Source organism: Rosa rugosa, chromosome 4 (genome assembly GCF_958449725.1).
Source record: "Rosa rugosa chromosome 4, drRosRugo1.1, whole genome shotgun sequence".
Classification (NCBI taxonomy): domain Eukaryota; kingdom Viridiplantae; phylum Streptophyta; class Magnoliopsida; order Rosales; family Rosaceae; genus Rosa; species Rosa rugosa.
In genome coordinates this window covers 46606793-46678655 of record NC_084823.1, presented here as the reverse complement: position 1 = coordinate 46678655, position 71863 = coordinate 46606793, and the positions used below count along the sequence as shown (strand labels likewise).

The following is a 71863-nucleotide window of genomic DNA, read 5'->3' as shown; positions in this document are numbered from 1 at the left end:
TGAGATTTTAAGAAACTTTACGTAAGGATCATTATTATTGTAAAATAGTATGTGGACTAATAGAAAGATAAACATACAATTATACACGATTAGTGGTAAACAAGAAACTTCAACGTAATTTGCAAGACGTATTCTATATACTTTGCATTATTTGAGTTGAACCATCACTTTTTCTGCATTAAACATGGGCCATTGAAGAGAGGAAAATTAATGATGAATAAATAATTAAAGCAACCTTTTTCTTAGCCGTTGCATGCATGATGAATATGAATCATTATCCTTGGGGATTATTGTGCCTCATCTTGCCAAGCCAATAGTTTATTGTTGTAATACACGGGGAAAAGATTCACAACCTAAGAGCACATTTTGATCATTTGATGTCCTAGCTAGACAATGACAGAAAATGAGAAAAATGGTCTAAAGGACCAGGATTCCATAATAGAGAAGAAAGCCTGAACACTACTAGAAAAAGAGCATATAATAGGGACAGATGAAGGATGTGTGCCTCTAAGTGATCAATAGGCACATAAGAAGAAATGTGTGCCTTTAGTTAGAAAAGGGACAGATGAAGTGTCCCCATTTGATAAAAATACCACATACACATTGCAAATATGTATTTTCGATCATCTCCACGTACATTCTCTCTCCCCATTGAGAAGGGACGGATGAAGTGTCCATATTTGATAAAAATAACACGTACGCACTGAAATACGTATTTTATCTCCCATTCTCTCTCTCCCGTTTCTTATTTGTTTGTATTGCGACCCAAACCCTCTCCACTTCTGTTCCTTCTGCGCCACATCTCTTTTTGACAAACCCCGATCAAAGCCGTCTCTCAAAATGAACCCTGACCAAAACCATCTCTGCCTGTAGCTTATGAGTTAGGGGTGGGAAACTCGAAGATCTGGGTTGGTTTGGGAAAACTGAGAGAAACGACTTCTCCTCTGCTCAGATCTTCAGTCTTCATCTCACAGTCCCCCTCTCAACTCGACCATGCTTTCATCAGCCTTATTCGCCGCGAAGCAGTCTCCAAGCTCGGCGAGGCTCGCTGTCCGCTCATTTCTGATTCCAATCGATACGCCTATTTCTCTTCCCCTCTCGGAGCTTCGATTTTACTTCGAACCCTAGATGTTTATGTTTTCAATCTTCCATTTCTTGTTAGACACTGGGGCCGATGGTATGTTTTTCTTTTTATATATGCTAGTTGCTAGTTTGCTTTATTTTTAGGCAAGAGAAATTTAGTACGTAAGAGATTATTAGACTGGGGTAGGCAAGACTGCAGAATATAAGGGTTGTGACTGCAAGATCTGAAAACATGAATTGCTAACAATTTTGAAAAGTTTGTGACCAGTCTGGTATGCGTCTAAGTTTAAGGCCTGAATGTTAAATCTTTCTTCTTGGAAATATTCGAATTGTTTGAATTTTCTCTTGGAGTTATCTGTTATATATTAAAATGGCTTTAGTCTAAAGTAATCATGCTAGAGCTTGCTCTTTCAAATAATGATCTGTGACTTTGTTGTGTCATTTTTATTCATTGTGTATTTGGTTCAGGAATTTGATGCAAGTGAAATGATTGTCTAATCAAGCTAGTTGAAAAGTATGGTGTAGAAGATGGTCTATCATTGCAAAGTTTTTACCAGGTCGAATAGTATGGTAACAAGTGGGTAGAAATAGCAAGGTTTCTACCTGGAAGGTAGCTTTTAATTGGTTTTCTAGCTTTCTAATCTTAGCCTTAGCTGTTGATTGGTTTTTTAGCTTTGTACTCTTAGTCTCAGCTTACTTTTGCTGCCTGAATCAAACTGGATAAAATACACCGTTATCGATTAGTAACTTCTATTGATTTCATAGTTATCTTCTGTTGAAAAATGATAGGACTGACAATGCAATTATAAATGACTGGAATGGCGCATTCAAGAGGAAAGAACATTCATACTCTCCTAATGGTAAATGGGACATGCATCCTGATATAATCACATGCTGATTCAAGACGTCAAGAAGCACAGCGTCTTGGTCGTATTCTGAGGGCTAAGGTTTGTTTCATGCTTATCTTCATATGGATGTAGTCCTTGCTTCCTTCTGTTAAGAAGGTGCCTTTCTCATTCTTCTTTGCATTTCAGAATTTGGGTCTTGATCTGATTTTGGTTCTTTGTTTGTTTTCAATAGCTTAATGTTTGTTTGGTTGAATATTGATGGTAGCTAGGTTTAGTTGATTTCTTAGGCTTCTATTGTGTTTGAGTTGATGGAATCGTACCTTCACCAGGTTATCAAGGCAAATGCTGGTCTTACCCCTGAGCATTATCAGTTTTTCTTGTACCAGCTTGTTCGTGGTTTAAAGTATATTCATACAGGTTGGTATTTTGGACTAATTATAGTACTGTCTGCAGTTTCAGTGATTTAATTCATTTTGCTTTGCATTTCTTGCAGCAAATGTATTTCATCAAGATTTAAAGCCAAAAAATATCCTTACTAATGCTGACTGCAAATTAAAGATATGAGACATTGGGCTTGCTCGAGTATCTTTCAATGATGCCCCATCTGCTATTTTTTGGACTGTAAGTTGCCTCCAAACAAATCTGAGAATGTCTATGGTTAGAAGTTTTTCATTTGCCTATAAACAATAATGGCTGCAGACTAAGCTTTTTTGTATATGTGAAGGATTATGTTGCAACTCGATGGTACCGAGCCTCTGAACTTTGTGGGTCATTTTTCTCAAAAGTAAATTTCATTTCACTATTGAGAACTCTGATATAGAAATGATCTATATATATATATATATATATATATATATATATATATATATATATATATACAGATCCTATCCAGAGCGGAGCTCCGCTTTGAAAATTAACGTGTGAAGTTCGAGTTTTTGGTCACTTTTCGGTCGCACATCCACATCTCGACCGTTCATTTTTAGGTCCTAATGTATACATCGTCTCTGCAAATTTTCAGCCAAAATGATGATCGTTAAGACATTGATAACTGCCTTAAAGCTAGTACGGTTCAGTTTGACAGATTCAGTCTGTCACGCCCCGAATTTTGAATAATAAATTCAAATCCGAAACATGAATAATTACAATTACAAAATCCAAATCTCGAAACTTCGAGTTCATTATTACAATTCACTCTCACAAGCAATATTGTAAAGCTCAAATAAGCATAACACACCTCACAACGTACAATTGCTGTAAAACTCTAACAATTGCTCTAACCGCACGATCACCGTCCTGGTTCTCCTGTCCTGTAGGATTACCCGCTACACAATTTGAATAGTGTACCGGGAGTTGCAACAACACAAAACCCGGTAAGCTTTTTACAGCCAGTATGAGTAAACAAGAAGAACTGTTGATTTAATAAAATACATTTCCTTTAACTCAAGTATAGAAATGTAGAAACATCACAATTACAATGATCACCACAAAACCACTTCACTTTCTCACTCTCATATATATATAAATATATATATATATAAATATTATACACTTATGAGTCACTCCCCGTTACCCTCATAAGGTCACTCAACATTTGGCAGACAGACTAGAGCTCTAACTGATCGTTTCCACCTACCCGGCGCGAGGGCGTGGTTCACGATTTAATGCTATTAGTTTCCACCTACCCGGTACAAGGGCGTGGTTCACTAATAGATGCCATGGTCACCCCCGTGACCTATTGATCTCCACAGATCAATATATCTCAACAAATCAACAATTTATTGTTTCTCAACAATAAATTTAATACCTCTCACAATATTGTTGCTTTTCAACAATAAACTCAACACAACCATAACAGTACATAATATCTCACAATTTCAACAATACATATTATTTCACATAAATAATATATATATAGATAGACATTCACACAGGAATGCCCATTAATACCAACTATAGCTCACACAATGACGACAAAAAATAAATTAATTAAAAGTACTCGGTTCGTAATATGAACCACGTGAGGTTTACTCACCTCGATAATCCCGCTGCGTCTTCAATTCCGCTCAAAATACGATCCACAATCGTTCACTAACTCAAACCGTCAATCACCTAGTCAGATACGATCTTAACTTAGCAATCATTCATAAACCACACATATACGGAAATCCAACGGTCGGATTCTAATTTAATGATGATCCAACGGCCAGATCGAATTTATATGATGATCCAACGGTCGGATCCTCACGGATCGCCCTTAGGATCATCCTCCAAAATTATCACGAAGATCCAACGGTCAGATCTTCTTGAATCACTCTAACAAACATCTCCTCAAAATTATACGAAAATCCGACGGTTAGATTCTCACGAATCGCCTTCCGAATCACTATTTCACAATTATACGAAGATCCAACGGTCGGATCTTCGCCCATGACCACACAAAGCCACTGGGACAGTCATAAGATCAACATAACAAAACTACAAGTCCATCGGACGGTCTGATCTTCACAGATCACAAATCGAACGATCGAAATCGATCGAAACTTAAAAATTCATAACTTAATCATACGATATCCAAAAATTATGAATTATATATGCAAACGATCGTATCGACACGTAGAACACAAAAATGGACAGAAACTGTCCTTGGGGTGGCCGGAGGTCGCCGGAAACCACCATCACAGTGGCGGCACCGCCACCCATCCAAAGTAAAAATTAGACAAAACTCCCAACACGAAAGTTCTTCATCTTAACTCGAATTGAAACTTTCATAACTACACCAAAGTCAGATTATAAGCCAAAAAGTAGAATTTTACCTTATAAGGTTTGAAACCCGAAGAACCCTAGTTTTGAATTCGTTCCAATTCGATCTCCACAGATGAAATCGATGCAATCCACCTTAGGGGAAATGATCTACATCCTCAGAAGTGCAGAATCCTCTCAAGAATCACGGCAAAAGGTGGCCGGAGGAGGGAGAACGACGGTGGGGAAAGGAGGTGATTTCCAGCTCGACTGCACCGTGTTCTTCGACTTGTAGCGGCTACCACGTTGGTTATTTCCCCTCGATGTCTTCTACAAAGTTGTAATATAGCTCAGGCCCAGCAAAATCCCTTTTGGAATCAACTCGATTCGAGGTTGGATGAGAGAGATATCGGCCGGTGAAGGAAGAGCAGCATCGGGCGAATTCCAGCTCGAGCTGTGCAGCTTCTCGGCCTCCTAGCACCTTCCATGGTTCTTTTCTCACTTTGATGTCTTCTAGGAAGTTTTAACTGACTTCAAGGCGAATGAAAATACTTTTGGAATCAAGTCGATCGGAGGTCTGTGGAGGGAGATATGGCCGGTGGAAGAGAGAGGAACAAATCTGGGCTCGGGAGAGAATTGGGGAGAAAATATAGGTTTCTGAAATTTCTGTCCTCCAATGCAATTTCCGGAACTTTTTTTTGTATTTATAGAATTTTCCCGATTTTCAATCGCTTATAACTTTCTCATACGAACTCCGATTTTCGCATTCCATATGTCCACGAACTCGTATCGACGCGCTCTACAACTTTCATGAATGAAGTTTTCCCAAATTCCCAATGTATAAAAAGTCACTTTTTGAGACCTCCTAAATAACGATCGTTTTCGAAAATTAATCGTTCGAACTAATTCCATAACTTCTCCAAGCCTCGTACTCGCTCCCACTATCGTGAAATCATTTCTAAAAATCCACGGAAATTAATTTGGATTTTTCGGGGTATTACAATCTACCCTCCTTAAAGAAATTTCGTCCCGAAATTTGAGCGTAAGTCAATTCCTCTCGATTAAGGTTGACCTAACCATAGAATCTCCATCTTTTCCAAATCTGTAGTAATCTACAGAGCCTCAGCTCTTTGTATAAAAATACATTCCTATGGCCACTAAATCCTTTCATCACAAACGTAAACTCACACAACAACTGCTCAACAACACTCCACATCACATACACAAAATCGTCACATGGATCATCTCATAGATCCTCACATAGATCATCACATAGATCTTCACTTAGATCATCACTCTGTACTGGCATACAAGCACAGTAAACACTCCCACAAAGTGTTTCGCTACTCAATTAGCATCACGGTAAATCTCTATAGTAAAACTCAAGCATGCACCATTCTTCACAACAATAGTGATGCATCACTCAAAACAAATCATCCCCAAAAGCACGCCAATAAAATATGTCACCCAGTGACGATGACTTGGGCTTGCTCAATCCTTGGGCTAAGCATTAGGGCTGGCCAATTGGGCCGAAGAAATCGGACCATCCACATTTCGAACCGGCCCGAACCAAATTGGGTTTAACATTTGGGCCTACCATTCGGGCCGAACAATTGGGCTTACCATTTGGGCCTACCAATCGGGCCGAACAATTGGGCTCACTATTTGGGCTTACTATTTGGGCCTACCAATCGGCCCACCAACTTCCAGCTCGGCTACGGTATGAAATTGTACATACCGTATATACGTATGCATACCGTACAGACCATATATACGTATGCATAACGTACAACTGTATATACGTATGCATATCGTACAGACCGTATATACGTATGTATACCGTACATACCGTATATACGTCCGTATATCAAGCATATACGAGATCCAAAAATATTTGTAAGAGGTAAGGTTCGAACTCCCGACCCTCGAACACGAAGGTTTTGCTCCCAACCACTGAAGCAAGAGCTGCCTTCATTAATATATGCTCACGTGTTAAATTTATTATGTCATAAGCGACATAAATAAAATAACGGGGGAGGCAAGGTTCGAAACCTTAACCTGCTGCACGAAACCTTTGTCCCCAACCACTGGAGCACAAGCTGTGCTTAATATAATGTGTACAAATGTTATACTTATTATGTCATAAGCGAACATAATAAAAATAAACGAGAGGCAAGGTTCGAACCTCTGACCTCTTGTACAAGAGCCTTGCTCTTCAACCACTAGAGCACCAGCTGCTCTCGTTACTATCCATGCAACTTCTTTTATTTATTCTATCATAAGCGATAGAATAACAACAAACTGTCGGTACACTCCACGTGCCACGACACGTCTCTTCCGTGATTTACGGAAAGCAAATCACTTTCGGCTAAAGCTGTCTGCCACAGCGTCTCGAGATTCCCTCGGTCCCCTTACACGCTCTCCACGCGCCAACAGCTTTTCCGTGTTTTCGGGTGACTTTAATCCAACGCTTAGAATGAATCTCAGAGATCATCCATCCAACGGTGGAGATCTGTTCACCTTGTTCTATAAATAGGTGCATTCTGGAGAAAAACTGTTCACTCCAAGGAAAAGAAATTTTCTTCCGAGCTCAAGCCTTTCTCTCTCAACTCTTCAGCCTTTCTCTTCTCAAATCCTTTCTTCATCAATTTCGATCCTTCTCTTCTGATCTTCTCTCCCATCTAGTTGATTCAATCCCATCTTTCCTCTGAACTTTCAGATCTTCAATCTTTTCCTCCAAATCTTCAATCCTTCTTTCTCAGATCTTTTCTTCCATTTGAAGATTCGATCTCATCTTTCCTCTGAGAATCTCAGATCTCCAATCACCAGTTCAACAACTCCAATCCTTCTAACAAAATCTCCCTCAAACACTAAACCATGTATTCCTCGATTTTCACATCCTCTCACTCCATGACCCAAGAGCCACGAACTCTGCAACTAATGGAGCTCCAAACCCCGCAACAAATGGAACCACAACAACAGCAACCAACAAAGGAGGGAGGAAACACCCAAGCAGCTGGAAGTAGTGCCAACATGGATTTCTGGCGAAGCCGTACCAGGTGGATTCCTACTCCAGAACAAATAAGAATCCTCAAGGATCTTTACTACGTCAAGGGATTTAAGTGCCCAACTACAGAGCACATTCACGAGATCTGCCTCCAGCTGAACCAGTATGGACATGTTGAGGGTAAGAACATTTACTTTTGGTTCCAGAACGTCAGGGCTCGAGAGAAGCAGATGAATAGGTGTAATCAGGCTGCTCCAGTGCCCATGGGAACTAGTTCTCTTGGTACTGGTGGATCCATTGATCTCAATTTTGGGTCCACTGGTTCTACTGGTGCTGGTGGATCCATCGACATCAATTTTGGGCCAGCTGGTGGATCCATTGACATCAATTTTGGGTCCACTAGTTCTACTGATGATGGTAGATCCATTGATCTCAACTTTGGTTCCACCTATTCTACTGGTAATGAAGGATTTCTTGATTTAAATTTTGTTTCATATTCTTCCTCACCCTTCAATACTAATACCAGTACAACTCTTTTGGCACAACAGGAGGACGAACATCCCTGCAACAACGAGGAGGAGATCACCAGGAGGTTGAAACTCTTCCTCTGTTCCCCGTGCACGGCGAGGACGTCTTTGGTAACCCGAAGACTACATCCGAGGAAGGTAGCGTATTTGGTTACTATTCTGGTGGCTCAGGCGGTTACAACAGTGGCTCTAACGTTTCTCTTGAGCTCAGCCTCAATCCATCCGGAGCTGCTGACTAGGCTTAGCATAGCATAGTCCTCGTTTTCCTTTTTTTTTTTTTTTTGTAATATAAAATCAATAAGATGGTGTGCATGTTTTCTTTTCTTTTTGTTTAACCAACGACAACACCAAGGATCGAACCTTGGTCACCCAATACTATTTTCAAAACCATAAACAACTCTACTGCACACATCTTTCATAATGATGCAATAAAAACAATCACTCAAAAAGAATCCAACAATCAATTAAGTCGCATCGAGGTCTAGCTAGTATCCTCTGAGTCAAACCAAACACAACAATTTTATCGATAGGATTAGGGATTTATAAAGCTAAACACATCCTGAGTTAGCTAGGAAAAACCCACGTCTTTAGAGTTACTCTTACAACTCTTATAGAATCTCGATAATTCCATCTATCAATTGCTTCAACAAAAACTCACCACAATTCAATCCCTAACATTTAGCGATTCAGAATTCGAATCAAACTCCATATCACATAGTAATTCACTTGAACCACCATGGATACCTAACAAAGTCACTAAAATCAATATCCGAAATTGCGTTTAACTATATCACCTAAAATCAATCACCAAAGGCACACACTCTCATCCAACATCATTCACAAGAACTGATTCTAACTCTCCCAATTAATTACACCAAAATCAACTCCCTTGCAAAACTTTAAGTGTCCCGCCTACTTAAACTTAAAACACACAACAACTTCAAATTCACTGCAGTCCATCTCCATACTATGATCCAAAACTTAAGAAAACTAGTTCACCACACAAAGGCCACAAAATTCAATTTCATTCACTTGAACAAAACTATATTCACAAGTCACGGTCAGGTCATCAACCCATGGTGTTCAAATGAATAAATTTCAAATCCAGTTTTCCTTTTGAATCGTAATGTATCGTTCCAAAATGATGCAAGCAACATCAACCACGTATATAAGACACGTCTCGCGAACTCAATTCAAATTCCGAATCATCAAAACTACTACTAATTCCAATTCTACCAACAATCCTGATTCTGAAGGAATTATAGTACTCAACGACAACCCAAAACAATGGTCTCTCATCTCTAACCATCGAGCACAAAATAAAATTCTTGTCTCGCACCTTAAACCCTGCTTAACAACTTACAAGCACAAGGAAGAAGTAACCACAATAATTTCTTTCCTAACCTCAACCCTACTAACAAACTCCACAAGGACATCTCATTACAAAACAAGATATTTAATCCTTGATACGTACATCCCATCCAAACGTCTGTACGTCCAACTTAAGAAGACAAAATTTATAACAATTCATACTCGTATCCACACTAGGTACGTGCATAGGTCAACATCATGCCTTCAACCAATACTTCAACATCCAAAAGGACCTCACTTCCATAAAACAAATCTCACCGACTCATCAGAGTTAAATCTAGAGGTCTCTATTCCTCGAAGATTACAACCTGCGGAAACTAAATTTATTCTAATACGAACTTAGAAGACAACTCTACCGTCCTACAGACATACACGCTGTCTAGACCCCATACTAAGACATACCCAATGATTATACCAGTACCGAAGAGTATATGATGGGGATCCGCTGCAGACGGGCCATCACTCGGGGAGTACTGATTATCACCAAATATGTACCTTACGCTCTGATACCAAACTGTCACGCCCCGAATTTTGAATAATAAATTCAAATCCGAAACATGAATAATTACAATTACAAAATCCAAATCTCGAAACTTCGAGTTCATTATTACAATTCACTCTCACAAGCAATATTGTAAAGCTCAAATAAGCATAACACACCTCACAACGTACAATTGCTGTAAAACTCTAACAATTGCTCTAACCGCACGATCACCGTCCTGGTTCTCCTGTCCTGTAGGATTACCCGCTACACAATTTGAATAGTGTACCGGGAGTTGCAACAACACAAAACCCGGTAAGCTTTTTACAGCCAGTATGAGTAAACAAGAAGAACTGTTGATTTAATAAAATACATTTCCTTTAACTCAAGTATAGAAATGTAGAAACATCACAATTACAATGATCACCACAAAACCACTTCACTTTCTCACTCTCATATATATATAAATATATATATATATAAATATTATACACTTATGAGTCACTCCCCGTTACCCTCATAAGGTCACTCAACATTTGGCAGACAGACTAGAGCTCTAACTGATCGTTTCCACCTACCCGGCGCGAGGGCGTGGTTCACGATTTAATGCTATTAGTTTCCACCTACCCGGTACAAGGGCGTGGTTCACTAATAGATGCCATGGTCACCCCCGTGACCTATTGATCTCCACAGATCAATATATCTCAACAAATCAACAATTTATTGTTTCTCAACAATAAATTTAATACCTCTCACAATATTGTTGCTTTTCAACAATAAACTCAACACAACCATAACAGTACATAATATCTCACAATTTCAACAATACATATTATTTCACATAAATAATATATATATAGATAGACATTCACACAGGAATGCCCATTAATACCAACTATAGCTCACACAATGACGACAAAAAATAAATTAATTAAAAGTACTCGGTTCGTAATATGAACCACGTGAGGTTTACTCACCTCGATAATCCCGCTGCGTCTTCAATTCCGCTCAAAATACGATCCACAATCGTCCACTAACTCAAACCGTCAATCACCTAGTCAGATACGATCTTAACTTAGCAATCATTCATAAACCACACATATACGGAAATCCAACGGTCGGATTCTAATTTAATGATGATCCAACGGCCAGATCGAATTTATATGATGATCCAACGGTCGGATCCTCACGGATCGCCCTTAGGATCATCCTCCAAAATTATCACGAAGATCCAACGGTCAGATCTTCTTGAATCACTCTAACAAACATCTCCTCAAAATTATACGAAAATCCGACGGTTAGATTCTCACGAATCGCCTTCCGAATCACTATTTCACAATTATACGAAGATCCAACGGTCGGATCTTCGCCCATGACCACACAAAGCCACTGGGACAGTCATAAGATCAACATAACAAAACTACAAGTCCATCGGACGGTCTGATCTTCACAGATCACAAATCGAACGATCGAAATCGATCGAAACTTAAAAATTCATAACTTAATCATACGATATCCAAAAATTATGAATTATATATGCAAACGATCGTATCGACACGTAGAACACAAAAATGGACAGAAACTGTCCTTGGGGTGGCCGGAGGTCGCCGGAAACCACCATCACAGTGGCGGCACCGCCACCCATCCAAAGTAAAAATTAGACAAAACTCCCAACACGAAAGTTCTTCATCTTAACTCGAATTGAAACTTTCATAACTACACCAAAGTCAGATTATAAGCCAAAAAGTAGAATTTTACCTTATAAGGTTTGAAACCCGAAGAACCCTAGTTTTGAATTCGTTCCAATTCGATCTCCACAGATGAAATCGATGCAATCCACCTTAGGGGAAATGATCTACATCCTCAGAAGTGCAGAATCCTCTCAAGAATCACGGCAAAAGGTGGCCGGAGGAGGGAGAACGACGGTGGGGAAAGGAGGTGATTTCCAGCTCGACTGCACCGTGTTCTTCGACTTGTAGCGGCTACCACGTTGGTTATTTCCCCTCGATGTCTTCTACAAAGTTGTAATATAGCTCAGGCCCAGCAAAATCCTTTTGGAATCAACTCGATTCGAGGTTGGATGAGAGAGATATCGGCCGGTGAAGGAAGAGCAGCATCGGGCGAATTCCAGCTCGAGCTGTGCAGCTTCTCGGCCTCCTAGCACCTTCCATGGTTCTTTTCTCACTTTGATGTCTTCTAGGAAGTTTTAACTGACTTCAAGGCGAATGAAAATACTTTTGGAATCAAGTCGATCGGAGGTCTGTGGAGGGAGATATGGCCGGTGGAAGAGAGAGGAACAAATCTGGGCTCGGGAGAGAATTGGGGAGAAAATATAGGTTTCTGAAATTTCTGTCCTCCAATGCAATTTCCGGAACTTTTTTTTGTATTTATAGAATTTTCCCGATTTTCAATCGCTTATAACTTTCTCATACGAACTCCGATTTTCGCATTCCATATGTCCACGAACTCGTATCGACGCGCTCTACAACTTTCATGAATGAAGTTTTCCCAAATTCCCAATGTATAAAAAGTCACTTTTTGAGACCTCCTAAATAACGATCGTTTTCGAAAATTAATCGTTCGAACTAATTCCATAACTTCTCCAAGCCTCGTACTCGCTCCCACTATCGTGAAATCATTTCTAAAAATCCACGGAAATTAATTTGGATTTTTCGGGGTATTACACAGTCCGTCAATTGGTTTAAGCGAGTTAGATACCTTAACGATCATTAATTTGACTGAAAATTTGCAGAGATGATCTATACACTAGTACCTAAAAACTGAACGGTCGAGATGTGGATATGCGACCGAAAAGTGACCCAAAACTCGAACTTCACACGTTAATTTCAAAGCGGAGCTCCGCTCTGGATAAGATCTGTATATATATATATATATATATATATATATATATATATATATATATATATATATATATATATTTGGAGGTTTCACATGTTACTAAGATGGCTAATGGGAACATGCATAAAAATTGATGCTTCTTAATTTATTAATCTGTGATCTTGAAAAGCTTCACACTCTTGTCCTGCTAGTTTAGTTCAATGCTATGATTTATGCTAGACCTGTTCAGAAGTTGCACAACTTGTACACTTGTGTCTGGTGAAAGACAAGTTATATTGATCATCAAACATTCATGTAAAAATTAGCTTCATTCAGGATGCAGCCATGATTCCAAACATGCCTTAACTGAATTGTGTAGTAGTATGGTCGGGTTAATAGTAGTAGTATGTGCTTCATCTTATTAAGTGCTGCTTTGATCATATAATTTGCATACTTGTGCAGTTTGCAGGTCTGCTACAATCTCTATTCAAGAAATATGAGTATAAAGGCTTGAGATTTCATATTGGAGTGGGTCGGACTGTTGGACCAAGTGCTGCTGAAGTACTTAGCTTGTTCATGTATTAATGATCCACTGAATTGAAGTTTCGTAGTTGGATATAGTAACTTATTCTATTGTAACATTAAAATACTTATTCATTAATGGGATTGCGATTAGTGTTTTTATTCTTTGATATGGTTTCTAATGCATATTGGAGTACTTTACTGTTGCAATTGCCCAGGATTGATTTGAATCTATTATGGTCATGGAACCGGAAAAAAAAAAAAAAAAGTCATTGGCACAGATGTAAGTGTCCCCCCATGTTTGGTTGACTGGAAAGGAAAGGAATCACTTTCCTTTCCTTTGGAAAAGTGTTTCCGGAGGGGGGGGGGGGGGGGGAGGGAACCAAATTCCTCCACTTTTTCCTTTGCTTTGGGAAAGTGTTTCCCTTCCTCGGCTGTCCCCAAACGCAAGAAAGGAAAGTATTTCATTTCCCAACACCCACTTTCCGGGAAACAAACATGGCCCAAGAGTGAGTATATTTTTACTGTATTTGTACAACTGTAGATACAGAATCCAGATTTGTAGTGTAGAGAGACTCATGAGACCTACTTTTTTATTTGGGGACACTTGAGCTTGAGATATGTGTGCCATTTAGCAATAGGAACACAAGCAATAGGCACACACATGATATATGTCTCTATAGCTCAATGGGGGCACATATTTGTCCCTGTTGTAAATCATTATGGCTATATCATGTAAATAGATATAGGGTAAATCATTATGTTGTTAGAGCAACTCCAACAGCTTCCCCATATTTTGATTTTTCTCTACTTTAGGGAAAAATGAGCCTCTTTTGCTCCAACAGATTCCCTATAACTATCCCTATTTTATGGAAAGTGAGGAAAGAGAAAACCAAATTCCCTATATTTACAGCAATCTCTAAATATTTAAGGAAGAATATGAAGATTTTAGATATTGCTGTAAAATATGGAATCTGTTGGAGTTGGAAAAGAAAAAGATGCTAAAGTTTTGACTTTTGCTTCCCTATTATACAAAAATTATAGGGAAGCTGTTGGAGTTGCTCTTATAGGCTTACCCTTTCCATGTTTTATGGATGACTTTAGGAATCCTTGTTTTATGGAGGACTTTAGGGGTCCTTGTTTTATGGAGGACTTTAGGCTACATGTTCCCTATCTTCCACTATATGTAGTCCATTTCTCATCCATGTTATGAGGAGAAAAACAGAAAATACGACACTTATTATCTGCATCTAAACTCTCTCTCTCTCAAGTTCTTAGAAGCAAAGCTCTCTCCATTTTCTGAAACACTTTCTATGTTAGTTTTACAACACGTTATCAGCACGAATAGCTCTACGATTCGGATTGCAGATTGACAAGAGGAGAGGTGAATAACTTGGGTTGCAGAGAAGAGGCAGTTCATCTTTCAATCAACTTCACTCTACCAGCTCTACAACCAAGTAGGTTTTTTCCAAACAAAAACCGATTTTGCTGTTTCATTTTACCTTCTGTTCTCTGTGTTCCAGTATTTATTTGAAATAGTAAATCAACTCCAAAACTCACCAAATTTTGTATGCTGGAGCCCTTATGTGTTTAGTGCATCTCTGTAAATTTTCGTATTTTTCTGGGTAGTTTTGCTTAATGTTTCAGTTCGTCTTTCGACTGTTATTCAGTAGAAGCTGCAATCATGTTTTTGTGATTTTTGTTGAAGCATTATGGACTTAATTTTTTGGTTACACTAATTTGAATTATGCCATTATAATTCCTTATGCTAGAAGCATTATGGGCTAAATTATTACGCGATTATTACATAAAGTTATGCCAGAAGCATTTGCTCAATTTATTACCTATACGAAATGTCAGAAGCATTAATGAGATTTGAACCCATTTCCTTAGGTACATAACCCCTGCATTAATTTGTTTCCGTTATGATGTAATAACATATATTAAATTTGGTTATGTTATAATTGTGAATATTAAATGTGGTTGAGTCAGAAACTCAAATCAAACCCGAGCCAGAAGCTCAGGCCCAAGCTACAAGACCATAACAGAAGCTTGCCATGTGTTGCCATGACAAAGACCAATTTGAGCCCAGCAGGCCTACTCTCCCTCTGCAGGACCTAGCAGCCCAACATGCCTCACACACTCTTTGACTAGTGCATGAAAGCTTGGGTCACGAGCTCGCAGCTAAACCCTGTAGAGTTTATTATCAAGCCCACTCTTTCTTTGGTCCAGCAGAACCAAATAAAAGGAAAAATGATTTGATTCTACTGAGATTTGAACCCAGACAACGTGCATGTCATTATGGCTATTGTAAATAAATTCACCATATTTCATATGTGTAATTAATTGCCAGAAGCATTTATTCACATAATTGTGTGATAATTAATATGTTATATTACTAGCATGCAATTAATATCTCAATTGATTTGTGATTTCCATTTATTCAATTTGTGAGATATTATTTCAATTTGCTCTATTCAATATTATTGTGTTACTTGTCTAAATTTTCGCACTAGAATATATGTGTAGAAAATGCAGGTACCTAATGAACTAGAAGTTCTAAATGAACCAGTAGTTCATACACATATCGAACTTGTAGTTTCGATAATGCCATTTAAGAAACTTGAAGTTTCCTTCATAAATTCACCACACATGATAAAACCAGTAGATTTTACATGTTTAATCCGATTTTTCATACCATGTTATAGAACCTGAAGTTCCTATTAGTTGCTTATGGACGATACTACCCAAAGCACTAAGATTATTTGTTCCTTTCCTGTAAGAAATGCCAAATCTCAACAAACTTGACTTTGTTGCTTTGGAGGTTTCCAGAAGAAACTATCTAAAGTGGTTCAAGATGTGATAATTCATCTAACTGCAAAGAAGATGAGATCAACAATCAATGCTAACAATGTCGTCATTGAGGCTTTTAATATGAGTGCCATAATTTTCAAAGGAAACATATGGAGAAAACACTCCAAGTTGAGTATCCGATGAAGAGGATACACAGATTCTTTGGGTCGCTCTAGAAGAGCACTTTCACCATCAAATGACCATTTTCTTGCTTGAAGCAAGACATGATTGGCAGAACGAAATTAGCCCATATGACCGTCTGCCACTTGGCCAAAGCCCAAGAGGCCATGTAATCAGGCTCCACGTGGTAGGAACCATGATGCCATAACTCAGCAAGCCCAAGTTGAAAGGAACACTGGTCCGGCCCACTGCCACCAGAATCGATCAGCATGATCTTTGTTATCAATGTGGAGGAATTGACTGCTGGTCCCGCACCTGTTGTGCGATAGCCGAAGCAGTAGATGAGTATTTCGCCAGTCGTGGAACTCGAAATACCAACTTTATTGAAGAGTCATTTTCCATCGATTCCACACTAGAGATCATGGATTTTCAGGAAGTTACTAAACATACCGAGAATTAGAACTCGAAGACATGGATATAATTGGCCCCTTGTGCCATATTTTCATCTTAATGAATGAAACATCTTCAGATTTTGGTGATTTATGTTTTCAATTATTTTGGATTATAGAAATGTGGTTATGTTCGAATATATTTAATTCAATAAATTTATTTATACATGTGATCCATTGAATTAAATAAATGAATAGGCATATTCTATGGAGAAGTTTGTTGTCTGGCTAACAGTGATATTATGCACACCATACTCCCAGATCAGAGATATTTTCAAACTTATTGCCTATTCATACCTCTGTGACAACTGCATCAGGACGATCCAACCTGATAGAGGGCTATGGCATAGTCCACTTTATGTTGTCCAATGGTATTGAATTTACCATTAATAAGGCCTTATATTCTCCACGTTCCAGAAGAACGTTATTGAATTTTAAGGATATTCGAGCCAACGGTTATCATGTTGAAACCACTGAGAAAAATGAGTGTAATATCTTTGCATAACCTTTCAATATGCAGCCAGAAGCGTATATTGGAGAAATTGAAATCTGTTAGCTAGAAGCTAACTTATTCGAGCAACTACTTGCTATGACATGACCATTTGGGACACCCAGGTCAAAGTATGATGCACTGTATCCTCAACTTATCACACGGGCATCCCCTTCTGAATAAGGGTCTTGTGTTTAGTAACACATTATGCCAAACTTGCTCGATCGTTAGGAATGTTAAACTCTAGACCATCATGTGCAAAGACTAGTATATACACACACCATTTTTCTGCACAGAATGCAAGGAAAATTTGTGGACCTTTCTAACCACCATGCGGACCATTTAAATATTTCATGGTTGATGTATCGACAAAGTGATCACATGTTACACTATTGTCCACAAGAAAATGCTACTTTTGCTAAACTCTCGCCCAGATCATGAAATTGTGGCTCACCACTCGGATTATCCCATAAAGTCCATAAGACTTGATAATGCCGGAGAGTTTACAGATTGTCACTTTGATGAGACAGTCTTCCCGCCGTTAGGGGGAGATAAGAACATTACCGTTCCTAATGAACGACGTGAATTGACGTGGAATGTCCCCACTATGTCTCATCTTGATCCCCGAACCGCACAATGCGATAGTGAAGTGCGGAGAATTCTAGATCTACAAAGTATAGCCCAAAATATGCCAGACGCTTTCTCTGATCTAGCTAAAGTGACCAGATCACATATACCTGCTGCAAATATGCCTGTAAGGATAGACGTCCCCGTATGACATGTCATCCCAGATGGAAGAGGTACAAACATGGCGGCTAACCAGTCATATGTCCCTGCCCAGAAGCGAGGTAGACCATTAGGTTCGAAAGATTCTTATCCCCAGAAGAGGGTAAACTCGGCACAAATAAATCTTCTTGACATCGCAATCTCAAACTGATTCATCTCACGAGATAAATCCGGATTATGGGTCCGTCCTAGAAGAGACGACGTTGGGGGACGCTCCAACATTTGAACCCACTCCCGAGAATAGAGAAATCTCGGTAAATTTTGTGAGATTTGGAATTGGAATGAGATTATCATCGATGATGTGTTTGTATTTGCGGTGGCCACCGAAACTAAAACAAGAGATGAAATCGAACCTTGCTCCGTTGATGAATGTTAACGAAGAAATGACTGGCCAAAAAGGAAATAAGCAATCTAGGTCAAATTAGATTCCTTGACAAAGAGAAAGGTGTTTTGGACCTGTTGTTCCTACACCTCCCCATGTTAAACCTGTAGAATTTAAATGGGTATTTATAAGGAAGCGTAATGAGAAAAATGAGATTGTGATACACAAAGCTCGTCTAGTGGCGCAAGAATTTTCTCAACGCCCTGTGATTGATTACGAGGAGGCGTATTCTCCCGTAATGAACGTCATAACGTTCCACTACCTTATCAATTTGGTAGTTTCCGAAAAACTGAATATGCAGCTTATGAATGTGGTCATAACTTATCTCTAGGGGGATCATAATACAGAGATATACCTGAAAGTTCCTGAAGGACTTAAGGTACCCAATGCAAATAGTTCTAGACCACGGAATGTGTTCTCCATTAGTTTTGAGGTGTTCACTTTATGAATTAAAACAATCTAGACGGAAGTGGTATAACCGTCTAAGTGAATATTTGATCGGGATGGGATATGTGAATAATAAACTACGCCTATGCGTGTTTATTAAGGAAACAAATTCCGGGTTTGCAATTATGGCGGTCTATGTCAAAGACATGAATTTGATTGATATTCCTGAAGAGATCAAGGAAACCGCAAAGCACCTGAAGTTGGAATTTGAGATGAAAGGCCTTGGGAGAACAAATTATTGTCTCGACCTGGAGCCCGAGCACAGTGCAGATGAAATTTTGGTCCATCAACCAAATTACATCCAGAAGATGTTAAGATGCTTTAATGAGGATAAAACCAAGCACACCCATGGTCGTCTGAAGTCTAGAGAGAACCGTATCGTCCTGCAGATGATAACGAAGAGATATTGGTACCAGAAGTCTCATATCTAAGTGCAATAGGCGCATTATTGTACTTGGCTCAATGCCCTAGATAGGACATCTCATTCGATGTGAACTTGTTAGCTAGATATAGCTCTGCGCCAACACGCCGCCACTGGAATGGCATGAAAGACATTTTTCCGCTACCTTAGAGGTACAACGGATATGGGCTTATTCTATCCCTACGCATCAAGGAATGGATCAAACCCCCTTGATCCTCAGAATGATGCTCGCCTTGTTGGATATGCTGATATAGACTATCTATCAGACCCGCACAAGGCACGTTCCCAAACTGGTTATGTCTTTACCATTGGGAATACTGCAATTTCTTGGAGGTCTACGAAATAGACACTTGTTGCTACCTCTTCGAATCATGCTGAGATACTAGCTCTTCAAGAAGCAGTATGTGAATGTACATGGCTAAGAGCCGTTACAAAGCATGTTCGAAGCACATGTGGACTGCATTCCACCACTGATGAACCAACCATTATCTACGAGGATAATGCTGCTTACATAGAGCAGATGAAGACGGGTTTCATCAAAGGAGACAACACCAAACATATTGCACCGAAGTTCTTCTTCAATCAGCAACAACAGGAGCATCAGAAGATTGAAGTCAAGCAGATTCGATCTGAAGATAATCGTGCAGACCTCTTTACCAAGTCACTACCAAAGTCTACATTCCAGAAGCATGTTCAAGGTATTGGTCTACGTAAACTATCTGAATTACCTAACATGTAATTTTTAGGGGGAGTCGAAATCAGGGGGAGTATCCCGAAGCATATACACTTGACCATCGTGTACTCTTTTCGTCCTTCGTCCAGGGTTATTTTGTCCCACTGGGTTTTGTTACCTGGCAAGGTTTTAACGAGGCACATCTTTAGAATGGTCACCCCACTTATACTACATCCTGAAGATGCTTTGATTTGACATATATGCATTTGCTCATCTTTTCCCTTCGACCACGGGTTTCTCCCACTGGGTTTACCGGGCAAGGTTTTGGTGTAGCAAATCTAAATGCATCCCTCTCGTAGACATACTACCTACTTATGATGCTAATAAGAAGACTCCACTTATCTCCGAAGCTGTGATATTACTACTCCACACTCATACGCGTTGTGCTCTTTTTCTCCTTCGACCAAGGTTGTTTTTTTCCCACAGGGTTTTTATTACTTGGCAAGGTTTTTGATGAGACAACTTAGAAGCGCACAACCCATGCAACACTATTGACATGAAATATCCAAGGGGGAGTGTTGTAAATCATTATGGCTATATCATGTAAATAGATATAGGGTAAATCATTATGTTGTTATAGGCTTACCCTTTCCATGTTTTATGGATGACTTTAGGAATCCTTGTTTTATGGAGGACTTTAGGGGTCCTTGTTTTATGGAGGACTTTAGGCTACATGTTCCCTATCTTCCACTATATGTAGTCCATTTCTCATCCATGTTATGAGGAGAAAAACAGAAAATACGACACTTATTATCTGCATCTAAACTCTCTCTCTCTCAAGTTCTTAGAAGCAAAGCTCTCTCCATTTTCTGAAACACTTTCTATGTTAGTTTTACAACAGTCCCTATAAATATCAAAAGGCACACATATTATCAGTCCCCTTAGGCCCTTTTTCTAGTAGTGGAAGTAGGTCACCAAATGAGTGGAGTGAAGTAATATATACCCATCAGGCCATCAAATTTCTCCGAATACCAAGAAGTAAGAGATCAGCTAAACGGGGGGCCTAATCAGCAACTACAGTTCTCAGTTCTCACACACACAAAACAGTGGGCAAAAACAACAACATCTGATAGTGTTGCCATGTTTGTTTTCTCAGTAAACTCATCACGTACAATAAGGTCGAGCTCCGATCCATGTGGGCAATGAGGTGAAGGAAACGGTATCCCCCCCTCAGATCATACCAGGCATGCAGCTTTATTAAGTGATTTCCTAATGAAGAACCAGCTTTGGCATCGACGATTCCGAAGGCAATCAATCACTTGCATGTGAGAGCGTGGCTAAAGTTTGTTCTATAAGATATTACTACAAGTTCAAATTTAAGGGTGATATAGAAGTGGAGTAAGAGGCGAGCACAACAAAGCCTTTCTTTTGACACCAAGAAAGATCTCTACAATTCCATAGCCACAATATAAGAGGCTTTGCTTCAAGTTGCTCCGACTTCGCACTTATCAACTACCAAATCTTTGAAGCCTCAGGTTTATTTTTTATTTCATTTTTATTTCTAATGATTATAAAATAAAACAGGCAGTATTCTCCAAAATAGAATAAAAAACTTGAAGGCTAAACGTTTCTCATAACTAAACCAGGTCTGTTTTAACAATTACAAATAACTTGCTACTTTTCAACTCTTACCTATCCTCTGGCACGCTCATCACCATAGATACCATTCTCTGCCTAGCCTATGGTACTGGTACATTTTCCAGGTTAGAATGAAAGAAGGCTAAATGCAAAAACATAAAATCAACTGAGCAACGCTATTTTCTGTCTCTCTCCAGCTACAGAATTCCAGTCTGCAGCCTGCTAGTCGTCAGTTAATTTGCCTATTGAAAACCAAAAGATTAAGCCAGGTGTCCGCATATGCCGGCAAGCAGATACCACTTCATGATCATCTAGCAGCAACAGCATCAGTCCTAGAGCTTGATTCCAACAACTGATGGAGCCGGGTAATTGTTTCAGAAATAGAAGTTTCATGTGTCTCACAATCCGGCGGAGCATTACTGCTTACAGAACCCAAATTAGTAAGTATGTTCTTAGCATCATTTGGCAGGGTGAAGTCACCTTCAGTCTTAGGGGAAGCGTTCCCTCCTTCCTGCATTACCTGTGCATTTTTCAGCTGCTCCTGCACCAGAAAACTCATGTCAGACCAAACTCCAAGTCAATGTAAACACTACTTCGCTTTTCAAGCTAGGATGGACATGGATCAAATCAGCTTCCCTTGATTTTACATGTGATCTTAGCTAAGTAACAACTGTTACAAACATATCTGAACAAAAATTCAAGCCAAAACTTATTCCTGCCTGAATTGGATTGGTAAATATCTGAACAAACTTATTCCTACCATAGTTTCCTGCACTCAGTTAATTTTTGGCAACCAAAAGCAACTAAACATGATAATTCAATTTTTAGATGGGTCAACTCTGCATGTATGATAGCATAATTTAAGTGCGGGATCAGCATACGAATAAAGTTTTTCAAGCGAGTGGTTTTTGAGAAGAATATGCTAGTTGGGTACTCGGATCACCATTGGTTATGCATATGCATGTCCTAAGGCTTCAAGAAACTTTGGAGCCCACTGTGCGACCCCCAGACATGGACTCAGAAAATGCTACCATCCATATGCATCATGTGTTCATGACTTCAATCTCCAAAATTTTGATAGTGAACGACCCTAAAGTTTAGATCTAGTGTTTATTAGACTCCATGCATAATAAACGATGAATATCACAAAAGAATTTGAGAACAGATCAAGGGCTCAAGCATTAGTAAACAATCTATGAGGAAGTACCCTTAATGCAGCATTTTCAAGCCTCATTTTTTCTGCATCCACTTTCAATTGATCTAGTTCAGATTTAAGGTCCATCTGTTCTGTGCTTAGAGCATCACAACTTTTCACCAGCTCCTCGTATTCAGCCTGCTTCCTCATCCTAGATCTCCTTGCAGATTCTCTGTTAGCCTGTTTTCTTTTCTCTCGTTTCAATTGCTTTTCATCCTGAGGAAATGAATATATATAATCAATAGAGTGTTTATAACATACTATTTCTAAGAGTTATCTTAGAAATTGTGCATCTCAGTCCAAACTCTATAGTTACTCAAAACTCAAGAATATAACACTGTTTCAGCAAATAACTGCCCTTCAGAATCTTAAGATGGGCTCTGTTTCACAGCTAATTCGGGCCCACAAAATTTGAGGAAATTCCAAATCCATATTCTTTCATCAATCCCGTGGTTTCAATTCAAACTGCTGAGTGTTGTTCAAAACAAACAAATAGAAAGTATCAAGGCCGCAATTCTTTTAAGAGATTGTCTAACTTCAATACAAATTGAAGTACATAGCCATAGGCATAAGCTTGCAAACAATATGAGTAAGACTGACAACAAAACATAAATATCAGCATACCAGAACCATTACATCAAGAGGCAACCTTTCACCAGCAGAAGGAGAGAAGAAAAGTGTGCTAGTTGCGATTTTCTCATAGGGAGAACCAATAGGTACTCGCACAAGATCATTAGAGGTTGTGAAGTTCCTATTTATTTCCCCTTCATTGTTTGGATGGACCTGGGGATGGTCTTTCACATCATTATCTGTCACCCAAATAAGAAAACAAACGAGTCAGCATGGAGTAAATAGTCACATTTAAAACATTCCTTTCTAGGAAAAATCAGCAGAAGGATGAGCAACAAAAATAAGCCAGAAATACTAATTAGAAAAGTTCTGCCACTACAAAAGAACAAAGTATAAGCCAATGAGAAATACTTAAGCATACCAGCAGTTCGCACGCTGTCAGACCCATTTTTCCCTTGCGTGTGGTGGTCTGCCTGATAAATAAATCCACGTTAATCAATGTCATTCATGAACATCCAATCTTCAAACACAAGACCAATAGAAACACCAAAAAAAATGAGCAGACATAACAGAATCGAACTCTTACTCGAGTGTTTCCATCAGCTCCGCCTGTCAAACCATCCTTATTCTCTTCGAAACTGCACGCAAAACAACACAATACGGTTACATGTAGTGCACAAACATCATAGTGCACAATCTCAAACATTGAATGCAACTTGAATCAACTCTAGCTCCACATACCTCTTGGATGCCTCAAGAAGTGGGTGCCCAGAATTTCCCTTGGAACTTACATATGCAATTGGTACTGCATGCCCATCCAATCCCTTGAACTTCTTTGTTACATCTTGGTCCATATTGCCCTCGAAAAAACTGTCAAATTCACATTCAGCTCAATCAATGTCAAGGTTAAATCTTTCAATGTCTTAGTGCAGCTACATTTGCAGAATGAAAAACCCAACAACCAGAAATTAATCCCTCCTTTGCTTTTTCAACTCAATGTTTCACAACAAAGACACACATCAACAATTTGAAGCTTTCATCATCCACAAGCCAAAAATTTCTAGACTTTAACCAGTTACCGTCACCCAAATCCGTTTCTGACGGAACAAAATGCATCTTCTACGGTTAATTTCGGGGTTAAATTTATGTTTTTTTTTTTTTTTTACCCTAATCTGCATCCGAGAATTCAAAGATGGAGAAAAGATTTCCAGTTTTAGATTCCAAGCTGTAACGATTTACGCCCAGAAATCAAATCAGAAGAAACAAAAATTACCGTACCGGGATCTTCAAATTTCCCGCCTTTAATTACCTGGGTTTGGAAATTTCCGGGGACAAAGGGGGTTTTCTTGTGGAGGAGAACGACGTCGTAAAAGAGGCGGGGAAGGTGTTGGATTGTGGTGAGATGTCGACAGGGGATAACGGCGGTGAAGGTTGAAAACTGAAATAACGTGATTGGTGTAGAGGAGGATCAATGTGGCTCCCTTCTTTTCAGCCATACACGTGTAAAAAAGTCTCCACTTTTTTTTTTTTTTTTTTTTGGGTGAAAGAAGAATTGTATGTTTTACGGAAGAGAAATTTATACTACGTGACCGATTGGTGGGTCTCACAAAATGTCTTCAGAAGATGGTCGTGACCGGCCAGACTAATTGGGAATCCAATGAGAGTCGTCAGTTTCCCCAATCACATAATACAACATTAAAATAGTGAATAAGTTAATTCTTGTAACAATATATTATGGCCAATTTTTATTTTTTATTTTTTTAAACACGAGGTCATGGTCAATTACTAAAGACAACTTGTTTATTAAAGAAGTTCCGATACATCATGTAAGGTAGACAAAAATAAAATTCTTTAACAACGACAATAAATTTATGACCATTTTGTGATTCATTTGCAAATCATGTAGATTGTTATAATGATTAAGATATTAGCATCCATGTAGCCTAATAGTAAATCAGTTAATTTGGTCAATTCATCATTTATATTTGTTAGACGAATATTAATTCAATTCAATCTTACACAATCTATTTATGAAATAGGTTATACGGATTTAAATTGTGTCTCCCATTTTAATAAGGTTATATTTTATGAAACAATATACATAGACCGGATTTGAGCTGTATATATATATTCCAACATGTTCAACATTGACGCTCCCAATGTGTATTGGTTCTCCTACACTAGCACTTACGGAGAGCACATATATACATGGTTTCTTTGGCAGCCTGTAATTTCTGGCTCTCTATTCTGTGTACCCCTAATTTACTCTAGCTCTGCTCCATTCTTTTCTCCTTTAGTTTTGAGTTTTGGTAAAGTTTTCAACAGTTCAGAAATTTTGCTCTTCAATGGAACCGAGGTCCAAAAAAAGGAAATGTTTGACGGCTAACTGGTTGGATCTTCCTCAAGAGCTTCTTCTGTCCATCGCCAGACGCATTTGTTCAGTGCAAGACTTTGTTACTTTTGGTGCGGTTTGTAAAACATGGAGTCGTGCCTCCACCAAAGAAAACTTTCTTGGTGGATTAACACATGAAGTTCCATTCCTTGTGCTACCGGATTATTCATCAGAGAATGAGGAGAAGGCCGATTGTACTACTCCCAAGCTCAAGTACTGCTACAACCTTACAAAAGGCAAGTTTTGCAGACTTAATTTGAATGTACCGAAAACTCCGATTGAACTTCATCGACTACTAATGTGGTCATCCTGTCGTTCTTCTTGTTTGAACCCAAAATAACATTTTTTCCCGATAAGGGGGACTCGAGAGAAACCGGGTCAATATCCGTGGCCCAAGCTATATATTTTCGATAAGTTCGGAAATATTATTTAGAGGCTAAATAAAGCCTACTTGGAGATCAAGTAATCTTAAGACAAATCGTGATCTTATTGATTTACTGATAATTATCAAGATATTTGATAATTAATGGTGGTTTACTTGGCTACGAGGATGGAGTGTATTTGACAAAATATCTAGCATTAAGCACCAATATATGTGCAAGTATTCAAGTCTTCCAGGCAATTAAGGAGTATGCAACGTGAACAGTTTGGAGAAGGAATCAACCACCTTAATTGCAATAATCAAGGAGTATATATGATTGTTAGGTGGTGGGCCAACTGAGGAAGATATATATACAGGCTGCATAAATCAAGGCCAGTACGTGGCTATTTCACATATATATATATATATATATATATGCATGGCAAATGGGTCAATTAAGGAAGCTATCATCTTTAATTGCATGGACATAAGAGTGCTCGCATGGAATGTCGCGAAGATATATTTGCATGCAATTAAAGGATTCCCCGCGATATATTTGCATATCCTACTGCTCGCATCCAGCGATTACGTCCAGGACTCTAAAAGGTAATTAACCTTGCCTAAAAGATTGCTACGACAGAGTCAATCTTTTATTGCTTGCGATAGATATCAAAACTATTAAGAGTTTTGATTTGATTCAAGGCCAATAATTGTGGCCTAAAATATAGTATTTCATTCATATTTGGAAAGTGAATCTGCAGCAGCCTATATATAGAGGCTAAAGACGATACAGAAAGAAAAACCCTCTCTCATATCAATCAATCCTAGCGATTACAAAGCCTCCCCGGAGCAAACCTTCAACCTTGTTGAAACCCGGTGACCGTGCGCCAGTCCTAGTCTCTCCAAGAGCCGACTGTCAGCATCACCAGACCAACCCGGCGACCGCACTTCCAGTCCCAGTCTCCCAGCGAGCCGACTGCGAGCGCAACCGCCACCGTTACTACCAGCGAAGCAAGGGTAACGCCCTCGCAACCCAGCGAAGCTAAAGTCACGCTTTAGCAAAAAACCCGTGCTTCTCCCAACTTCCCAGTGATTGCTCTGCTTAGTCTACAACACTAAGTATCGATTCGGTGAACGCAAGAGACCACAACCAAAGTCCTTATCCGTAAGGCAAAAGTCCTTTTCCGAAAGGCTAGAGAAGAACCCTGTGACGAGGTTGGTGCTCTCCTCGTCCACAGCTCTTGAAGAAGAAGTCAGGTCAAGGGACTACCCCAACGACTGCACCCCGCGGTGCTGGCACGCCTGCGCAATCACTCGCTCAAAAGAGACAGTTTGCAAGCCAACTGGTTTTGGAGCCAAACACTTCTCTCGGATGGCTCATTATTCGACCACAAACTAGAAATTTGAGAAACGATGTGTATCTGTTACATCCTTTCAAAGACACAAAAATTGTTCTGCCAACCTATCGTGAAAGAATTAAGAAAATTGTATTATCATCTAGTCCTTCTTTGACATCAGACTACATAGCCATGGTTTCTTATACTTGGAGTACAGAATTGGCATTTTGGAGACCAAAAGACAAGGAATGGACTAAAATATCATTACCGAGATATGCATGGTCAAAAACAATAGAATGCTTCGATGATATAGCTTACTATAGAGGAAAATTTCATGTGGTGGACAGATCTGGCAATGTCCTTGTTTGTGACATTGATGACCACAAAGCAGAAGCAAGGGTCGTTCCAAAGATGCCTTTGTATCTATTTCATGATAAGAATATGAATCAATTATACTTGGTGGAATCAGCGGGGGACTTGCTGGTTGTTGTCCGTGTTTGTTTGTATGCCAAAACCGTTGGATTTAGGGTTTTCAAGCTAGGTGACATTTAATACTGACAATTGGACGGAAGTAAAGAATTTGGGGAATAGAGTCTTGTTTCTCGGTGATAATAGTTCTTCTTTCTCTATAGAGACCTCAGACTACTCTAGATGTAAGGCTAATTGCATATACTTCACGACTGATCAAATGGCTACCCAACAATGTGGTGTATTTAGTATGAAAGATAGAAAAGTCAAGCCACTCTTACAGAAGTTTCCTAGTTTCTTGAAACCATATATATGGATTCAGCCGAGTTTCTAAGGAGCTTCCCTTCCCTAATTGCCACCATTAATCAAACAGCCTGAAGCCACATTGATATTGCCTTCACTAAACCAAAATTAATGCTTATTATCTTACTGCAACTGGAATGTATTAATCTGTCTCCAGAAGATCTCAACTGATTAATATGCTATATATTCGAGTTTCATCGACTTGATCAGGGGGTAGTCCTGAATCCTGGGCTTTCTTTATAGTGTGTTCCCCATCGATCCAACCAAAGAAAGAGGTTAAGGCACTCTAGAGACATAGAGTGCGCTACTTACTAAATTGTAGGCTTATGTTGCCATGCATACCAATTACCTGGTAATTAAATGAGATCTTACTAAATTGTAGAGGTTAAGGCACTCTAGAGACATAGAGTAATTAGCTACTTACTAAATTGTAGGCTTATGTTGCCATGCATACCAATTACCTGGTAATTAAATGAGATCTTAGACCTTTAATTATTTTAGTTTTGTTAGGGTACAATTTAGGGTTAAACATGATTGAAATCTTGAAATTCATCATGATGTGATTCTTTACTGGCAATTAAACATCTCACCGCAAAGCAGTAGAATTGGGTATGCAAAGTTTAGAGTTTATTGATAGCATGTTCTACGTCTTACACCTGCTCTAGACCTCTAGTTGTGTGTGTAGGCAAGGACATCCAAATCAACAACTTAAAAATCACATGAATGTTGATCGAAAGGCAAGCTACCTAGGATTGGCAAGCAAACTAGTAACAAGTAACATTTAGAAAGTTATGGAAAGCGTATCAAATTAATTATAACGAGAACAACTCATCCAGATGCAGTGCCTAATTAACGAGAACAATTCTATATTGTAACTTCTGATCGAGTTTTGGTTCTTCTGATTCTAGATCGATCCACTGGTTCTAGCCGGTTTGGTACTTGCGCCTTGGAATTCTTGGTCGTCCAGAAGAGGAGGCAGAGGCCAAGCCATAGTCAGCACATAAGCCTTCAACAAATCCACCGGAAAACTGACATTATCACATAAACTTCTTAATTTCTAAAGAAATTCCATTCGGAATTATATGTCCAACAGCCCAATTAAGGCCCGTACCCAACAAAAGTGATTTGAGAAACAAATCTCCTAAAATAAGGATCCGAATAGTTAGCAGAGATATTAATTCTTTGTCAATTATAGAGCACAAGTGATTTACCCACATCTAGTTTGGAAACTGCCTGCTATGTATTAATTCATGGTTTAAGCAGTACTCCTTTGGTTTCTATAAACAGATTGCAGGGTTTACTGGTTACTTGGCGGGCAAGTTGAGCTAGGGAATTATAGGTCGTAGTGCCTCGTACGTAGTTTTGATAAACCTCACAAAATTAGAACTCTTATATCAACTTGGAAACAAATTCATGTCCTAGTGAAGAGGGTTTTCCAAATGACCCCACGTTCAAAGCAGAAGAAATTAGGGTCCTTGACACCAAACAGATCTGCTTAATCGCCGTTTGCCACAGCAAACATGAATAATCTCACCTTATACTGTGCTTTTGCTGCTTCGGCCGCCGGAGCCATCTTGAACCTTTTTCGCAAGAAGTACACTTTTAACACCCCTACAGGACTCATGGCCTTGTTACTCTACACCCCTCCTCATAATGAGAAAACGAGGGTTTCCCTACTCATGGCTGTTGCTGCCTCGGTGGGGGCCGAATTCAGTCTTTACTTCATTGTGTTCATCACTTCAGCTGATCTAACTAGTAGGGTTACGCACATTCCTGTTCTTTATATCGGAATCATCACCTTGGCTTATGCTTGTATGAGCATTTTCGTTCTTTGCCGAGGAGCCTGTGATATGGTTGCGAAGCGCAGAGAAGACCTCTTCAATGCTCTTGGTCAGTTTTTTTGCGCTTATTTGCGTCAGGGTGTGATCGGGGTCCTCATGTCTGAGTGCTGCTTCAAACTTGACGCTTCTTACGAGAACTTATCGTCAACATTGTTCTCGTTTTAGTCATTCAAATGATTATGAACTTTGTGGATTCGATGGTGGGGAAGAAGAATCTGAAGATTAAGGAGGAGTCGAGTTATCTGGTTGCATCCATAGTTTGCTGATGAAACCTTTTTTTTTTTTTTTTTTTTCCTACCAATGTTTTCTTATCTCGAGCGGCATGGCATGCCTGCAGTAAACAATAAACTCCTCAAAGGACCGAGTTGTTCTTACCACTTATGTTAAGCATGTCCTGTTTTACAATCCTAATAACATGATAAATGAACCTGCCAATTATATAATAAAAGCTCCACCGGTTCAATGGATTTTATAGTCATATTCTCATCTTAACCACAACTAATACTGGGCACAAAATATATCCTATCAGAATTCTAACCAACAGTCTGCCATGCTTTCAACTTTGTGGTTACCATAAAACAACAGAAACAAAGAAATGTAAATATTTCAGTCATTCCATAGTTTGTAGTGGAATTTACTAATTGATGTGCTCTGACATGTGCATGTAATATATATAAAGGAATTCATAATCAATATATATACATATACTCAATAATACATAAGACATGAGTCCTGACTTTCAGCATCTTTGAGGGTAAAGCTTCTGAGATAACCTATCAATTCAACATCCACTCTTCAATATAATTTTCAGCAGAAAACCAAAACCCTTAAGTACTGCTTCGATCATCCTGTGGAAAGGAAAGACATTGAAGGCAATTTGTAAATAATTGGCCTTCCCTTTCTGTATCTGTTGCGCTACTTCTGAGGCAAGTTAGATCAGACAGTTGCACATAATATTGCTCCTGAAATGAGAGAGACATGTATTAAAATCATCAAACTCATCATCAACAATAAACTACGACAGCGAGGAAAAGAACGAATCATCTTGAATGAGTTCTTAAGTATCGATCACTATATCTTTATTTGTCCTTGGCCTCTTTTAATATCATTTTGATAAGATCCTCAGTTTTTTATTCATTTTGATAAAAGTACTACAGCCAAATCATTTCCTTGCCCTTCTATTGATATTAATGAGTAATGACTTCAGGCTCAGGAAATCACCAGCGGTGTTTTGTTTTATACTAACTGAACTTGAACAAAGGATTTAAAAGTAATAGTACTTAATAGTCCACTACATTCTCAGGAGGAACACCAGTTATTTTCCGAAAGAGCAAGTATTCATTACTACATTCTTAATGTCTTCAACATTCTCATTCAAACTCTCTTAATTCATTATTACCTGTAGTTTTCTTCACTGTATATCTTCTGTAAAATTTGCATGTGTGAAGTGTCAGAAGATAGAAAAAAAACAGACCTGAATTGAGGAGAAACAGAAACTTCCATTCATCAGTGTGCTTTATGTCAAGTCCAATAGACCATGGATCTGGCAGTAACATCATTGAGAGCAAACGTATGAAGAATTAAGAGACCTGCAGACCAACAGAAGGCTGTCAACTGAATCCCACCATGGGGTTATCAACTGAGCTAGGAATGGTATACATTTCACCAGAAGCATGTCTAAGGCATCTGCATCAGACAAGACACTTAATTTGATGTGAGCCAAATGGAACGACCATATAGAAACTTGGGAATTGAAGTAGCAAAGACACGAGCTATATTGAGAATAACTCGATGTATATTAGGGCAACCACACTGTTATCTAACAATCAGATCATTGCTTGATTCATTATTCACAATGTGAAATAATGATTCTGTATATTCTGCTATTGGACAATAGGTATGGTGGATAACTATAGGGTTCAAATTCTGAAACAATAAGCTACAGGTTATTCTGCAAAGTTCCATCGGTAAAGACATGGAAAAAATGAAATTAAAAAAAAATTATCTCTGAAGTTATTTATTGTGATGCTACGAGTTCTAAGGTAGAAAATGACCAGTTCAGAGGACAATACCTATCCCATAAATTTTCCATGTTCTCAAAAGTTCAAACCACAATTAATTACCACAATGCGCACACTGACGAGTGGAAGGAAACAGATGACACTCCTTGATTATCATGCAAACACATTACAATCTTTTTCTTTCTAGCAGATCAAACTAGTGATATGCAGGTACAAGTAGTGTCACAAAAACACAAAAGGACTACATACCAATATCGACTTGATCATGAATTCGTGACATAAAACTCAGCACCCTGGTAGTCGACAGCACATATAAAGAATGATTTCATCATTATGGACGACTCCACTTGACCATCCTGTGAAAAAAGAAAAATAAAAAAGGAAAAAGAAAGAAGCACAGCGTGATCCAAAATTGTCTGCTCCTTCAATGTCTGGCAATACTTTAAGCATATTGACTAATAGCACACATGAGAAGAGCTTCTCCTTATCATTGATGACAAATTTAGAAGTTGAAGTATTAAATATGGAGGTAGATTGACTTATTTGGCTGCAAATAATATCTCCTTGTATCTCTGTGTGTGTGTGTGTGTGTGTAAATATATAAACATGAAGCCAACTATTAATTAGGATGCCAATATAAGGTAGATTAGGCTCATTAGTCTCTACTATTGCTAAAACAGAATCTGGTATTTTTCAGAGTATATTCATTTATGTACTGTTCAATAAAAGTTTCAGATCTCGACAATCTGACATCACTACTCTAAAATCTAAAATTGCTAAAAAGGATTCATCAAATGGTTGAACATACAAGTGCAATGCAGTCTTTGGTCTGCCTACTTTCACCGTTGATTTTCCAGTCCCAAACTCCCAACTGTGTCCATGGTTTTGGCTGCATGGTATATACTTAACCGTAGAGAAATCGTTGTCATAATTCTGAATCATCTGGACAGAACTCCTCCAATTACAAATTGCCATCTTCATTTGCCACCTGATCATATTGTACGATTAATTAACACAGCCACATGGGAAAAATTCTCAACATAACAATAGCAAAGATTCATGCAGAGACTTCACCTGAGGTGTACTGAAGTTGGTGAAAGTGTCAGGTCCACGCAGCAGAACGGCTGCTTTGTCGTACACCATAGCTGCATCCTCAGCCGTATCAAATGTACCCAACCAGAGCCGTCTTCCACTATGAGGCTCTCTAATCTCTGCTGCCCATTTTCCCCATGGTCTCTGCCTCACTCCTAGGAACTTGTTCTTGGTTGCCTGTGCCTTCACACCGCGGAACTTCTTCCAGGTTGTCTGTGCCTTCAACGTTCGGCAAGTAGCTGGAAGTCCAGATTTTCCACCTGTCTTCTTCCGCCACATCCTTGTTGTCCTGCTCCTCCAAACACCACTATCAGTTTTTGTGGAGGAGGACTCGATCATAATCTCATTGATGAACTTCTTGACTCGGTGACTAGTGGCCAAGGGCTCAGCCTCTTCATCGCTGGAGGACTCTGTTGCATCACCATCCGTGACAGATATCCGTACAAGTCTTGGCTTGATCGACTTAGTCTCCATCTGAGTGTGCTGGTCTACCTAGTAAGTGAAATTCATATAAGTTTGGTGTTTGAGCATCAATATCATCTAGCATAACATGTAAAGAGGAGATTCAGATATGAGCAAAAATAACAAAAGGAAACTCTTACTTCAGTATTTCCACCTCCATCAATCAAACCACCAATACTTTGTTCCAAACTGCACGTGATAAGATCAAAATTTTGTTTGGTTATTTTACTGAAACCGTCATAGAACTAAGTACTAACTACTTAATTGCGCATTCTACTCCACTCACCTCTTTGATGCCTCTAGGACTAGATTCCCAGCATCACCCTTGAGACCATCATCTCTAACTGGTACTGGACGCCCATGCAATCCCTTTTTTAACTTTAACTTGACCTTTAACTTCTTTGTTAGATCTTGGCCCATATTGTCCAATTTTTTAGAATGCTTTTCATGTGCTTGAAGAAAGCTGCATGTGATTGTACGATCAAACTTTAGTTTTGTTGCATTTAGTAACAAAATCATAGAACACTTAAAACTGATGATTGTGAAGAATCTTACGCATTCTGGATGAAGGTCAGCCTCCAACATGGGAAAAAAAGAAAAAGAAAGATGGGGACAGAACCAAAAAGAATTAACATTCTCCACACACCTCTTTGATGCCTCAAGGACTACGTGCCTAGCATCATCCTTGGGACTGTCACATCCAAATGATACTGCATTCCAATCCAAAGCTTTTGATTTGTTAGTTACATCTTGGCCCCTATTGGCCAATGTTTTAGATCGCTTTTTCTGTGCTTGACGAAAACTGCATGTATTATAAGATCAAAAATTTCAGTCTGGTTACATTTAGAACTAACTGCTGAGTTGGGAATAGTCTCAACTTGGGCTCTAAAGTCTCCAACATGAACAAACAAAAACCAAGAGAAGCAGAGGACAATAGAATAACTTTAGCTCCAGATACCTCTTTGGTGGTTCAAGGACTAGGTGCCTAGCATCACCCTTGCGACTATCCAATCCAACTGGTACTGGAGACCCATTGTGGCCCGTATTATCAAACATTTCGGCATGCTTTTCCGGAGCTTGGAGAAAACTGCAACTGATCATAAAATCAACATTTAGTATGGTTATACTAGCGCCCAGCTGCAGACATATGTTAGGGAGGGGGTCCAGACCGCTGCCAGTTTTGAATAGCTTCTTTAATTCTTAATGCTATATATACTATATTTGAACCCCTCCTATATTTAATCTTTACTTTCTCTTTTAATACGGTACATGAATTCCTTAATCTTTCCTTTTGTATTGGGTTTATATTTAATATTTTTAAGCATCCTTTTGGGAATGATATGTATCAAACATTGAATTCTTATCCGGCAAGACCTACAATATGGTTGTAAAAATACATTAACTACTGTTAGTTTGTTCATTTATATACTTCAATTTATGTATTTGGATGACCCAAAAAAAAAAAAAACTCTTAATCCTGGTTCTGCCCCTGTTAGTGCCCCACACATAAGGGTTATCCCAATGAGAGAAAGAAAGGGGGAAAAAAAAAAGGAAAAGAGGAAGAGAAGATATATGGAGCAGAGCAACATATAATAATTTAAGCTCCAGATACCTCTTTGATGCTTCAAGGACTGGGTGCGTAGCGTCACCCTTGGGACTGTCCAATCCAACTGGTACTGCACGTCCATCTTGGCCCGTACCGTCCAATGTTTTAGCATGCTTTTCCGGTGCTTGAAGAAAACTGCCCCTGTTCATGAGATCCAACATTTAGTATCGTTACAATTGGCCCAAAATGAGTGGGGAAGGAAAAAAAGATGAAGATAATTATACAGTGAGCAGAGGCAAATAAAATGAATTTAGCTCCACACACCTCTTTGATGCTTCAAGAACTACCTGTCTAGCATCATCCTTGGGACTCTCATATCCCAGTGATCGCATTTCCATTCGCTTTAACTTGAACTTTAACCTATTTGTTACATCTTGGCCCAAACTGACAAATGGTCTGGATAGCTTTTCCTGTGCTTGAAAACTGCACCTGGTCATAAGATCAAAATTTAGTTTGGTTACATTTAGGCACAACATCAAAGAACTAACTGGAAGCTGCTGGGGTGGCTAATAATCTCAACTTTTGTTCTGTATAGAGGTTAGCCATTAGCCTCCAATGTGGAAAGGGAAAGAAGAAACAATATATCGGGGCAAGAATCAAATAGAATACTTTAGCTCCATAAGAGTCGCAGACCTTTTTGATGATCCAAGGACTACGTGCCCAGCATCACTGTTAGGACTCCCATATCCAACTGGTACTGCCTGCCCATTCATTCCCTTTAACTGCTTGATTATATCTTGGCCCATATTCTCCAATGTGCTGGAATAAACCGTCACAAACTGTGCTCGAAGTCAAGTTAATCTTCAATTACTCTTCGCAACTGCATACGTAAAATGTAATACAGCTGAGTTTAGTTATTACAATGTAAAAGTTAACAAATAAAACACTTCAACGGCGGACGATTTTTTTAGGCAAAATACAGTCTGTCAATGACTGAAACAAAGTTTCCAAATTTTCACAACTCCGAATATGCTAATTAACAAAGTTAATACATGCCAAATATTTACAATGTAAACGTTAACACACCAAACTTCAACGGTAAACGATTTTCGAAGACAAAATACAGTTTGTGTCAACAAATTTTCCAAATATTTGCAACTCCGACTATGCTCAAATTAACCATATTGATACATGTCGAATATTGATCTTTGTCCAAAGAAGCTTCATCATCAACATTTCCATCGACACATGCAAACATCACAAAAGCACAATTTCCCTTTTAACCTCCACAATTCATCATCCACTAGTTTAAATTTACCGCCTAACAGTCAATCAAACATAATTAATAACCATCAGGATTGAACATAACCTCATAATCCTCAAACTTTCAATTCATCAATTCATATATCTGCTTTCTCATCTCAAAACCAACACAGACTTAAAAATCAGCTTCGCAATCAATAAAACTCCCGTTTCTAAATTCTGATCATAAACATTCATATCCAAACATTTAACAGAAACCTGAGGACAAATTTTACATTACCTGAAGCGAAACCTTCCGAAAGCAGCAGAAACGAAACCCTAACCCTAGCGCTTCACCGGTACCGCCTTTACTACCTCGCCTGAAAAATTCTGGAAATTCAGTTGAGCTTTTCAGCAGAGAAAGAGATGGCGGCAATTCAGTCGGAGAAAGGCAGCGAGACAACAGAGACAAGCGGAGTTGAGCTGAGCTGAGCTGAGCAGAGAGCGGGGAAGATGATCGGTTAGGCAGAATTGTTCTGAGCCATAGAGCTTGAGGAAGGTGGGAGGGCTTTTTGGTAATTTCGCAGCTGAAAGAGAGATTCTTCGGAAATATGAAATTTTGTGAGAGCGGTGGACTGAAAGTTTTGGGAGAGAATTTGGAGGTCTGAATTTCAAAGGGCGAGGTGGAATCCGGTATAGTTGTGCTGGAATGTTCGTTTAAAAGGACAGGTGTCAGCAGGATAGACATCGAGGCATGGAGGGAGGGGAGACATGGGTGTCAGGATAGTTATTTTTATTCGGGAATATTCCCTTCTTCTTTTTTGTTACATACGACCTGAGAAATTTCATGGTCCTGGATAATTTATATGGTTTCTTTTTCTTCTTCTTTTTTTTTTTTTTGCTGAAAAAAGAAAGTTTTTATTTTTTTTCTATATGAAGATTTTATGTAATAACTGTAGATAAATGCATTTAGACCACAACTGATTTTTCAAGAAAGTGATTCTGTTGCAGCCTTTCTATTTCAGAATTTTGAGGGTCTGAAGGTCTAAACAAATTTGACCCAATGTGACTTATGACTGAATTTATATAGATAAATGTCTTTTTAAGTAAGCCTACAAATTTTCAGTAAGAAAAAGATATTAGCTAAAATCAAGTTGATAAACGTGAGATTGCAACACCGGTAATTAATTACACTGGTAATTTAATTCATGAATGTAAAATAATACCACTAGACTACAAATTAGTTAGCATAAAGAGTTCTTCGATATAATGCCAATACATACCGAGTGTCCATGTGCATCATGTCATTTCAAATTGCATCACTCGTATTTTGCACTGATCCTAATTATTTGTGTAAACACATTTTCTAGGGTTTGTGAATCAAGCGAAGATCAGCCTAAAATTAATACCTAAACAAGAGATGATGAGTTAAAATGATGTCAAAACCCCCAACTGAAGTAACACTTGACAATCCTGACATGCTGTTCTATCGAAAATATAACCAATCCTACACTTAATAACTAAAGAATTGTAATCCTTCCAAAAATTCTACAGATGGAAAATGTAAAAGTAGTGAAGTGCTGTTGGCGTCCGGAGGTTATGAGAAGACTCTGACCAGCAGCACATAGATACAATCCTCCCATAACCTCTTCAATTCTCTTCAATATCTATATTTTGAACTTTGTTTGTATCAACTTTCTGCCTGGGATAAAAAAAAAAAGCTTATATACAGCTTGAATCGTCCGGTCAACAATGGCATCAAGATGAGCTGTATATGATTAGCCTTCCCTTTCTTTTATATATACTGGTAGGAATCAATATTTGTGAGGCAAATTATATCACACAGCTGTACAGATTGCTCCTGAAATCAAAGATATGTATTATAAAGAAAATCATTAAACTTGTCCATGTAAGTTTGAGAGTAAACAGCCAAAGGGGAGAAAAAAGAATCATCTTAACGACTATTGTTTCTCTCTAGACTTCCCAATGTTCAACATGAATTTTCCATCAACAGGTTCTAAGATAGTGAAATGCAACCATAACTTCGGGGATAAGGTATGGACCGGTTTTTGGTTATGTACAAAGCACAAAGAGGATAAGGTATAGTAGTAATCAGATAGACTCTGAGGAGGCATCGTATCATTCAGTTAGAGGAAACAGACCTGGAGACCAGGAGTTGCAGCAAAACTTTCGATCATCAATGTGCTTCACATCAAGCCCAATAAACCATGATCCAGCACTAACATCATCATGAGCATATGTACGAAGAATAGACCTGCAAGCCAACAGAAGACTATCACCTAAACCATACCAATCTTTGTGCTGTGCATGCATCCAACATGATAGTATCAAAGAAAATATTAGAAGGGGGCAGAGGTACCTATTTATTGATATAAACTGAGCTAATGCTCTAGAAATGGCATACATTTCACCAGATGCATGTCTAGGGTATCTGCATCAGACAAGGCAAGTAAATTATGAGCCAAAAGGACAATTAAATCAAATGTTGGGAACTGAAGTAGCAAAGACAAGTGCTAAAAACCATTTGAACACAGATTACGTAAAATCACTTTGCCTAAGTATGAGAGAGAGACAGAGATTCTCTATCAAGGCTACAGTCAATTATTTTGGCTTACGATTTTGCGTCGCCAAATTTCCACCAGTCTGGTTCGTACCATTTGTGTGTCCTGTTATTAAGACCACCCAAAAAATATAGGCCTAATTTAATTGTCTTTGTAACTATAAAAGCTTTCATCAAATAGACTATGTTCTGCACGCACGGTTCAGAGAAAACTTCGCCTGATTTCATGCACCCAATGTAGACACGAGGCTTATTCAAATAAGTAGTTAGTGTTGCTCCAAGGACATCTGCATCAGAAAGAAGGAAGTGCCAATGATTAGCATGCACTACCAGTCAAAACATCAGACATTTTTCTCATGCTCCAATTGCCTCATGTTATTTGCTTACACCAGAATTAATCAATTATACATGTTGTGTCCTGATTTATTCTGAAGGACTGCAGGACAAACAATAACAGGTCTTTGCAGCAAAATTATTTTGTAAAATGTCAAATATGAAACATGGTTTCTTATACCAACATCTCTAATGCTACAGAAACTAATCAACTCAATTTGCAAAACACAAACAGGTGCAAACTATTACTGGGATAAAAGACAAAATGGTAAAGCCAAAATTCCCTGAAGTTATAATGTGTTCATTTAAAGTCATTTTCTTTCTTAATATTCTGCAGATTGGATGGGAAAGTGTCTTGAACATCCAGTTATCTTCTTCATTACCAAGAAAATTATATTAGGTCAACATACCAATATTAATAAAAGCATCATCATTGACCTTGACATAAAACTCAGCATCCCAGCTCTCTACAGCATGAATAAAGAATGATTTCATCTTTTTTGGACCCTCCTCATATGCCTCTACTTGACCATCCTGTAAAGCAAATGGAAGGTATCAGTAATACACAAAAATATACTGTGGTGGTCATACGAAATATACATATACATGAACTCATATGCCTAATTATCTATATTCACATGCATACATGAAGTTGACTAGATGCTGACCTAGGATAGATAAGTTCATTACATATAAACTTCAACTATAGCTCAAAGAGAATCTTGTACTCTTACGGGATTTAACTTGGTGAATCCAAATATATTTGCTTCTGTAGTATCCAATACTTAAGACAACGACATTATAAACTTTATTTAACCAAAATAATACTGCTAGAAAGAATTCACCAAACGATTGAACATACAAGAACAATGAAGTCTTTGGTCTGCCTACTTTCACTGTCGATTTGCTTGTCCAAACTGTCTCCACGATTTGGGCTGCAAGATATACATACTTAGCTGAACAGAGAACTCTAGACAATTCCTTGTCATCATTCTAAATGATCGATATACAGACCTTCTTCCAATTACAAATCGCACAACAATGCCCTTTTCATCTGCCAATTTTTTCAATCCTGCACCTGTACATATTGTGTATATCTAGATTAATTAACAAGAGCACATGGGAAAACACAATCTGAAGGTAGCAATGGCAAAATTTGCATCAGTCATATCTAGATACAAATCTTCTAAGTAACAACTTCGGACATGCTAAAATAAAACCTATCAATCTTTAATCTTGATTTTGCAACAACATGTAAGCAATGGAACTGAGATATTGATGTAACCTTAAACAGGATAACATCATAACAGAGACAAACTAAAAGCCATAAAAAAAAATGCAGCTAATGTCTTTCACAAAATACAACATAGTCAAAATCCTTATACCATGAAATTCCAAGAGTCCATTCCGACTAAAGAAGTGAATATCCATTCCTTTATTAATCAACACCCCCACCCCCCACCCCCCCCAAAAAAAAAAAAAAAAAGTCATAGACAGATTGCTATGCTATCAATTCAAAATGGCAACCACAAACGTATCAACTAGAAATTCAGTTGGAGTCTCTGAGACTATAAAATTAACAAGTGTCATTACATCTCATATCATACGAGATGGACAGAAGAAGTAAACAATGAAATTTGGAAATTATTACCAGTAGGCATCCACGCCTTACGAATTGCCTCCCTATTTTTATTGCGACCAAACGTCGTGAAAATTCCTACAACTGCTAGAAGCTTCTTCTTAGAATCATCCTTCTCATTTTTCGACGAGCTCTTTGGAACAAAGCCTTCTTTCCTTGCTGCAGCCAGTTCCATCTCTACGGCGGACAACTTCTTCTGTTGCTCCCTAGAAAACAGTGATCATCATTTACCACAGCAGTAAACCCGAGATCACAAACACTCAAAGTCTCAAACATGACTCCTTTTACAGGACACCTTGGCTCAATTTACCTGCAAGCTATAATCTTAAGCGTATCGTCCACAGATATAGCAGAGTGGCCCTGAAAATTGGAAAATGCTTCTGACTAGTTAATCATTTCTTAGAATTCCACTAAAATAAGCACCATTCTAAAATTCTATGTGGACTATTCCAAAACATATATTAAATTTGACAATGGCTAAGAATACCTGACTATTTCTTTTATCAATTTCCTTGATCAAATAAACCCTATCTTCAGCATCCTGCCACAGACTATCAATACCACACAAAAATCCATCAAAAACCAGATTTTTTTGGACAAAAGAATAAAAATTGAATCAAGAATAGCATGAATTTAGAGCTCAAGAGTGAGGATTTTGACGACTCACCGGCCGGCGACGTAAATTACGGCCATGGTGGAGAGCATGGCGAGGAGGAGAGCTGAAATTCTCGACTGAAAAGACGATAGCCGGTTCTGCGATGGCCGGCCATGCATGGTTCGAAGAAACGGAGAGAGCTTCTTCTTTCAGTTCAGGCGAGGCTTGGTGAATTTGAATGGGGAGTCGGATCTGAGAGGAGTCAGAGAGCTTGATCGAGGTGTGACTTTGAGCTTGAAGAAGGAGGTGGATGAATGACGAAGACGTTGTAACTGAATTGTATTGCTCCAGAGTGTAACGGGGGCTTTTGGCAGTTTTTGGCAGATTAATATCCTCTGTAAAAAGTGGAAAGAAACCGAAATAAGGTAAATATTGAAATGGAAAGAAATTTTATAGAGTTTGGATTTTGACCATGTGGAAAATGGAGACTTTATTGAATTACTATGTTGGTTTTCATTTTAATTAAATTTTGATCAGCCAGTAATTGTGAGGTTATTTTGTGCGGTTTGAGTTTGAGGTTTACGAATCCTCAAACTCAAATCAAATGAATAAGTTTTTATGGTTAAAAAAAAAATGGTGTTCCGTTATGAATAATTTTTTAAGTGTTTGATACGTATAAATGACCAAAAGAGCTATAGTTTGTTAATTTGTTGCATACTTGATAAAAGTAAGTGAACTTCATACAACCCTCGTGATTGATAACCAAAATATCAATCAAAATAGACGTTTGTCAGTAACAAAATGTTCCTTACAATGAACTTGTTATGTGTTTCATGCACATATATAGAGAACTAAAATGATCTATAGTTTGATTAATTTGTTATATACTTGACATTTAAGAGTGACCTTCATACTTGTAAGAGTGATACACAACGATATCAAGTGACTGACCCTCATACTATGTGTGAATGTTATTCAGTTAAGAGAATGAGTAGCTTTAACAAGAAGAATCCAAAATTCTTATGATGTCTATTTGAGGAATGTGCAAAAACCATAGTTTTGACTATGGAAGAATGCTACTAAATCTTCCCAATAGTTAGGCTTAAAGAACTTTGGGTTGTCTTTGTGATTTATTAAAACCAAGTCCCCTTGTTCTCGTCTATTACTAGTTTGGCACGAGAAGTTTTTGGGATGATTTCCTAAAGGTGTTGATATCTTGGCTCAATGGAGGCTATTACCTTTAACATTTCATGTTTCTTGTGAACTTGTTATTGCCTTCAACCTCATCAAATATCTCAAACAGATCATGTTCAAGCACAAATGATTTAATTGAAGAAATTAAATCAAAAATAGAATAAGGACTTCGAAACTTCAAATTGTCATGCACCGTTATGTCATATTAAACCTTAACCGCATAATTACATAATAATTGACACGTTAAATATTGATTCCTACATAAATTCTGTTTGGTATTCATCTGCTCTCGAATTCATATATATCTTTTTAAACAAAAATTATATTGTCAGACCAATTGACTCGTTAAATATTGATAATTCTATTTGATATTCACCTGCTCTTGAATTTATATGTATTTTTTCGAATAAAATTACATCGTCGGACCAATTTTTCTTTTTCTTTTTGATATATATATATAAATCTTTTTTATATTTCATTAATGGCCTAAAAGTTAAAAAGATTTTTTAAAAAAATAAAGAAAGAAAATAATGACCTGCTGTCATTGGTGAATCTCACACGTATAAAAACCGGTTGGACTCTTCTTGGCATACGGTTTCTCTTCACGACTCTCAGGAGAAACGAGAAAAGGCTCACAGTGACTCTCAGAGAAAAGAGATAGACTCCTCCTCCATCGATCTTCAACTCCCAATCTCAGCCACCATGAACGACGCCGATGTCTCGAAGCAGATCCAGCAGATGGTGAGGTTCATTCGCCAAGAAGCCGAGGAAAAGGCCAACGAGATCTCCGTCTCCGCCGAAGAAGTACTTCCCCCAATTCCCCCCTCTTCTAAAATTTCCAATTCTTACTTAAAAGTTTCATCTTAATCTTGATCCAACAGCTCTGTATATTCATGCTCGAATCAAGGTTGCTTTTCTGATTGTTTGTGCTGGGTGGCTGTGTTGGTTTTGGGCAGGAATTCAACATTGAGAAGTTGCAGCTGGTTGAGGCTGAGAAGAAGAAGATCAGGCAAGAGTATGAGAAGAAAGAGAAGCAAGTCGAAGTCCGAAAGAAGATGTAAACTTGCTTAAACCTTCATGATTGTATTTGTGTGTGTTTTTATGATCTAGATGTATCTGATACTTAAACATTTGGTATTATGTTTATTACTGTTAGTGGCTGTTAGGTTGTGTGGAGTAGGTTAGTGAATTTGGAAACTTGGTTCTGCTAATTTTATTGATTTAGGAAAATTAGCTTGGAAGAGTTGAAAGCAATTCATTCATATGGAGAAATGCTATTGTCACAATCAGATGTGTATTTGGTACCGGTAAATTTGGATTTAGCCGTGGAAGTATGGATTGTTGTATTTGGATTGGGAAAAACATATTGGGGTGGCCTAAGGACTGAATGGAACCCAGAATAGAATTTTACTGTGAGCAGATCCTTGGATTGTGTCATTGTGATATCATGCTTAATTAAAATGGGTTCTAAAGTTCTGTGTGATTCATTTTGGTTGTTGGTGGAGGGGTTAGTGCGAATTGGACAGTTATGGGTAAGTAATGGGTTGTTTTATTGGCTTTTGCAGTGAGTATTCCATGCAGCTCAATGCTTCTCGTATTAAAGTTCTTCAAGCTCAAGATGATGTAGTCAATGCCATGAAGGATGCTGCATCCAAGGAGCTCCTGAACGTGAGCAAAGATCACCATGGGTATGCAAAGCTTCTGAAAGATCTTATCATTCAGGTATGTATACCTGTTATACCTGTTATTTCAACGTACATGACTAAGCAACTTGCCCAAACAGTTTTTATGTGCTAAATTGCTAGCAAGAATAAGTTTGTGGTTTGTTACATAATTGAACACATTTAATAGTTGATCCCAAAATACATTTGGTATTGTGAACCCCATATAATCTTCTTAAGATGACAATTACTCAAGTTCAAAGTATTATTAATGGTGTTGTTTCATATCATTTCACTGAGTATGCTTGAAGCCCGAATGGTTTCTAATTTACTCCAACTTTTTGCATGCTTTCATGGATAAATTACTCATTTTTATTCTTACTGAAAACTTATGATTTTGCAGAGTTTGCTCAGGCTGAAAGAGCCTGCTGTTTTGTTGCGTTGTCGCAAAGATGACGTGCATCTGGTGGAGTCTGTTCTGGAAGCAGCAGCACAGGAATATGCGGAGAAAAGAGATGTTCATGCACCAGAGATTATAGTTGACCATACTGTCTATCTGCCACCTGCTCCCACCCATTATAATCCCCATGTTAATTCCTGGTATGTTTCTTGGTCTGCCTTAATTTTGTACCAATTTATGGGGTTTCTAGCTGCAATTATAGTATAACTAGGACTTTATGGGTTGCAACTAGCATTTCTCTGTTTCCAATTATTTTTGAAGCATCTTGCAATTGGGACAGGATTGATGTGGCTTGCTAATATCTAGCTTCTTAAACAATTCCTGTTCTGATTGAAAAAACATGAATGATAGAACTCGCTGATGATTATTTTCAATTTTTCAGTTCTGGAGGTGTGGTCTTGGCTTCTCGAGATGGGAAGATCGTGTGTGAGAACACTCTCGATGCACGGTTGGATGTTGTATTCCGTAAAAAACTTCCTGAGGTATTTCTCTAGCAAATTTGATTACTATCTTAACATTTCATCTAATGCCCGTCCTTATCATTGCATAGATGGCATGACTTGTGCTAGTTTATGTAATCAGTCTCAGTGTTCAATATTTGACTTATCATGTTTTCTGGAACGACAATACTGAGCTTTTGTTATTCTTTCTGCAGATCCGCAGAAGGCTCTTCGGTCAGGTTGTTGCATAATGGGAAGAATTGTATTTGTTTGACCTCAAGTTAAAAGAGTCCCTAGACCAAAGGATCTATTTGTTCAGTTGTTTAATTTGTGTATTTCCAATTTTCTTGCTCTCCGAATAACCTTTATCCGTGGTAAAATAGTTTAGCTATCGTTTTCTGTGGTGTGGGTCTGGGGCATGGCAATGTACTCATTCTTATCATTACAATGATATTAATAAAAGTTTGCAGCTATAGTTTCACCGCAATTTATTGGTTAAATTTTTCTTTCCAAGCGATTAAATTCTGATTATTATTATTGCTTGTTTAAACTGGTAGATGTGGGAGAGCATGTGAGCCATTTATGTTCATGTAGAATAATTGAATCTTTCAGATCTCATTTTCAGAGGATGCTGACAGCTGACTAACGTTTTGTCGGGTACATAATCATGTACATTGGCCATCGTAGTTAATTGCTAAAACGCCAAATGACCATGTTACCTTATCCAGAAGTCATCAATCTCATTCTTTGGACCCCTGGCCTCTATTTAAAAATTAATTATGGGCAAAATAACATTTGGAGGAAGAACCTCATCAAGACTCCCAGTCATATGGCGGAGCTCCGGATGATCTTTTGTTTAGTCCACCGGGAGGGGGAGTCGGACTTGGGATCTCTGCTCTTTCATTACGTGGTGTTGTTTCACACTTCAGTGATTATAGCTTGTTGTAGAGGCTAACCACCCTATAATGGGGATGATACTTGGCTCTGATCAGCCAATGGTTAGCCAAGGCTGCCCACATCAATACACTCTGACCAGCCAATGATCATCCCTGTGAAGCGGGTGGCGGCGGCTGCACTGGTGATGACACGATGCTTTCTTCTCTCTGCTTGGGTCTGCATTTGGTGCGAGGGTTTCAAGCTTTGGGTTGTACTATGTCGTGATTTGGCCTCTTATGTCTATTCCTTCCATCTGCTTTGAATTCTGCAATTATTTTTTATGCATATGTGGAATTTTCAACCATTAACATGATTTTATATCATGAAATTGTAAAAGAAACAAGGGGTTAAATTGTATAATTCACAATTATGGAGCGAAACCTAGATCAAATTAGCTGAAAAAAAAACATAACTTGATTGGTAGTTTGTACAAAGTTTTTTGAAGTTTTTGTTGATTTGCTCGAAAGAAATGTCTTAGGAGCCTTTGATTGAGAGGTAAGAAAGACGATTCTATATTTTTTTGAGAGAAAAAGATTTCTCTTGTTAATTTGACTGAGTCGTATTTTGAGACAAAATGAATAAAAGTTAAATTACTAATCGAGCTATTATCTCATTTATAGGTGGACTAAATTTGCCACGCCACGCGAGTGTAACGTGGTGGCTCATAAGATTGTCCATTTTTACAATATTTGATAAGAAGATGAGCCTCATTGACTAATCAATTGCAATAGAGATGATTTCTCGGTTACCTCTAATTCTTGGAAGTTTTATGTCCTCTCGTGCTTTGGTGTGAGGGTCAGCCTTCACAAGGAACCAAACGTCATTGCACAGGGATATATATTTTCTCCTTTTCTCTTCTTGCCCTATGTTCATTATTTACCTCCTTAAACACACCTCTTTGGGGTATCTATATAAATCCCGAGATCCCTTCTTCTACACCAATATTCCTCTCTCTACTCTACTCTACTCTACTCTCCTCTGCATGTATCACTGGTAAGTCTAGCTTTGATAATTTGTTTTATCGTATTCATCTAAGGGCGTCATCATAATCTTAGAATTTGTTCCATCCTTAGTCTTTATAAGGGTAATTCCTTGATGCTTCTTTATCTGCTTATTTTTCAATTATATGAATGGTTGTTTGTTTTAATTACTTTTTAAAACCCGAAATGATTTTTTATAGGTAGTGAAATCACACTCCATGTTTTCTTTTTTAGTATCTCAACATCACATTTTTACAATCTACACTACAAAAGGCCAAAATTTAAGGTACTAAATGATGAGGAATGTGAATTCACACTCCATATTTTACAATTCACACTCCACCTTTTGTTAATCCTTTTTTCACTCCCCATTTTACAATCCACACGCCACCTTTTGTTAATCCTTTTACTATTCAACTTAGAACTAGATTTTATTGGTCACAAGAGATCCCTTTATGTAGCTATGGTTTAACAAAAGATTCAGACTTGAACATGAGAATCAAACTTCCGGTAATATCTTCTTCATGTAGGGATTTTGGCGTTGGAATGGCTATGGAGTTCATTGAAGATGGTGATTGTCGATTGGATAACGAATTGTGGTTAGAGGGGAAGAAGGACAGCATGGAGATAGATGAAGAGATCTCTATTCATTCGATCCCAAATGAAATCCCAAATCATAAGTTGAAAGATCACTTTTTCTCTTTGAATTTGCCTTCACAAACGCTTGACTATTTATGAAAACTGAACTTGGTCGAGCATATTATTATACTCAAGATCAATTCACATGTACATAAACACATACCACAAGTTAATCAATACAATATGAACTAATCAATATGTTTTCTGAGGATTAACTTCTTCAGTGTTGAGAGCCATTGAAGCAGCAGTTGATCAAGCAACAAACACAAGTTGGTCTTCTCCTCAACTCTGGATTCAAGCACCATTCTATGGGGCAGGACTTAAGGTTTTGTTACAGAGAGAGAGCAGGGACCAACACAACATTATTTATATTGGCTAATGACCCTAAGAATCCTCTCATAAAGATGTTTCTTATAAATCAAGTCACCTCAATAAGAATCCTAGTGTATCACTGATTTCCAGATCCTAACCTATGAGTTGATGTATTTAACTCATTAGGTATCTAGGTATTGTACTTTCCATATACCTCTTCATAATGAATAAGGTTTTAATCGATTTGCATACTTAATTATAGATAATGTGGACATATTATTCTAACAAATATACCCATCCATGTCAAACCATACTTTAGTCCTGTACGGAGCGAAGATGGTCTGCTTAAACCCACCTCTTTCACGGTTTTCTTCGACGAAAAATGAGTGGGAACCAAGTTGCAAAAAGCTTGGTTTATGGTGGAATCTTGCTTGGATCACTTTGGCATTTCAAAGACTCTCAATATGGCTCATTCTTCCATGAAAGTCGAGATCACCACAACAACCACTACAAGAGAAAATGTCATCGGCGACAACCCAAAGTTGTTGTAAAAAGTCTAAATTTCTCGTTGAATTGAAAATGCGACGACTTTGGGTTGTCGCAATCAGTTGTCGCCTTATGTGTTTTACTGATTGTCAAAAGCGACGAAATTACATGGTTATCGCTTTTTCAATATGCGACATATTTGGTTCCTCGCATATCACAAATTGTGAGACACACAGGTGTGTTACCAAAAATTATATGCAAGACTTTATATTTGTTGCTATTTTTAATATACGAGGCTTTGTTTACGTTGCATATTCCATATGTCGGGCTTGGATGCTTGTCGCATTTTCAATAAGCGACGCAATTTGTTCCTCGCATATGACATCTTGCGAGACACATAAGTGTGTTACAGAATGCTATATATGAGACTTTATGTTTGTTACAATTTGTAATATGCGAGACTTCGTTTACATTGTATATTCCGCCTGCGAGGCTTATATGTTTGATCAAAAATTTATATGCGAGACTTTTTTTTGTTGCAAAAAATAACTGCGAGGTTTCATTTTTGTTGCATATATTAATATGTGACATATATTTTTTTGTTGTAGAAAATTATATGCGAGACTTTTTATTTGTTTCATATAATTTCGTCGAGGAACTAATTGCGTCGCGTGTTAAAAAAGGGACAACCGTTTAATTTCGTCGCTTTTGACAATCGGTAAAACACATTAGGCGACAACTGGTCGCGACAACCCAAGGTCGTCGCATTTTCAATTAAACGAGAAATTATTGTTTGTTGCAAACGATTATAGACGAGGTTAGGTTGTTTGTCTCATTTAATAATAAGCAAAATGCAACAAATGGCTACATATTTCTTGCTCAAATTTAGTTATTTATTTAAAATTTAAAATTAAATTAATTTCAATATTAAAAAAAAACATTAATAATATTTATCTGCAAATAATAATATTCGAAGACTTATTATTAATCATAAACCAAATAAAGTCTACAAATATTGTACCCGAAAATAATAATAGCTAATATAAAAGGAAAAAAATAGTTTACCAAGACTAGCTAAAACCTAAACTAATTATTACTCAAAACTTCTCAAAGTATCAAAATTCATCATCTTCATCAAATTCCTCATGTTCCAAATTGTCTGCATTGTTTGACACTATCTTCATCTCTTGGCTCTCCTTAAGGCATGTTAAATGAAAGGCACAGCTCTCCCACGATTCATACTCTCTTTTGTTTCTTCGGCTAACTGAATTCTTGTTGCATTTTTCCTTCATAAATAATGTGAAGTCAAATATATATACTCTAAGATTTTTAATCCAAGCATAAAACTGGAAAAACATAACAAAAACATTTTGGAAAAAAAAATGTAGGTGTAGAGAATACCATACAATATACTCTAGATTGGTGTAGAGTTTATCACATAGCCATTGCCAATCCTCTCTCGGCCTCATACCTAGACATTTAGACAAAGGTACAAACCAAAAAAAAAAAAAAAAAAAACAGACAATCAAAGTTCCATTCATAAGTTAATTAGGCATCCATACGTGAACTGATATAGAAGATAAGCTCCATTCATCTCTCACCCCTCGATCAATCAAAGTTCTGAACGCTAAATCTACCATAATCACAATTTCACATAGATAAACAAAGGAGAAGTATTTTGTCATGATATTAAAGATAATTCCATGTGGTAATATCCAAAAAACTGAATGCAGGACACTAGAAGGGACAAATCCCATACTGATGACCTTCGCCACATATTCCTTAAACTTGGCTGCAGTCTCATGTTTTACATACCGACAGGGAAAACTTATATTAATTTATGAATTCAAAACTAGTACCTACATAGAAATAAAGTTGAAACAATCATAATGCGATCCAGCATGGAAAAGAAATCAAGTTTCTTATAGAATGAAGAATCAACTCATAGTCTAATTGTTTCATTTGCAAACTCTTCTTTCCATTATCAAAATAAGAAAAACAACGGTGACATAGAAGATTGGATCTGAACAGTGAAACCTTGGCAACTCCAGAAGGCAGTCACAATGCAGAAAAAACGAAGTATAGAGTAAGCTAGATCGAGATATAAAATAATAATGTAATAATAAGATAAACGCAGGCAACATATTTTGACGCATTTTCTCTACAGCATAAAAAAAAAAACCTTCCTCTCTAAATCTCCGTCGCATCTTCTCATCAAATTTTTAAACGCTAAATCGGAATGATACATAGAAGCGTCATATCAAGCACATAAAGATCCAAATCGGATAATAAGAGAGAAAACGTACCATTTTGATTGTTGGGTTTGGTTCTTAACACCTTGAATTGTAATTCGACAGAATAGAGAACGTTCCCTTTATATCGTCTTCCATCTTTTTGGGTTAAGAAGAGTCATAACTAGGACTCCTCTCTTTTCTCTCAAGATCCCACCTACTTTTCCCGCTTGTGTGAGAGTTATTAACTTGAAGATTTCTACTCCTTTTTGAGATAAGAACGAGAAGAAGTAGTTCCATTTTGGGTTCTTTTGTTTTTGAATGAATTTACAGATAATAGAAGAAGAAAAAAAATAACAGATTTATCAAAGGAAACAATAGTGATAGTTAGTTTCATATCGATATATATCAAAGGAAACATTAATAATCATAATTATAGAATTACAACTATAATTTATTTCCATATATAGAGAAAGAAAAAAAACAATAATCATAATTAATTTCAGAATCATAATTACTTTCATATATGATCGATATTGAAAGGAAATAATAATCATAATTATAGAATTACAACCGTAACTTATTTCCATATATATAGTAAAAGAAAGTACGTTCTAAAAAAAAAAAAAGAGATTCTCTCAAAAAATAAAATAAAAAAAAGAGAGACAATAATAATTACAACCATAATTAATTTCCATATATAGACAAAAAAAAAAAGCAAAGAAGAAAGCACGTTTTCACAAACAAACAAAAAAAAGCAAAAAAAAAAAAAATACAGTGAGAAAAAGAAAAACAAGCATATCGAACACATGATCTCAATAGACAAAATTAATTGCACTATTCTACATTTGTGAAAGTATCATATTTTCTATTACACTTATCTAATTTTGAAAAAAAATATATATATGGAACACAAAGTAGAAGTTGGAAAACAATATATAAACTCAGTTCATGAATTTTGTTCATTGAATCTAAGCATCAAAAATACCAAACAACATAGATTATCTTACGATTCAATTAACTTAGCTCATAATTATAGCCACTATTGAGCAGTAATTCTTCTTCACAGAGCTAGTCATGCTCCAACATAAGATCATCATGAACAGAATCATCATTGTTATATTCACCGTCGATTATTTGCCGCACTTTTTCCTTATTACTTTTTTCCTTACGGAAAAATCTCTTCAGAAATCAATCCCTGATCATATAATGTCTTAGCATGACTTAGAAACAATTTCTAAAGCTCTTCGATATGTCTTTGATCTATGCTTTCAGTACTCTCTTCTTTCATGATTTCTACATGCTCACTACAAAACAAAATTTATTGTTAATATTTTATTTATTTCATGATATACTAAATAAATGATGTAGATTATCAATCACATACCTACTAAAGTCTTCTATCTCATTGTAATTATTCAAGATAAACCAATTTGCTTGTTTCGATGCTTCATTCCACAACTCAACCATTACATTTTTTCCAGTTAGACGTACTCTTTGAGCAAAAACAGAAACCCCTACGTCGGGTTCACTTCCCAATTGGTTTCGTTCTGGTAGATTAAAGGTTGTCTCGACAGCTCGAAGATATATTGAACAAAATACTAATGATTCGTACGAGATATGAGCCTCAGCAATAGAACCTTCAGATCGAGCGGGCTTTGTTGTTCACATAATTTTTATATGTTCTCAATAACCTACGAATTAAAACTAGTTAGTTAGTTTAGAATGCACAGTAGAAAAATATAAATAAGTCCAAACAAATAATATGCATTACCTCTCAATTGGACACATCCAACGGTATCCTATTGGCCTAGCAAGTTTAATCTTGCGTGGCAAGTGCATGGCTAAATGAACCGTGATGTCAAAGAAAGCTGGGAGGCAAAATTTATCAATAAGCTTTGATGGATTGGATCATATTGTATCAAATAGAGAAGTAAATAACAAATATAAGTTGACTAGGATTAGAATCATAATCCAATAAGGAATAGATTAACTAATGAAAGTTGTCTAAGTAATATAATTCAACTAGGAAAGATAAATTTCACCTCGACAAGAAAGTACAAACAACATATGATGAAGTTCTAATATATATTTTCACAAACAATAAACGAAAATTCCTACAAGTCGTCGCCTAATTGGTTTTCGGTGAGGAAGTTCAAGTTGTCACAAAATCATTAAGCGACACCCAATAGAAATAGTTGCCTAATTGGTTTTTTGCGAGAAAAATAAAGTTGTCACATAAACATTAATCGACAACTCATAGAAGTCGTCACCTAATTGGCTTTCAGCGAGGAAGTTCAAGTTGTCACATAAACATTAAGCGACAACCTGTAGAAGTCGTCACATAATTGGTTTTTTGCAAGAAAATTAAAATTGCCACATAAACATTAACCGACAACTCACAGAAGTCGTCGCCAAATCAGTCTTCACTGAGGAAGTTCCAGTTGTCACATAAACATTAACCGACAAACCATAGAAGTTGTCGCTCAATTGACCTTTTGTGAGAAAATTAAAGTAGTCACATAAAAATTAACCGACAACTCACAGAAGTTGTCGCCTAATTGGTCTTAGGTGAGGAAGTTCTAGTTGCCACATAAACATTAAGTGACAACCCGTAAAAATTGTCGCCCAATTGGATTTCAGCGAGGAAGTTAAGGTTGTTACATAAACATTAACCGACATCTAGTAGAAGTCGTCGCCTAATTAGTTTTCAGCGAGGAAATTCAAGTTGTCACATAAACATTAAGCGACAACCCGATAAAGTTGTTGCCAAAGTGATTTTTAGCAAGGAAGGTAAGGTTGTCACATAATCATTAACTGACAATTCACAAAAATGGTCACTAAATCAATATTCAGTGACAAAAATCTAGTTGTCACATAAACATCAAGCGACAATTCACAGAAGTTGTTGCTTAATTAATATTTTGCGAGGAAGTTAAAGTTGTCACATAAACATTAACCGACAATTAGTAGAAATTGTCGCTTAATTGATATTTTGTGAGGAATTGGGTGTCGCATAATGTTATATGGGCGACAACTGTCGATTTCTTGCAAATTCCTACTTTATGCGACAAATTGGTTGTCGCCGATGGGATTATGTGCGACAACTGAAATTTCCTCGTATTTGCCAAGCTTTTGCGACGAATTTTAGGTTGTCACAATGAAATTCCTCGCTTTTGCTATTTTCTCTTGTAGTGAACTAAGGGTTCATACACTATTTACGGGGATGAGCATCTCCTCTAACTTTTGTCTACCACTCATGTTTCGCCTTCTCTGGCTATATAACAATTCATTGACCTTAGGATAGACTTCATCATCAATATTGTGGACCTCTTAAAGACGCAGCAAATGTCTTTCCTCATTACAAGATTAATATCTTTCCCCATCGCCACATGTTATTAATTTCATAGAGGAACTTGCAGTAAGGACAAGTACGTCTTCATCTCTTCCTTAACGAAGACATTGTTACTGCTCTGACTTCTAAGAATCAGTGTTTTACTCCTTAGACTTCATTGAATGTGAAATCAAGGATTACTTCAGCCATATGTTTTCTCATTCGTTAAATAAAGATGGCATGCCTGCGGCCTATGCTCTACTATTTGATGATAAACAAGCAAAAAAGGTGCAAGAAGCTTGACTGGTGGTAGAACCTTTCTCGAAGGAATATGACATTTCATGCACTTTGAATATGGCTAAGCGTTCCATAATATTCTCAACAACCAGAAGGACTAAGAAGACATGTATTCTTTGTAAGGCTTGGGATCTCCTTGAACTTTTGTCAACAACTCATGTTCTAGTGTCTATGGCAATAGAAGTAATGAATGGCAGCATGCGACATGACCTCATTAAGATTGGCAATCAAGCAGGTGGGCTCTGCTCATTTTTAGGATAAAAAAGGAGGAATACCTTAAACGATGGAACTGTCTTCACTTGTCTCTCTGGGAACTTTCAAAACTATTGGATTGAAATCTTTTTCTTAACGAGAACACTGCAGATGATGTCTGGCAGCATAGTTGAGGTCACCTGTTTGAAACAGGCTGTTTCTGTAGGTTTTACAGCAAAACATCAGAGTTGGAAAAACATAGGTAGTTTTTGGAATTCCGTTTAAAAGAGGTTGACATTTCATGCACACAGATTTCGGGCAAGCTATCACTCTTTGGATGTGCTCTACACTTAGACTATTCTCTAACATGCAACCTAAATGTACGATTATTAAATTAAACAAGCAAATATCATTAGGATTTAAAGTGTTTGAGTCATCACAAAGCATAGCAAGTACTCGTGTCTCGCTAAACCTAAAAAATTAATCTATTTATTAGCCGCAGCTAATAATCGCCACTAGAGGATTTAAGGAGACCAACTATGTCAAAAAGTACCAAACAGTCATAGCAGTAGAATCCTAACATGCGTACCAAGCATGTTAGGATTCTGAGAGAGACTTGCGTGCCATGGGGCACCCGCACCACGTGGATATAGGGTTGACCAATCAACCCCCAGCAGGGGGGTCTTTTGGGTATTGCAATTTTAAAAGCAGGGGCAGTTTCAGAACAAGAAAAAAAAAATTATGTCTGATTGGCTTACCCTATATCCACGTGGTGGGGAAGCCCCTACCTAAGAATTTCTCTAGGATTCTTAGGGTTTAGCACGCATGTTAAGATTCTTAGGGTTTAGTCTAACATGCGTACTAACCATGTTAGATTAAGCAAGCAAAGATCATTACGATTTAAAGGCCGGGTTGAGTCACCACTAAGCATAGCAAGTACTCGTGTCTCGCTAAACCTTCTCGTTACAAGTACTCGTGTTTACAAAGACCAATAAGTTGCTATGATTAAATTTTTCTTATTGGCATCTAATTTATTTAATTATTTTAGTTTTGGTCTTGTCTATTTATTTTGTTTTGTTTAATATAGTTTTCAGAATTAATTTTAGTGTTTGTTGAATAAGGCAAACTACTAATATTTGATAATTTCAACAAAAAAAAAATACTTTGTTAAAGTAAATGTAAAAAAAATTTGGAAATGTGAAATGTCCTTGAAGTTTAATAGTGTTATGATCAAAGTATCAAAATGTTAACGAAATAAAACTTAAGATATGCAAATATAAAAATTTTGTAGTTTGATATAAAAATGAAAATAGCCTCATAGTTCAGGGGATATTTTGTATAGCTCTCACCAGTTTTCGTTTGGTGAATTTAACGTCATATTATGAAGTTTGCAATCAGAGAAACTTTCAAACTGCATGACCACGTACATTTTACTAATGCAATGAAAATATACATCTTATTAGCTATTATCTTTTTTTGTCATTTTTAAATCAAGATGGAATTTCATCCACTTAGTCAGGATGCTAACGAGTTCATCCACTATCTGGCCAGGTGGTGTGAGCAATGTTGTTGACTCTAGCAATGTAAATACTGACTCAATTAAACTAGTAAGACAATAAAGGAATTGAAACTAGCCCCACGTCCCAACTTCTACTGACCACTTCTCATCATCCTCACGATTATAATCACAACACATACAGCCGTTCCTTCAACCATAAATCTTTGTTTCTTTAGATTCAATCAACTTGTAGCAGTGTAAATACTGACTCAACTAAACTAGTAAGACAATAAAGGAATTGAAACTAGCCCCACGTCCCAACTTCTACTGACCACTTCTCATCATCCTCACGATTATAATCACAACACATACAACCATTCCTTCAACCATAAATCTTTGTTTCTTTAGATTCAATCAACTTGTCTTTGGATAAGAGTAATTCTAGGTGCTTTTTTTAGATATACGGCAACAACACTTTCAATACTGTCATTTAAAATGGTGCATCTAATTGTCTAACAAAAGATATCAAATAAAACTCGTGAGTGGTCACACTGGTATTGAGTGGTGGTGAAACAACTTTAAATGCTGAATACTACGTCACATATTTTAATGTTTATAAACTTTCCATTTCACAATTCTCTCAAAAAAAAAAAAAAGGAAGAAGAAAAAGTTTCTCACAGATATGCCTTCATCTAAATGATGTATATTGCAAGCAAGTTAACCACAATATAACATACTACAATTTTTCTTTTAAATCATGTTTTGTATCATGAACTCTTAGTAGAGTCTCCACAAATGTTGAAAACGTCATCGCAAAAATAAAAGAAACCAAAACATCTCTAAATAGTTACAAATAATTAACTACTCCAACAGGTAGGCAACTCCTAAATAGATAGTCTAAACTAGTCCCTCATAAATTTTTTGCAAACGACCAAATCCATTTTTTCACGTTCTTACTTTAAAAGCAACCCGATTGTGACGATGTGAGGGCCCAGGTAGCTGCAAAAAACTGATGTTTTATAAGGCACACAAAAATTATAATATAGGAATTAGGCAGCAAGGTGTATAAAAGACATTACACAACACATAGAAAAACATCATATACCATATAAAACATCAAAAGAAAAAATATATTGTTAAACTATAATATATAATACAGACAACAAAGAGAATAAGCTGACATTATACATAATATAGGAAAGGAACATACAAATGTAACATCAAAAAATATATTGCTAAAATATAATAGGCCAAAAGAACTCGAACAACATAGGTGAGAGAACTCATATGAAGAAAACTCAAAACATTCTGTGACAACAATTTTATGAGCCTTCTTGCATTGGTATCAATCTGAACTCGCCAAAACTAAATAGCAACAACAATCTCAGTTGTGGTAGAACGAGAACGAGGAGGTGCAGATGGATGAGATACTGAAGAATAAAACAAACTGACTCTATTTTTCACATAATTTCTTGCGTAATTCTAACCGCAATAAACAATCTTCCACATGATAGAAATATACACAGTACACCTTATCAGCAATAAATGAGATCAATGCAAACAGAAAAATCAGAACTCTCACCAACATAGGCAGAGGTGTGGAAAACCAATCCCCAAGAGCAATCTAAAAAATATTTATCATAATATTTTTAAATGCATAACCATAGGAGGTAATAAACAATGACATACAAAACAGACAAAAATAGAATAAGGTAATATCCAAGCCACCTTATTGCCAATGCTACCAAACAACCACGCCACCCATGAAGACTGATTCGCCATAACACTATGATCCACATTGCCCACAACATTATGATCCGCATTGCTCAAAGAACCAACAAGCACATTCCCCACAACATTAAATATCCGTAGAAAGATTATTCATCTAGCAAATTGTTGCACCTCGGTATCTATACCAACTTCTGTAAACAACATTTGAAAAGACATCCATATTGTAAACTGCTTACTCAATCGTTCATTCACAGGATAACCTATAAAGCAAAAAGCTACTTCAATCGACATATGTATATCACAAATTTTACAACAGTAAAATACGTTCATCAACGCAAGCTTAGAAGTAAGGCTCACAATCATTTTATCTATTTATGCAATGTAATATCAAATAAAGTGCTTCTTGTTCTAAGGTATTGGTAGAGATTTATTGAAGACATTTTTTTTGAAAACTTTTGGTTTTTTGGTTGTATTTTATAAACTAACTTTGTTGTAAGTTATACTTGTGACACATATTACAAAAATTTGTACAGTATTTATTTGAAAATCGATAACATTAAACCCGAAATATAGTATGAATATTTATGTCCAAACCAATTTTGATGGTAATTTTGTTTGTTACATCTAAACCGGTTTTGAATTTGTATGTCCATAGTTCTCTTATTTGCATACATTTGGCAATATAAATGCATGATTATTTTTTTTTGAAAAGATATAAATACATGATTTGACTGTTCATAAATTGTAGAGACAATTCTTTCCTTTAAACTAGATTTTTTTTTTCAAAACTATAAATAAAGATTTGTTGCTAAGACAACAATTACATTGGATAGTTAAGTTGGTTGCAGCATCTTTTTAAAATTGCTCAAAGTGCATAGGCTTGACCGTTCAACTCACATCTCATATTGAAATATTAGATTTTTAAATTTTGTCCTCTTCAAAATTGTGGGTCTCATGATGACATCACCCACATACCACGTTGGCAACCCATGGGGGAAAACGAATTCTCCCAAATGCCTAATCCAGTAATCCATTAAGGTTGAAAGAAAGACTTCACGACCTTCTCTACCACAATTGATGACAATATTTAATGGCAAGCAGCTCTTGTTGTTAGTAACTGCCTTTAGTGGTAAGGGCATCCTCAACATTAGAAGTTACTTTTTTGTTAAATAAAAAAAATGTGAAATATAGTTATTGATTTAAAAATTTTGCTCTATTAATATTAGTTATTTTAGAGAAATTTTTAGGTATGGCAGAAGTGCCATGTGACTGGTACGCGGTATAAGCCTAGCCAATCATGTTTCTCTGTTTTTTAATTGTATTATGAAACTACCCATGTTTAATTAAAATAAAATACTCATAACATCTCCTACACCTACATAAGCACTGCTTGGTTAGTCATACCGCCATGTGACACGCTTGCTCTACCTAAGAATCTCTCGTTATTTATAAGTCATATGATATGTTTTTATCGAATCACAAACTGACATGTGGACAAAAAGATGATAAAGAAATATAACTTTTGCTTTGGCTATTCATGATTCACTAGCTAAATATAGCTAGTCATTTTAGCAAAACTTAAATTTAACTTCGTTATAGCTATTCTGTTGAAGTTGAATTAGTTTTAAAAAATACAGCTAATTAAAAATCGAACTTATTGGAGATACCATAAGACTGGAATCCTAAAATCACCTAATATTTCTTTTTCTCCACTAGTTTTTTACCGAGTCACAGAAAATCACAATTTTCATCATATAAATTCACATTCACATTATAAATTTTTATATACCATGATTTTAAAGGGGATGAAAATTGTGACTTAAATTTACAGCGCCTCCTCCACCCTATGTGGTGTGTCTCCACCCTTTATGGTGAGTTTCCCTGAGATTTGTCTCAGATTTGAGCTTTTATGTCTCACTTTCATTATTGTTTTATTTGGTATAACCCAATTCCTCTCCAAATACCTAGATTTACTTTCACTTCTCTCATCCTCATACAGCTCCCCCTTTTATTATCTATCCCATCTTTTTCTTTCTCCACAATTCTACCATTACATTTGTGCTCAACCTGGGTCTATATAACTAACTCTACACCTGAGAATAGCTACCGAATCGATACTCTATCGATGTTTGTAGATGTTGTCGGACCAGGGCGTTGTGTTGCTTGGTGATCTCCACCACGACGACTGTTGATTTTATGTCTTTTGGTACATTTATCCTTCTTGTGCAGACTGTTTGAGTATGGAGAATGATGGTGGACAAACTTTTAGCATCTAGAAGTGAAGCTTTGGTCGACTTTACTCCCTTTGTAGCTTGGTGGTCAGCAACTACGATGACTGGTCTCCTTGAGGCAGTGCTATGTGATTTTAGATCTAGGGTTTTTTTTTTTTTGTTGTTGAGCTTTTGAGCCTCGATTTATTATTTTCTATTAGGTGTAGGTTAATCAAATTTTTGTCTGTTGGGCTTCTGGGCCAAGAACCCATGCTTCTTTATGTACATCTACATTTATAGTATGTTTCTGGTAATGAATGAATTATTTGACAAAAAAAAAAAAAAAATTTAAAGGGCAAAAAAGGAAACGGAAAAGACAAATTACAAATTTTACCAATAAGTTTGAAGGAGTCATACCTTGAAAACGATATTAAAGACAAGTATAGCAATCCACACTGTGAGAAGATATCGGAGACAAAAATATAACAAACCAATGTGGAGATAACTCAAAACCCTCTGAGGCAGAAAAGATGTGATCCATCTAGCACGCAAATCAACCTCATGACGGAATCTTTGAACAGACCCAAGAAGAAGTGTAGAAATAGAAGGTGGTCTTGATGGAGGAGAAGGTCGGCGCAAAAGCGATCGAATAGATGATTGAACTCGATTATGAAAATAATTGCTAGCAAAAGTCCAGAATTGATACCATGCAGCAGCAATAACCTGCCTAACAATATGAGCATAAACATCATCAGATACGGCTGAAAAAAGAGAGAGAATGAGGATTGGAAGCCGTAACCACACTGGTAGGACTCGGCCAAATTCATATTGAAATTCACGCGTATATCTCCAATAAGAATCCTCAGCAACAGCAATATCAGGTCACCTAGTGAACAGCCTAGGGAGGAAAGAAGGAGTGACAGGTAAATCATAGCTAGCAATCTGATAGAGTCTCGTTCTATAATTATCAAGGCCCCATCCGCAATAACCCAGCCCCCATCAGCATTCAAGCCCCCATCAGCAGCAAAAGGGAAATCATCTAAAAAGAAGAATTCGTTTTCAAAAGAATGCATAGTGGGGAATTCATCTTCATCCACATAATGGAATTCAACATTGTCATCATCAGAAGTAAATAACTCCTCGATGCCCAATGTGTCATCATCCAAAACTGTGTCCTCATCTTCATTCCTATCAAGTACAGGGTCCTCATCTTCATTCCTATCAAGCACAGGGTTCTCGACATCTACTTGTAGAATTTGAGGCAACATAATAAAAAAAACCCAATACTGAAAAGCATTAATAGGATGAGGATGATCATCTGCTATTGGGGAACCACCAGCCCGTTCCCCAATACCAGATGATCATCCTCATCCTATATCCTATTAATGCTTTTCAGTATTGGGTTTTTTTTTTATTATGTTGCCTCAAATTCTACAAGTAGATGTCGAGGACCCTGTGCTTGATAGGAATGAAGATGAGGATCCTGTACTTGATAGGAATGAAGATGAGGACACAGTTTTGGATGATGGCACATTGGGCATCGAGGAGCTATTTACTTCTGATGAAGCCAATGTTGATCGAATTCCATTATGCGGATGAAGATGAATTCCCCACTATGCATTCTTTTGAAAACGAATTATTCTCTTTAGATGATTTGGGGTGTAACCGTGTAACTCTATTAGAGTTGGAATCACTCACATGACGCAGAGGAGGAAGAGCATTTCTTTGACGATTTCCGAAAATCAAATTCAGCGACTCTACCTAAAAATGAAAAATCAAACAATTTCTAAAGTGGCTAGCTAAAATGATTTTGACTAAAAAATGATTAGCATTGCTAAAGATGCTCTAAGCCACTCTGGCGTCATTCCAATTATTTTTTAGGAAAAAAAATACAAACAATACCCAACCTATGGCCGACTCCGAATTTCTGTACCCAAGTTTTCAAAACTATCACAATGATACCCAAATTATCTAACACGACCTAACATTCATACATGCCGTCCACTTCGCCGTTAACGGTGTTAACTTTGCAAGGGTAAATCTGTCATTCCACTGTTCATCTCTCTTCTCCTTCACACCATGGGTACTTTTTTTTTTTTTTCTCTCTCTCTCTCTCTCCTCCTGCAAGTGGAAGGACAAATTTACCCTTACAAAGTTAACACCGTTAACGGTGAAGTGAACGGCATGTATGAATGTTAGGTCGTGTTAGATAATCTGGGTACCATTGTGATAGTTTTGAAAACTTGGGTACAGAAATTCGGAGTCGGCCATAGATTGGGTACTGTTTGTGAGTTTTTCCTTATTTTTTAATGCGTTCTCTCGTATTATTAAATTTCAAAATTAACATAATATTTTGAGTAAGTAATGTAGAAAAGCTTAATAGGAACATATTTACACCCGCAAGAATCATACATGAAGGCAAGTTGAAATTAAGAGCAAAACTGTAGAGTTTTTAGTATAGTAATGTTTTTCTCCACAATATTGGTTACTGTGGAGTTTTTGCACCTGCATGAATCATTTTTTGCACCCGCATGAATCATACATGAAGGCTAGTTAAAATTTAGAGCAAAACCGTAGAGTTTTTAGTATAGTATTGTTTTTCTGCACAATATTGGATAATGTCTCAAACTAAAAACTTGTCAAATAAAACTTGTTTCCATTGTTTTGGTACTCAACTTTAATATGAAAATTCATTGTTCTTACCAGTATTGGATAATGTCTCAAACTAAAAACTTGTCAAATAAAATTTGTTTCCATTGTTTTGGACTTTAATCTGAAAATTCATTGTTCTTACCAATATTGGATAATGTCTCAAACTTAAAACTTGTCAAATAAAACTTGTTTCCATTGGTTTGGTACTCAACTTGAATCTGAAAATTCATTGTTCTCACCGGATACTAAATGTCTAAATCAATTAGCACTCAAATCATATGTAAGGTAGTTTGGAAACATGGATGACAAAAATATCCTTACTCCTCATACTCCATGAGTAAGGTACTGGTGCAGATGGGGTTTGCAATTTTGATTGAGATGAAAATTCCAGTATCATGAATTTACAAAAATTTGAGTATCAATTGAAATATTTATATATATAAGAAAATATTGTCTTATAATTTTGGAAAATATTTGAATATTTGTCAAATATTTAGTCATGTCAAATTACAAAAACCTCAATGAAAATTTTAATAATTTCGAAGAAATTTAAAAATTCTTAAGAAGTTTGTAAAAAAAAAAAAAAAAAATTGGCCTCAGCCTCGGGTACGGTGGGTAACCTTGTGTATGAGGCTATGAGCCCCAAGCAAATTTATTTTCATCTTTTCTGAAAATGCCTCTGCTCTCTAAAGTGAAATACTCAAAACACCCCCCTGCTGGGCAGTGATTGACTCTCCCTGCTACGAAATACTCAAAACACCCCCCCTGCTGGGCAGTGATTGACTCTCCCTACTACGTGTCCCTACGGGTGCCCCACGCAAGATCTTCTCATGGACAAAAACCTCAATGAAAATTTTAATAATTTCGAAGAAATTTAAATTCTTAAAAAGTTTGTAAAAAAAAATTGGCCTCAGGCCTCGGGTACAGTGGGTAACCTCGTGTATGAGCCCCAAGCAAATTTCTTTATCACAGACACAGTCGTTGATCTCTCGCAGTAGTGAAAGCGAGCAAAGCCAGGCTCACCGACCTAAACTGCTCGTCGCCGACGAACTGTACCCTGTTCTCCTCTTAAACACCAGTAGGTACAAGCTTCAAAGACTCCAACTTTGTATTGCTCTATTCGACTCTGTTCTATGTTCCATTAATTTTGTCTCCCACAATGTCAGATTCTGATAATTTCTCAACTGCTATTCATGTTTTATGTTCTGGGTTTACTTCAGCCTTTGAGAAAACTCATTCAGTTTGGTCTAAGTTGGTTAATCTTCAGAAAAAGATTGCATTTTTAGGCCAAAGTTTAAACCTTTATTCAATTCTGTTTTGAACTCTGATGTGAATTGGTGGAAGGGCAGTCCGGGTTTCTTATTGACCATGCCATTTCCTAAGAATGACATTTTGTCATTGGTTTCTTCATTTTTCTTGGCAACCAATCACTGTGGCTAATGCACTGTTTTATTTGAATGTCTTTGTTCAACTGCGCAGAGCTTGAAAGATTTGAAATAGTTTGATTCTTGACCTGAGACACTTATGTATGGCGTGGAGAGAGCTTACCAAAAAGGTAACTTTCAAGTCGAAAATGATTACTTGGTTAATGTGAGTTTGGTTCACTTGCTTTATATTAGCTAGTGTGCAAAGAGTAGCTGAGTTGCAATTTTGGATTGTCTTATAATCTTGTGTCTTATTATTTAGAGTACAGATTGTTATTTTCTTCTTGTTGGATTTGCTAGGATGGCTACTCAAACTGATGCAGCATAGAGCAACAGCTGGTGAGAGAATGATTTGGGTGGGTTTGGGAGTGTTGAGAGATTAAGAAAGCAGATTGACTTAGAAGAAACAGAGGCTTCTTAGCTGTAGAATAGAGAAATAGAACAACGGAGGTAAGGGGAGAGAGACCAAGGCACCAAGCCGTCAACAAAACTCAATTTTATTTCATTCCAATCTGTCCTGGGTTTACAATGGGTAGGCCATATTTAGAGGATTAAAAAACATAACCCTTAGACTCCTAGAACACCACAAAACTCTATAAAAGACTTATTAATTAATAATAAGACCCTTAAATACTTGAAGACTTAAATAGACATAAAGACTCACTCAAGACCCTTGAGTACTCACCCAAAGATTTAAATATACTCTAACAGCACTAGACTCATAATTACTCTTCATAAAACTGAAAAAGGACTCTAGCAAGACCTTTAAACTACCAAGGAGATTTTACTTTGGACCAGAAAGGGCTGGGTTTAGTCTTAGGCTTCCAAAGCGGATATTTCTTTTCTAACCAAGTCGTTGCTGCTGCATTACAAACTGTTATAGGAGAAAAAGGATAGCCACTCCCTCCCTGTCTTTATAAGAGAAAAATATCGAATATTTAGATGATGGTGGATAGGATATTTTTAATGATGAGTCTAGTCTCATTTTGGCTGGTTTACTTTTTCAATCTATAACATTGGCATCAATTTCTTGTTGCAGGGCATACGTGCCAGTCTAAATACTGATTTGCCTTCAAGACTACGAAGATATGCAATGGGATTTACTTCTTTATCTAATGTTGATGATGTAGTAAAATCAGTTTTGTGTACACCAGGTAAGCTGAATTTGCACAAGGAAAACCTTTTTTTGGTGATGTTTTGTATTTCAGTTTGTATAAACACAACCATAATTTTTTTTTTTTTTTTTAATAATATCCTTTGGAATTCAATTAACCTCAAAATAGCACTGATTTTGAATTTAGCTCATTTTCATAGTTCCTTTTGCTTTTCAGAACTTGTTTCTATCATTTTAACCATATAATTGTGCTAGATGATAGTTTCATTTTACATTTAGAAGTGAATCAATCTCCAAAATATGGTTGTTTTGCTTGCATATTACATATTGGACATCATGTCAAGTATTAATGAAATATAATGCCATTCTCATATCCTTACTTTTGTGCTGCAGAGCCCTCATTTAAATTTAAGTCACGAAAGCTTGCTTATGGTGAAATATTGATAAAAGACACCCAAATACGGTGAGTTCTACCTATCTGTTTCTTTCTGGTTGTGTGCTTATAGAGTCATTGGGATCTAGGATTATCTATTGCAGTAATGTTTGTTACAAATTTTTCTTTTCATTTTCGTTTCAGTTTAGGAGATACATATGCTAATCGCAACCTTTAATGGTGGAAACTTTTTTGTATAGATGCTATCATGGGAGAAAAGGGAATGACCAGTCATTTGGTTTAAAACCTCCCAAGAGAGAGAAGTTTGTAAAGAGGGACAATAAGACACAACCTCCCGTTGATGCTCCATATGTGCCTCCTAAACCACAAAGAACTACCAAGGCCATGCCAGATAAGACAATTGAGATTTTTGAAGGTATGACAATTGATGAACTTGCCAAGCGCACTGGACAGTCAATATCTACTCTGCAAACCATTCTTACAAATGTTGGGGAAAAGGTTGGCTCGGAGTTTGATACTCTCAGCATCGACATTGCAGAGCTGGTTGCAATGGTATTTCGCCTTTTCAGCAGTGAATATTATTTATTGGATTTACTTGTTAGCAATGGTCTGTCTTCAATGTCACAGAAAATCACATTGTTCATATGCTTATAATGGAGTCCAACATGTTAAATTGCATTTCACCTTTTCAGCAGTGAATATTATTTATTGGATTTACTCGTTAGCAATGGTCTGTCTTCCATGTCACAGAAAATCACATTGTTCATATGCTTATAATGGAATCCAACATGTTAAATTGTGTTTGGAAAATATCCAAAGATCAAAACTGCTGAGATCGTGCAAATTTGCTTCCAAAACCACTCGTCTCATCTCAGTGTTGGGGGTAGGAGGGCACATGGGTTTGCTCTGTGTATATATATCATTTCTAGGGATTGTATTCTTATTTTTTGTTCCCAAATCAATCTGTGGTAAAGATGTATTTTCCAGCACACCAGTTGTTTCTTGTGCCATTACCCATCGTGGAGCACCATATTTCATATAGCAGATTTATGCTCGATGAAATACAGTGTTTATAGTTCTGATTCTTAGATACCAATTCACAACTTTTACTTACTGCTCTTAGCGTTCTTTCCCTTAAATGGCAACTGTGTACAGGTTATGACATTATGCATTTTGGCCCCTTAAGAAATGTTACTGACTCTGTGCGTTGATTTGTAGGAAGTTGGCGTCAATGTGAGGAGGCTGCACTCCAATGAAGGTACAGAAATTCTACCACGACCCCCAGTTGTAACTGTCATGGGCCATGTTGATCATGGGAAAACTTCACTTTTGGATGCTCTACGTCAGACATCTGTGGCTGCCAAAGAAGCTGGAGGGATTACTCAGCATGTTGGTGCTTTTGTTGTTGGCATGACATCTGGAGCATCAATTACATTTCTTGACACCCCTGGTCATGCAGCATTTAGTGCGATGCGAGCTAGAGGAGCTGCTGTCACAGATATAGTTGTGCTTGTTGTAGCTGCTGATGACGGGGTGATGCCTCAGACTCTTGAAGCCATGGCCCATGCAAAGGCAGCTAAAGTACCAATTGTTGTTGCAATTAATAAATGTGATAAACCAGCTGCTAACGCAGAAAAGGTAAGACTCCAGCTTGCGTCGGAGGGCTTGCTGCTAGAGGATATGGGTGGGGATGTTCAGGTTGTTGAGGTTTCAGCTATGAAGAAGACTGGTTTAGATAACTTGGAGGAGGCTTTGCTTCTCCAGGCTGAGATGATGGATCTGAAAGCTCGTATTGATGGACCGGCTCAAGCTTATGTGGTGGAAGCAAGACTTGATAGGGGAAAGGGTCCATTGGTTACTGCAATAGTGAAAGCAGGAACTTTAATTTGTGGGAAATATGTGGTCGTGGGCTCCGAGTGGGGTAGAATAAGGGCTATTAGGGACATGGCAGGGAAGTCGACAGAGCGAGCAACACCTGCAATGCCAGTTGAGATTGAAGGCCTGAAGGGACTTCCAAGGGCTGGAGATGACATCATTGTTGTGGAATCCGAGGAGCGAGCTAGAATGCTTAGTGCAGGGAGGAAAAGGAAGTTCGAGAAAGATAGACTGATGAAAATTATGGATGGAAGGGTAGAAGATCCAGAAACAGAACCATCAGATGAGGCGCCTAAGCGGGTTGAATTGCCGATAATAGTAAAAGGGGATGTGCAGGGTACTGTCCAAGCTGTTACAGATGCATTAGGGAGTTTAAATAGTCCTCAGGTATGCCACATGATTAGAATTTCCATATACATAACCGTATGCTCTCTATGCAGTTCCCAATTATGTGTTCAAATTATCACTTGCTGGTTAGGTTGATGTTTTTCCGGGTTTCCATGCAATGTTAGGAGAATTAGCTATTCTAATATTAAATTTTTTGTCCTTGCTGAAATACACCTACTGTATAACGTATTTTGATTTGCAATGCATTTGCTAAATAATTATATTATTCTCTTTTGACAACTCCATTATTCTTTTCCAGGTTTTTGTGAATGTGGTACATGTTGGTGTTGGGTCGCTATCTCAGTCTGATGTGGACATGGCACAAGCCTGTGGTGCATGTATTATTGGATTTAACATCAAGGCTCCACCCAGTTCCATCAGTTTGGCTGCATCTCGAGCCAATATCAAGGTACTAATCTCCTTTCTCACTGTATTAATCATTTTGCAAGTAGTTAGGTTCACCCTTTTTTTACATACTTATTCTAATCAACCATAGGACATGAACATCTATTCTGTGTATAATTTTGGGCATGCACCATTGGAGTTTAAATGTCACCTAACTATATAATTTGAATTTGTGTCGAATGGCTTAGATAATGCAACACCGTGTGATCTATCATCTTTTGGAGGACATTGGGAACTTTATAGTTGAGAAGGCCCCTGGGACTACTGAGACCAAGGTTGCTGGGGAAGCCGAGGTTCTTAGTATTTTTGAGCTCAAAGGAAGGAGCAAGTCTAAGGGACCTGATGTGAAGATTGCCGGATGCCGGGTGGTTGATGGTTTTGTCACCAAATCAGCAACCCTGAGGCTTCTTAGGAGTGGGGAAGTTGTATTTGAGGGATCATGTGAATCGCTCAAGCGGGAGAAACAGGATGTGGACACGGTAAAGAAGGGGAGTGAGTGTGGACTGGTGATCCAAAATTGCTATGATTTCCAGGTGGGTGACATGGTCCAGTGCTTGCAGCAAGTTATAAGGAAACCCAAATTCATTTCATCGGAGAGTGGTGCTGTTCGAATAGAGTGTTGAATTGTTGATCATTTTCTCGATAGTAATATGCTGAAGTATACGACCTAAAATTTTGATTGTTTGCCCGGCATCTCAGTAAGTAGATGAAATTCTTGTACCATTACAGACCATGAAAGCTTTGGATTTATGGGGAGCTCATTTTGTCATCCAACTACATTCTTGAGCAGCTTAGAAACATTAAACCCTATTTTATATAGGCACCAATTTTGGGAGACCGCAGTGGATTCATCTGTTTAGAAACATCATACTACTCATTCTGTTGTACCATTGAGAAACTGCTTGATGATAAACGCAACAAGAGTTGCGAAATGAAGGAAATATATGCCCTATATTTATACGAATTTCTATCAGAAGCATTTCATTGACGGTCTATTCCTGTATATGAGATTTAATCTTGATCAGGCCCTGGTAAAGAGTAAATTTCAGATCAGCAACAACACTCTGTACAGTAGATATCAACGTTTTAAACTAACACCGCCCCATGTAGTACAAACAAGTGTGCAACACGAGTTAGATAGCCACATGATAGCACCAACTCTGCAGCGCAACAGCTTTTTTACTGGGGATAGAGGAATCTCACTACAAACAAGAAGAAGCCAATTGATGGGGATCTGTGTTTTATTTCTCCAACTATTATAAACACTTTCTGGGTGTGTATGAGGAATGAGGTTGATTATGAACAGTGTGTACGGTCATGGTCTTGGTTCCAGCAAAAAGTGAAGAAGGGTAGGTGTTAAATAAAAATTAGGAGCTATAAAAAGGCCAGGAGAGGAATACTACATTACTACCCACCCAGCTTTGGCATAGTCATTGATTCCCAATGCTTCTCGTAATTTCTGATATGCGGTCTTAAATGCCCTCACAACCACACAGTATAGTACGTCAACTTGTCAAGGACAATCATCCATGCGTTGCTAATACCTCTGGGAGCCACAAGCGCTGATGCAAGTAAGTAAGCGTCTCAAAGACTCAAACCCTTTCTATTTTACTTACAAAAATCATTTTCGGAAGTTCTATAGTATCCCGAGTATCAAAATCTATTGTCACCTTGCTACGTACCGAATGGTTTTAAGCACCTGCATGCAGCAGATTTTAATTTAGTGAATTTGATTTCTTGTTTAATGAATCTAGTATCTTGTTGATTGTATGTATTCAATTTTTGATTGTTGCTTATACGACGATCAACTGAACAAGTACCCTAAACTCGTGACTACGAACTATCTAGCTACTCCCCAAATCCTTAATCACACCGGTCGCTACCCCGCCAGTGAGAGCTCATATACCATCATTACCACAACAAGAGTTCGACTCCGATCACTATGCTCTTCGGTGCCTTTAAGGCACTATTAGCAACTAAAATTTTGTACGACTTTTAGGTGTGTTCAATAGGACTATCTGACTTGTTGTTGGGAAGAGAACAAAAGGCTTTACAGGGTGAAGTGGGTTATACGGTACTGACTGAACAAGTTGGACCATACAACTGATCTATATGTCTAATTAGTGATGCTTAGACTAATTGAAAGCTCCTGCTTTTCGAATCTTGCATGAGTTTTGTGGTTGTCTTTTCTGGATACAGACATTTCTGATATGACATTAAATCATGGGTTAAATCATCTTTCAATTTTACTTTTAGGGACCAACTCCAAGACCGCAATTCCTCATTTAATTTCTAATTTGACAGCTCCACTTGAGCCTTGAATTTTAGTCAGTCTTTATGGCATTGAAATTAAGCTACTCGATCTCGATGGTAGTGTACTCATAAATAGATGTACTATATGAAATTCTAGGATCTTAATACATTTTGTCTTCCTCACCTACTTGCACAACAACCAAATGAATATCTATTCTGAAACATGAGCTACTTCATAAATATCATGCACTATTTGAAACTAACATAAATTAACTAATCTAAAGATCAACTACAATGGTCAATGGCTGAAAAGTCATCAATATAAGAATAGAGAGCAGGGCCAACGGGGCTCCTCTTTGTGTTGTTGTTGTTGTTGTTGAAAGATATTGCCGCCTAATCTTTTAGAAATCTCTATGTAGTTGTATGATCGTATCATGCACGATGTTAATTACATATACAATCTTAATAAAGAAGACCCCAATCAATTGCATTACCCAATTCATTCTAATATTATCACGTGGTTTTGCTCCATTGTATTAATGGTCTGCTATACGTCACTTGAGCAAGACTACTTGGGGTCTAAAATTGATTAACACATACAGCACCAAGTATAAAAAGTTAAAAACAGAAGTGAATTATGTATTGGTAGGTTCCATTGATTTTCCAAAAGAAAAAAAGGTGGCCTGGTCCTGAAGATGACTGAAGGAGGAGGACCTGGTTTTTCATATGTGGTTCTGAAGATCCACGTGCCTTTTATATGAGAAAAGATACTAGTGTATTTGAGACACAAGGTAGAAAACCTTTTCTGCATGCCAAGCGGAGGAGACCACTAAAGAAATCAAGTAAGCAGTTTTTTTTTTTTTTTGGACAAGAAATCTGATAAAGAAGATCTATGCAAGTGTGTTTGCAATTATTATATATACATGTTGTAGCTCGTTCATCCAGAAAAGAAATATTGTATGAATGCGTGATTCACAGCAGGGCTTGAATCTAGAGATCAAAATGAAAAACATGGGTTGATGTTAAGAAGTGAGTTGGCATGATCGGTGCATTCAAGTGAGTCATTGACTTCTGTAGGATTGATATGATGCATGGCTTCAAAAGC

At 37.4% G+C, this 71863-nt stretch overlaps 6 protein-coding genes across 14 annotated transcripts in view; 3 read left to right on the top strand and 3 right to left on the bottom strand.

Annotated features, from left to right (window-relative positions):
- Window positions 1–21637: 21637 nt before the first annotated feature.
- On the bottom strand, window positions 21638–24902 carry LOC133743624 (common plant regulatory factor 1-like). Of its 4 annotated transcripts, none has more exons than XM_062171618.1 (7): window positions 24750–24902; window positions 24182–24310; window positions 24027–24078; window positions 23862–23913; window positions 23495–23679; window positions 22883–23086; window positions 21638–22210 (listed from the first exon to the last, which is right to left on the bottom strand). In XM_062171618.1, exons 2-7 carry the CDS (start codon window positions 24292–24294, stop codon window positions 21983–21985), a joined length of 834 nt encoding a protein of 277 aa, XP_062027602.1. In that variant the 5' UTR covers window positions 24295–24310; window positions 24750–24902; the 3' UTR covers window positions 21638–21982. The 4 variants fall into 4 exon arrangements, with proteins under 4 accessions (XP_062027602.1, XP_062027599.1, XP_062027600.1 ...); XM_062171615.1 differs by having other exon boundaries at window positions 21638–22216; window positions 24750–24901; XM_062171616.1 differs by having other exon boundaries at window positions 21638–22216; window positions 24719–24867.
- A 4919-nt stretch (window positions 24903–29821) lies between these two features.
- LOC133744909 (uncharacterized) lies at window positions 29822–30408 on the top strand. The gene is made up of 2 exons (XM_062172935.1): window positions 29822–30191; window positions 30308–30408. Exons 1-2 carry the CDS (start codon window positions 29822–29824, stop codon window positions 30406–30408), a joined length of 471 nt encoding a protein of 156 aa, XP_062028919.1.
- A 322-nt stretch (window positions 30409–30730) lies between these two features.
- On the bottom strand, window positions 30731–37177 carry LOC133743622 (uncharacterized). 6 transcript variants are annotated; one of them, XM_062171611.1, is made up of 13 exons: window positions 36807–37177; window positions 35957–36143; window positions 35588–35746; window positions 35330–35464; window positions 34676–34810; window positions 34364–34519; window positions 34004–34180; window positions 33858–33906; window positions 33238–33747; window positions 32972–33151; window positions 32413–32519; window positions 31617–31731; window positions 30731–31104 (listed from the first exon to the last, which is right to left on the bottom strand). In XM_062171611.1, the coding sequence occupies exons 2-10, from the start codon at window positions 36067–36069 to the stop codon at window positions 33125–33127; spliced, it is 1461 nt and encodes a 486-aa protein (XP_062027595.1). In that variant the 5' UTR covers window positions 36070–36143; window positions 36807–37177; the 3' UTR covers window positions 30731–31104; window positions 31617–31731; window positions 32413–32519; window positions 32972–33124. The 6 variants fall into 6 exon arrangements, with proteins under 6 accessions (XP_062027595.1, XP_062027593.1, XP_062027592.1 ...); XM_062171609.1 differs by having other exon boundaries at window positions 31617–31828; window positions 35588–35752; window positions 36807–37176; XM_062171608.1 differs by having other exon boundaries at window positions 35588–35752; window positions 36807–37176.
- A 752-nt stretch (window positions 37178–37929) lies between these two features.
- LOC133743623 (hydroxyproline O-galactosyltransferase HPGT1-like) lies at window positions 37930–42017 on the bottom strand. The gene is made up of 12 exons (XM_062171614.1): window positions 41726–42017; window positions 41546–41609; window positions 41369–41418; window positions 41071–41264; window positions 40434–40497; window positions 40282–40354; window positions 39830–39953; window positions 39286–39373; window positions 39142–39192; window positions 38886–38957; window positions 38668–38780; window positions 37930–38366 (listed from the first exon to the last, which is right to left on the bottom strand). The coding sequence occupies exons 1-12, from the start codon at window positions 41830–41832 to the stop codon at window positions 38344–38346; spliced, it is 1023 nt and encodes a 340-aa protein (XP_062027598.1). The 5' UTR covers window positions 41833–42017; the 3' UTR covers window positions 37930–38343.
- A 1421-nt stretch (window positions 42018–43438) lies between these two features.
- On the top strand, window positions 43439–45895 carry LOC133743626 (V-type proton ATPase subunit E-like). Its single transcript, XM_062171619.1, has 6 exons — window positions 43439–43651; window positions 43804–43904; window positions 44413–44569; window positions 44912–45108; window positions 45351–45450; window positions 45624–45895. The coding sequence occupies exons 1-6, from the start codon at window positions 43550–43552 to the stop codon at window positions 45657–45659; spliced, it is 693 nt and encodes a 230-aa protein (XP_062027603.1). The 5' UTR covers window positions 43439–43549; the 3' UTR covers window positions 45660–45895.
- A 25551-nt stretch (window positions 45896–71446) lies between these two features.
- The window catches only part of LOC133743619 (ABC transporter C family member 10-like), a 6485-nt gene continuing 6068 nt past the window's right edge, over window positions 71447–71863 (top strand). Inside the window, exon 1 of the mRNA XM_062171606.1 lies at window positions 71447–71600. The gene's annotated coding sequence lies outside the window, so the exon portion shown is untranslated. The remainder of the gene's footprint in view (window positions 71601–71863) is intronic.

What these genes read in the sequence shown, in the direction of transcription:
- LOC133744909 (XM_062172935.1), top strand. Translation starts at nt 29,822, where the DNA reads ATGAATAATCTCACCTTATACTGTGCTTTTGCTGCTTCGGCCGCCGGA. An exon ending in AGACCTCTTCAATGCTCTTG is followed by an intron (nt 30,192 to 30,307) that starts GTCAGTTTTTTT and finishes TTCTCGTTTTAG; the next exon opens with TCATTCAAATGATTATGAAC.
- LOC133743623 (XM_062171614.1), bottom strand. Translation starts at nt 41,832, where the DNA reads ATGCATGGCCGGCCATCGCAGAACCGGCTATCGTCTTTTCAGTCGAGA. An exon ending in CTTAAGATTATAGCTTGCAG is followed by an intron (nt 41,265 to 41,368) that starts GTAAATTGAGCC and finishes ACTGTTTTCTAG; the next exon opens with GGAGCAACAGAAGAAGTTGT. An exon ending in TAAGGCGTGGATGCCTACTG is followed by an intron (nt 40,498 to 41,070) that starts GTAATAATTTCC and finishes CAATATGTACAG; the next exon opens with GTGCAGGATTGAAAAAATTG.
- LOC133743622 (XM_062171609.1), bottom strand. Translation starts at nt 36,069, where the DNA reads ATGGGCCAAGATATAATCAAGCAGTTAAAGGGAATGAATGGGCAGGCA. An exon ending in GTTCTTGAAGCATCAAAGAG is followed by an intron (nt 35,465 to 35,587) that starts GTGTGTGGAGCT and finishes TCTCATGAACAG; the next exon opens with GGGCAGTTTTCTTCAAGCAC. An exon ending in GTCCTTGAACCACCAAAGAG is followed by an intron (nt 34,520 to 34,675) that starts GTATCTGGAGCT and finishes TAATACATGCAG; the next exon opens with TTTTCGTCAAGCACAGAAAA.
- LOC133743626 (XM_062171619.1), top strand. Translation starts at nt 43,550, where the DNA reads ATGAACGACGCCGATGTCTCGAAGCAGATCCAGCAGATGGTGAGGTTC. An exon ending in GTCGAAGTCCGAAAGAAGAT is followed by an intron (nt 43,905 to 44,412) that starts GTAAACTTGCTT and finishes TGGCTTTTGCAG; the next exon opens with TGAGTATTCCATGCAGCTCA. An exon ending in AATCCCCATGTTAATTCCTG is followed by an intron (nt 45,109 to 45,350) that starts GTATGTTTCTTG and finishes TCAATTTTTCAG; the next exon opens with TTCTGGAGGTGTGGTCTTGG.
- LOC133743624 (XM_062171615.1), bottom strand. Translation starts at nt 24,294, where the DNA reads ATGGACCAAGATGTAACAAAGAAGTTCAAGGGATTGGATGGGCATGCA. An exon ending in CTTCTTGAGGCATCCAAGAG is followed by an intron (nt 24,079 to 24,181) that starts GTATGTGGAGCT and finishes TTTTGCGTGCAG; the next exon opens with TTTCGAAGAGAATAAGGATG. An exon ending in TTGAAAATGCTGCATTAAGG is followed by an intron (nt 22,217 to 22,882) that starts GTACTTCCTCAT and finishes TTTCTGGTGCAG; the next exon opens with GAGCAGCTGAAAAATGCACA.